The sequence below is a fragment of the Onychomys torridus genome, chromosome 8 (genome assembly GCF_903995425.1).
Source record: "Onychomys torridus chromosome 8, mOncTor1.1, whole genome shotgun sequence".
Taxonomy (NCBI): domain Eukaryota; kingdom Metazoa; phylum Chordata; class Mammalia; order Rodentia; family Cricetidae; genus Onychomys; species Onychomys torridus.
This window is the reverse complement of record NC_050450.1, coordinates 4,981,013-5,041,960: the sequence shown is the minus strand read 5'-3', so window position 1 is coordinate 5,041,960 and position 60,948 is coordinate 4,981,013. Positions and strand designations below refer to the sequence as shown.

Genomic DNA, 60,948 nt, shown 5'->3' with positions numbered 1-60,948 from the left:
CTTAGGCATTGCACCTATGTGATGCACATTCATACATGCAGGCAAAACACCCACACACTGCTACAGGGGTGTTTCTGAAACAAAGTCTCTCTTTGTAGGCCTGGTTGTCCTGTAACACACTACATAGACCAGGCTAGCCTTGAACTCTGAGATCTGCTTGCCTCTGCCTTTCTGAGTGCTGGGATTAAAGGTGTGTGCCACCATGCCCAATATACACAAAATTAAAAAAAAAAAAAAATCTTTAAGAGAAATAAATATAGTGGACAAATGCTTGTGTTAGTTTTTGTCTCCTGAATATATTTCATTAGTTCTCACAGCCTAAGAGCCTCCAGAGCCAGGGCCACAGTTACAGCTGTTCTGTAAATGCTGGAGCTACTCACTAAGTCACTGCTACATTTCTCGGTCTGCTTGGAGTTCTGTGTGGAGGCGTGTCCTCATCAGGGTCCAGGTAAAACAGAGCATACTACAGAAAGGTTCTAGAACTCAGGGTTGCCACGTGCAGATGAGGGGCAGACACACATTTGTACCAGCTGGCTTGCATTTTCTTGGTTCAGGAGCACTGTGTTCTGTTCCTCTTAGGCTGCGGAACCAGACAGGACTACCACTTTCAAGCTGCCCGGACAGGCTGGGTTTGGACAGGAAGAGCTGACAGGACTCTGGTTAAACTTCGAGTTCTTAAAGGGGGTATACTTATTCAAACGCCAGACAGAACTGACCAAGTGCCCCACTCTTTCTTTTCCTGTCAGTAGCAACAGTGACAGACAGCAACAGGCTCCCTAGACCACTGGTGGTTCACCCTGGGGCTTCCAGGCTGCACCCAGCACGGTACACCAATGACTGCTGTGTGTGCACGTGCACTGTTTGCCACATGGCACACAAGGTATCGTGGCAACCAAAAGAGAAAGGCCTCTACTTCAAGGTGTCTTTTTCATATTCTTTAGTTACGTACAGCAGCTTCAGTTTGGAAGCTCAGGGACACGTATTGTTCCTTAGACTATCACAAAAAACCAACCTACTATTTAAAAATCTGTTCAGAACACACAACTCTAATGAATTAGTCTTCCAAAACCAAAACTAAACAAAAGAAAGTGGAAACAAGCCAGACTGCAGGAGTTTGGACAGAATTGTCTGGAGTTTACTTCCTCTGTCGTCCAAAGAAAAACAAGCCACTGCTCTGTGGACCAGCAACAGCAAGAGTTTGCCAAGGCTAGCCCTCTCCGTGTGGACCGTCAGCAGGCTCGCACCAGAGTCCGTCTCCAACACAAATGAGGCAGTGATGAGAAGGAAGACCTGTGTCCAGTTCCACCAGGCTTTTCAGTCCACGACCCAGAAGAACGCTAAGACCAGCTACTCTGTGACAGCATGACTAGGATACAAATGCCAAGGCAGCTGCTGGAGGCATTCCAAATGTGCAGGAGACCCAGTGGATGGAAAGCTGGCCACCAGCAGCTCGGTGTGACTTGCATGTGAGAGTGCCTCCCACTCCAAAGGAGACGACGGCAGGCAGGACAAGGCAGCAACAATCACTCGTTGTCATCCGGGTTTTGGGGGTCAAAGATTTTAACATGTGTGAAAGGGAAAAGCCCTTTGCGCCCATTCACCTCGCCTTCCCACTGGCCATTTATATTCATCCTTGTGACTTTCACAATGTCACCAACCTGTAGGGATAAAGAAGACAAAATCAGCATCACTGTGCAAACAACAAAAAGACAGTTTACATTAAATCACAAATAGTATCTACCCAAAGACTAAGACTAACCTTTACTTCTTCAGTGTTTGGACCTGAAAGTCAAATACTACAAAGACACAAGACACCACCAGCGCACCCAGGACACCTCTCAGGTGGCAAGCATTTGTGAAACAGCTTCTGAGCACAAAGCAGCCACCACCCCAGTGGTTACTATAAATGAACACACATGGACATGTTAAGCTGCACAGAAGGGTACGAAATAGCCAGGCCTGGTACAGTCCCAGCACACAGCCTGGGCTCACTGTTGTGGATATCGCTCTGTGTAAATAAAGTTCTGATTGGCCAGTGGCCAGGCAGGAAGTATAGGCGGGACAAGAGAAAAGAGAATTTTGGGAAGTAGAAGGCTGGAGAGAGACACCGCCAGCCGCCGCCATGAGAAGCAACATGTAAAGACACTGGTAAGCCACAAGCCATGTGGCAAAGTATAGATAAACAGAAATGGGTTAATTTAAGATAAAAGAAGCAGATAACAAGAAGCCTGCCACAGCCATACAGTTTGTAAACAATGTAAGTTTCTGTGTGCTTTCTTGGTTAGAGACTGTGAGACTGGCGGGTGAGAGAGATTTGTCCTGACTGGGCCAGGCAGGAAAACTCTAACTACAAATGGCGTCCAACGTGTTGGCAAGAGTTTCCACCTAAAATCTGAGAAAAAAGATTCTAAGACGGAGCTAAAAACAGCTTCCTAATTGTCTCTCTCAAGTTAGCGGCAGCCTGCCGGTTTGAGCTACTGCTCACTGAGATGCTGTCTCAAAAAAACAAACAAACAAAAAAACGCCATATTGCTTTGATGGTGTATTTATTAAAGACTGGAATGATACAGAGATGATCAGCATGGGCTCCACACAAGCAACAACACACATCTGTGAAGCATTTCATACTAAAAGACCACCACCACCACCACCACCACCACCACCACCACACAAACCAGGGCTGGCGAGATGGTTTAGTGGGCAAAGGCACCAAAGAACTTGCCATGCAAGCATAAGGCTCTGAGTTTCATCTCCAGAATACATGAAAAAAGGCTAACCACGGTAGCATGGAGCTGTAAATAGAGCTGATAGGGCAGAGAAAGGTGAATCCCTGGTGGTCTAGTTCTGGGGTCACCGAGAAACCCTGTCTCAAAATACAAGGTGGACAGTGCATGGAGAACAGCACCTGATGTTGACCTCTGATCTCCTAATACACAAAACACAATGACAGAAGTGTGCATGAGGGAAGGGAAGAAAGGGGAAGAGAGAAAAAAGGAGGGAATCCACTCACCTCAATTCACAAGGGTGGAAATTCTATCAGCAACATCGCCTCATTCACCACGGTCCCTAAGCATCCATGACGCCACCCTGAGCTGTTCCCTGACTTTCTGTGGGACAGTCACTGAAGGGTGGGGTGCAGGTGGGGGACAGGGTCTTACTACATTCATAACTCAGGCTGGCCTGCCTTCAGTCCTGAGTGCTGAGCTTACAGGTGTAAATCGCAACACAAGGCTTAGCTTTGAGCTTCTGGCACAAGCCAGAGACAGCTCTGAGGACAAAGGCACCTATCACCAAGCTGACAACATGAGTTCAGTTCCAGGACTCATGTGATACAAGGAGAAAACTGACTCCTGTATGTTGTCCTGACTGCTACACATAACCCTGGCACATGCGCGCACACACACTCCAAATGTAATTAAAGACAGACAAAAATGCAGGCTGTAGGAACTCCATCTACTGCTGGAGGACAGGCACCCAGAGTTTAGAGATTAGTTTGCTCATCTAATAAAAGCTGGGAATTTTATTGTAAAAGAGTTCTTTGCCAGGCGGTGATGACGCACACTTTTAATCTCGGCACTTGGGGAGGCAGAGTCAGATGGATCTCTGAGTTCGAGGTACAGAGTGAGCAGCCCAAAAATAGATAGATAGATAGATACATAGATAGATAGATAGATAGATACATAGATACATAGATACATAGATATAGATATTTCAATAGATAGAACAAAACAAAACAAAAGAGGTTTTCAAAGCAGTTTGGGTACCCAGAGAGCTCTGGGGAGGTACCAACAAGTGTCTGATTAGGATTTTCAAAATTGTATTTATATAATCATCACAAAATGTATATCCAAAGGTGTGCTACCACTGACATGCTAACCTTCCATGTTCTGACGATCTGCTTCTTATGCTTTTTAGGAGGCTGGCTTAAAAGAAAGACAATCTATCACTGCTTGTAACAAAATAAAGCTAGAAACCACTGCACACTGAGCTGGTGCACGAGTGCATGCTGTCCATGCTGCTCCCAATCTCTTCTGCCCATTGCAATTTTCTATAAAGATAGGGTCTAAAAATAAGTCTCATTGGTCTGCAAAGACAACTTAGCCCTTAACAAAACTTGTTTTTCCAGAGGACCCAGGCTCAATTCCCAGCACCCACATGGTAGCTCACAACTGTCCGTAACTCCACTTTGCAAGGTGGTGCCTACCTCTGGCACCAGACATGCATGTGGTATACAGATACACATGTAGACAAAACCCATGAAACTAAAAGAAATGTTTATTACATGTATATACTTGTGTGTATTGTGTGCACATATGTATGAGTGTGGGTGGAGGGCTTATGTGTGGAACGGGCAGTTTTAGGAGTCAGTTCTTTCAACCAAGTGGGTCCTAGTGAGAATTCAGGTCCCCAGACTGGGCAGCAAGCATCTCTACCCACTGAGCCTCGGGTAAATCTGACAAAAGCCAAAGTTTTCAACTTAGTTACAGAGTCCTGTCAAAGTTGGTGAGGGGACCCAGGCGTAGGAGTACAACACTTGTCTAGCCATCTAAGTCCCAGTGTTTGAGCCTCAGCAAAGGGCAGGGGAGACAACGCATAGGAAAATGTCATTTCAGACTGGCAGATGTTAAAAGAAACAAAAGGGAAAAAAAAAATCACATACAGAGTTACATGTGTATGTGTCTGTAATCCAGCACTTGGAAGGTGAAGAAAGGAGGACCAGGAACTCAGGATTAGCCCTGGCTACTCAGTGAGTTCAAAGCCAGCAGCCTTGGCTCCATCAAGTCCTGTCCAAAAAGTCAAAACCAACTAAACAACCAGCAACTCCCTTCAAAAATTCCATAAAAGCAAATAGAATGATGGATGAAGAAGACCTGAAAACAGTGTCTAACAAATCATTCTAATGGACACAGCAGGTTAAAGACAACAGGAAGACAAGAGCAGAGGATGCAAGACACTGAGAAACATTCACTTCCCACCAGGATTCTACCCAATCGATTTAAGGCAGTTTTTCATTTTTAAGCAACTTCCCTATCTTTGTTGCATTTAAACAGTAAACATTCAGCAGTCCCGATTTGGCCAATGCTGTTTGAATATGTCAGATAACAATATAACAACAGGGGCTGAAAAGATGGCTCAAAGGGTTAGCAGCACTGGCTGCTCTTTCAGAGGTCCTGAGTTCAATTTCCAGCAACCACATGGAGGCTCACAACCATCTCGTAATGAGACCTGGTGCCCTCTTCTGGCCTGCAGTCATACATGCTGTATATATAATAAATAAATAAATTTTTCCCCCTCCCAGACAGGGTTTCCCTGTGTAGCTTTCCTGGAATTCACTTGGTAGCCCAGGCTGGCCTCAAATTCACAGAGATCCGCCTGCCTCTGCCTCCCAAGTGCTGGGACTAAATGTGTGCGCCACCACTGCCCGGCAAATAAATAAATCTTTAAAGAAAAAAAAAAAAAAGACTGTTTGAAAATTACCAAATCAATTTCAGAGTATTCTCATCTTCTTTACATACTAAGAAAAACCACCTCTCCCTTTTGGCATATATGTCCATGTGCACATGTGTTAAACATATATATGCATGGAGGCCTGTGGTGGTATTGTGTTCCCAGAAATATTGTGTATTCCCCCAAATAAACTTATCTGGGGTCAGAGAGCAGGACGGCCACAAAATTAAACATAAGGATAGGCAGTGGTAGCACACGCCTTTAATTCTAGCATTCCAGAGACAGAAATACCTCCGGATCTTTGAGTTCAAGGTCAATGTGAAACAGCCAGGCATGGTGACACACAACTTTAATCCCAGAAATCCAGCCTTTAATCCCAGTGAGTGACGGCAGAAAGTAGAAAGATATATAAGGCATGAAGACCAGAAACTAGAAGCTTTTGGCTAGTTAAGCATTCGGCTGGTTTAGCATTCAGGGTTTCGAGCACAGTTCAGCTGAGAGCCATTGGGATGAGGATTCAGAAGCTTGTAGTCTGAGGAAACAAGACCAGCTGAGGAACAGGTGAGGTGAGGAAGCTGTGGCTTGTTCTGCTTCTCTGATCTTCCAGCATTCACCCCAATAACTGGCCTCAAGTTTGATTTTATTAATAAGAATGTCTAACAATTCTGCTACATCTGGAGACCAACGTGGGGAGAATTCATTAAAAAAACCGCTTGGCTTGGCAGTGGGTCTGGCTTCCCGCCTGGGCGGCCGGGCTCCCTAGCTCCGGCCTAGCTCAGGCCTAGCTCGGCTTAGGACTCAGGCCCAACCTACCTTAGCTACAAGCGGTTACTGCCACAGTTGGAGTTACTTGCTTAAAAAGCTGGTGCTACGAACAACTCAGGCCTGCGGGAGCTACCGCTAATGCAGAGGCCTGAGGCCAATTTTGGATGTCATTCATCAGAAGCCATCTACTTTCATTTTTCTCACTGGGACCTAAGGTCACCAATTAGGCTAGGCTAGCTGGCAGGTGAGCCCCACGGGTACCAAGTATTTCCTTCTCCATAGCACTGTGATTATAAATGTATGCACAATTCCTGGCTGTTCACATGGGCTCTGAGGAACAAACCCAATCATGCTGGTGTGGCAAGTGCTTTATGGATGAGCTATCTCCCTAGGCAAACAAAATCCTCTGAAGAACAGTTCATTCTGATTTATAAGCAATGACGTTATGATTTGCTGATAGAAAATTTTTTTTATAAAAAATGTGAGAAGCAGAGGCAGGCAGATCTCTGAGAATTTCAGGCTAACCAGGGCTGCATAGTGAGCCCCTGTTGAGAACCTGGGGCAGCAAGATGGCTTATCAGATAAAGGTGCTTGCCTGACAGTTGAGCCCCATCCCCAGGACCCACTTGGTATAAGGAAGAACATGGACTCCCTCAAGTTGTTCTGAGGCACCCAAATCAATACATTTAATAAAAAGAGCTAAGCACTTTCCCCACTGAACTATTCCCTGACTTTAGCATCTGAAGGATTTCCTAAAGATATCTTTTAGAGGAGTAGTGGGTATGCTGATCCATCCCTAGTATTCTAGCCCCTGAGAAGCTAATGCAGGAGGATTGCTTATCTTGAGACCATCCTGAGCTCTAGCATGAGCCTGTACTGACAGATACATCTATTCTTTTGGCAGCTGGGAATCAACAATATTTATGTAGCCCAGAGTGGTCTGGAATTTACCATGTAACCCAGGATAGCCTTGAACTTAATCCTCCTGCTTCAGCCTCTAGAAGATAGTGACTTTATGTATATCAATGTCCAGAGAACATTCTTGCCTTTGACATGGGAAAAAGCATCTTTGGCAGTAAAGAAATAGAAAAAAAATGAAAAATTTTTAAAAATTAGTTGCAAGAACTGATATAACACTCAAGACAGAAGTGTAAGACAAGTACCTATGCAAATAGCTACTGTACTAGGGCTCAAAACCAGCCTGGGCAACACAGCAAGACCTACTTCAAGAACAAGTAAGAGTTAATCGAGTCTGCTCAGTCCCCATGGAAAATCCAAAGGGTGATTCCATGGGCCCTGGACACTCACTCTCTGAAGAGGGTGACCACTAGCCGGTGGGTACTGCAGTAGGGAAAAGCTTCCCGATCCTGGAATGTGACAGAGGTGAGGGGAAGCAGCCTTTGGTGAGTTGTGACCGAATGTAGATCTACAGGGCTGAGTCAGGTGCTTCTGATGAACATAGTCACCCACCATTGGATGATGACCCCTGAGACTGAAAATATAACCAGTGCTACTGTGAGAAATGGTTCTCTCATCATAGTTTGCCACCAAGGGCCAATAATCTCCCCACCTTGTAAAATTTGTACACGCCTCTTTTAATCTCAACCCTTTCCCCAATCTGGTAACACCTTCCCCAGAACTTGGCCTATAGTAGCTGACTCCTTCCCCTCTCCTCTGTACGGGTTCTTTGTTTTTTGTTTTTTCGAGACATGGTTTCTCTGTGTTTTGCACCTTTCCTAGAACTTGCTTTGGAGACTAGGCTGGCCTCGAACTCACAGAGATCCACTTGCCTCTGCCTCCTGAGTGCTGGGGTGGATTAAGGGCATGCGCCACCACCGCCCGGCTATGTACCGGTTCTTTTTAAAGTAGCCAATTGCAAAGGACCATGACAGACCCCAGCCAATGGGGGAAAAAGTTACCATTTGTGTTAAATAAAAACCAAATGAACATCCTGCCCCAGATGCGTGCTAGCCTGGATTGGGTTCTAGCCCACCTTACATACAAAAGGACTGCCTTGCTGAGCGGCTTCTGCTTTGTGTGTGTTCCTTTGTGGGACATTGAGATTATTCTAGGACACTGAAACTTCATTATGCTTGGCACGCCACTTCATCTCAGCAAGCAAAAGCAGTGAAAAGATGTTATTGTAAGCTACACACAGTGAACCCCTCCAAGTGACAGGCACTCCTGGAAGGGAGGAACACACAAACACATGCTTAGTGAACTCAGGGTTTCCTAGCTATATAGCAATATCCTGTCTAAAACAAAACAACAACAACAACAACAAAAAAACAAAGCCAGAACACTGTTATTGTGAATTTAATTCTAACCAATGAAAGAAAACCAACTGAAGAAACAGAATTCTGAGAATCCCAGCCAGTCATTGAAGGGAACTTGCACAATAGGCTTTGAGGAAGCTAATTCAAATGATTCAGAGAAGAGATATAACCTGAAGAGTAGGGGTTAAAAAGAAACCAGAGAGAGGGCTCAGCAGTTAAGAGCATGTGCTATCTCCAGAGAACTGACTTCAGTTCACATCACTGGGCAGCTCCAACTGCCTGGAACTCCACTTCTTGGGGCTCTGACACTCTCTTTTGAGGACACCTGCACACATATGGTTCAAATACACACTCTGGCATATACACATACACATAAAATAAATAAATTAAACCTTCAAGGGGATGGTGGTGGCAAAGGAATTCAAGAAGAAATTCCAATATAATCATGTATTACCTCTAGTGGGAATAAAGAACAATTTTTATTTTATCTTAAGGATGCTAGTGAGCTCAAAGATTACCAGAATCATAAACCTGGAATCGGTGGATGCCTGTAATCCTATCACTTGGTAGGTAGAGGCAGAAGGATCAAAAATTCCAGGTCTACACCACAGTTATACAATGAATTCAAGGCCAGCTGGGCTACATGGGATCCTGTCTCAAAAATAAAGTAGTAAAAAAGGTGAGCTGGAGACATAGATCAGTGGTTAAGAGCATTGACTGCTGTTCCAGAAGACCCAGGTTCGATTCTCAGCAACCACATGCATTTTACAACCATCTGTAACTCCAGTTCCAGATCTGACACCTTCTGGCTTCCTCAGGAACCACATGCAGGCAAAACATAAACACACATAAAATAAGTAAAAATTTAAAAAAGGACAGCATCAAAGAGAAAAGGTGTTCTTGAGCTAGTAAGGGTAGACTGAAGACTTAAGTATTGGCCAAGCACTTGGCAAGCTGAGTAAGAGTTCAAGACTGTTCTGTCACAGAGTACGTATACCAGAAGACAGTGGTATACTAAGTATGGTCCAGTCCCTTGGTTTGTGAAAAACAGGGAAGATGGTAAATTCTACAGTGAGCTTGAAACCAAACCTGGACGAAATGCCAGAGAAGATTAGCAAAAAAAAGATATCAGGCAAGATATTGCACAGAAGACTTTAGTAAAAAGATTTAAATGTTTCTTTCTCAAATCTTTTTTGTGAGGATGGTACAGGGTGTTTGTGTGGCATGCACAAAGCCCTGGGTTTGATTCTTAGTATCATATACACCAGGTGTGCTGGCTAGTTTTTATGTCAACTTGACAAAAGCTAGAGTCATCAGAGAAGGAGCCTCAATTAAGAAAATGTCTCCAAAAGACTGGGTTGTGGGCCAGCCTGTAGGACATATTCTTAATTAGTGATTAACTGATATGGAAAGACCTAGCCCATTGTGGGTAGTGCTATGCCTAGCCTAGAGGTCCTGGATTCTGTAAGAAAGCAAGCCATGTGGAGCAAGCAGGTGAACAGCACTCTTCCATGTCTCCATATCAGCTCTTGTACCTCCAGGTTCCTCCCACAAGTTCCTGCCCTGACTGCTTTCAATGATCAACAGTGATGTGTAAGTCAAATGACCACCCATCCACCCTGCTTTTCATCATGGTGTTTCATCTTAGCAAGAGAAACCCCAACTAAGACCAGGCTGGCCTCGAACTCACAGAGATCCTCCTGGCTCTGCCTCCCGAGTGCTGGGATTACAGGCGTGCGCCGCCACCGCCCGGCCTTTTCTTATTTTATATGCAGTGCTGTTCTGCCTGCATTTATGTCTACGTGAGGGTGTCAGATCCCTGGAACAGGAGTTATAGACAGCTGTTAGCGGCCATGTGGATGCTGAGTATTGAACCCAGGTCCTCTTGTAGAGCAGCCAGTGCTCTTAACCACTGAGCCATCTCTCCAGCCCAAACCCAGGATTTCAAGACCAGACTGGGCAGCGTGAGGACCCATATCCAAAACAAAACAAAACATGAGGCTACATAAGCATAGGAAGGGGACAGATAAAATGAATGGTTTCAACAGTCAGAATGCAAGAACTTGTTAACTAACAAAACTAACAGCCCAGAAGTAACTCACCCTGTAAACTGTTCTGTAAATTCTACAAGGAAAGAAGCCTTTGGTTTTTGTTCACTACAGTATCCCAAGTTCCTGTCTGTTGTCATCGAAAGAGTTAATCTGCTGAAGAAGTGGGCATGTTCATAGTATCCGATTCAAGACCATGCAGAAGGTCAGAGTACCCGGAGAAGCTGGACTAAGCACTAAGCATCATCACGACTCAGCTTCTCCTCGATCTTTACCAAGTCTGCTCTGAATCACTTTAGGTCTTGAAGTTTGTGACATGGCTATATGGAACACATTACAGATTGTTTTCTCCTGACTGAACACCAGGAGTAACAAGCCGTTGGGCGTGAGGAGTAGAAGGAGATGTCAGGGGACTATCCTGGGAAGCAATCTTCAGGCATTTCACCTTTATTTGAGACAGGGTCTCTCAAGGGCTAGACTAGCCAGCCAGTAAGTTTCCAAGGGTCCTTCTGTCTTTGCCTCTCGCCTGCCATCACTGGGACTACAGGCACAGACTCCACTCCAGCTTTTGATGTGCACTCTAGGGATCAGACTCAGGCTTCACCACTGCAAAGCAACCATTCCACTATTGCCTCAACCCTCTTTCTTTTCTTTCTTTTTTAATTTTTATTTTTCAAGATACAGTTTCTCTGTGGAGCAGCTGTGGCCGACCTGGAACTCACAGAAATCCACCAGCCTCTGCCTTCCAAGTGCTGGGATTAAAGGTGCGTCACCACTGCCTGGCCTCAACCCAGTTTCCAGGATGATCTTGAACTCCTGATGCTCCTGTCTCCACCTCCAAGCGCTGGGATTGCAGGTGTATGCCTGTCTCTTCCCTTTCTTTTTAGTAATAAACACATACTAGAATATGAGTGAGTCTCTTTAGAAGGAAATAAAGCATTTTCTGTGAAATTTAAAATCACCAAGGAGACATAATCCCTAAAACGAATTCTGAGAAACTGGTTGTTTCACACTTCAAATTAAAGCAATGCCAAGAAAAATGTTAATCTCATTAGGTCTTTTATAATTATGTGAAAACCTGCTCCCCCTGCTTTCTTTTGCCACTTTGGCCCTTTACCCAACAGGCTCTCTATGTTCATCTACTGGTAACTGCTCAGTAGTGTTTCAAGGTCCTCCTCTGCCTTCCCTGGTTTAAACAGCTAGCTGTATTCATCCTTCAATAATAGGGCTACCTCCTCCAGAAAGCCTTTCCAGACTACCTATACCTATACCTTCTTTCCTAGTCTCCCTTTCTTCACACTGGCAAGCTCCTTTGTGCATGCATCACCACCCTAGTTGGTTATATAAATGGATAGCTGATGGACAAATATCAACTCTTCCATGCATGTTGCTTAGAGAACTTAAGTAATTTGTCCACAACTATGCCCACAAAAACCAGGATGTAAAACAGGCCCACACAACTTCCCTGTCTCGCTTCTCAGCTAAGGAACTTTGACAAGTATTCTGTAACAACACAGCATCAACTATTATCTTCTGCTTAGAGATCTTTTAGAGGGCTCAGCAGAATGCTTACATGTTAGGCGGCTCACAACTGCCTGAAACTCCAGTGCCAGGGGATCTGACACCCTCTTTTGGCCTTTGGGCGTACTACACTCATATACACAAACCCACATACGAGGCCTTTTGGAAAGGGCAGGCTAGATTGCATACCTCAGTCTGAGAACTTTCCTGTGGCATATGATGGGCTTTCATAGCAGCCCTCTGTGGCTCCACTCAGGAAATAAATAGAGAGCTCTGTTGTCTTCTTCCCTTTCCTCTTTCTTTCATACCAGAGATTGAAACTACCATTCAATGACCAACCTTTTTTTCTTTTTTTAAAACTTTTTGGGACAAGGTCTCACTGAGTTGCCCAGGATGGCCTTAACTGTTTTATCATCCTGTTTCAGGCCCTCAAGTAGCTGGGATTACAGGCCTACATCAACAGACCTGGCTAGCTCTGCTGTCAAAGAGTGAGGACACACATCTACATTCTCTCACACGTGTCACAGACCCAATCACTACTTGAGAAGAGGGAAATAGCTAACATTGTTTAAACTGCAGGGATCTTTCAAAAGCCAACCTTTTTAAAAGACTTATTTATTTATTATGTATACAGTGTTCTGTCTGCATGTATCCCTGCAGGTCAGAAGAGGGCACCAGATTGAATTATGAGCCACCATGTGGGTGCTGGGAATTGAACTCAGGACCTCTGGAAGAGCAGCCAGTGCTCTTAACCTCTGAGCCACCTCTCCAGCCCACAAGTCAACTTCTTTATTTAAACTTTGTAGTGCTGGAAATCAAACAGAGGGCTGATCTACATTCCCACACTCATCAAATATTATTTTTACGGGGGAAAAACAAAACAACAATTTGTGAAATAATTCAGGGAATACTGTTCACCAACGCCATCATTCTCCTTGATAATACCTAAGGGAATAAGGAAGTTCCAATTACGGGCACATTTTGCCCTACTTTTCTCAGTGTTCCTCAACTTAACTTTAACATTTTCACTAATAACCTAGTTGCAACAGTCCCAAGAGGACTGGTTTTTAACAAGATCAGACAGGCATTACTATCCAAATAGTTTTAGAATACAGCACAAGCAGAGGAACACAGTTTGATAGGAAACATTCTCAGTGGAGCAGTAAAGGACTTCTAGGGTTCTGTTAACATATTCTTGCCGGGAAGATGACAGTTGGGTCAGCACCGTAAGAAATGGGGTTTGAGAGGCTAGGGGAGCTGTGTAACACCAAGTATGTGTGTCATCTTAAAATACACATCAATAGTCTGGCTCTCTTACTCACAAAGCTCTAGGCCATCCTTCTACAACACCACGAACCCTACTCTGCACATGCCAAGGAATGCACCCATACAGCAGACATCCTCTAAAACAGTCTCTTAAAATCAAAGATCAAGCTAGGCATGGTTAGTGTATTCTCATAATCTTAGTTAGTACTAAAGAATGCTGAGGCAGAAGGGCAGTCAACAGAGTTCGAGGCTAGCCTGGGATATACAGTGAAATCCTGTCTAGAAACACACACACACACACACACACACACACACACACACACACACACAGAAAACCAGAATCAGAGTTCAATAAATGAGTGCCTGAAAGCTTTCACCCTAATGTCTCCTGAGCCCTACATCTGAGATGGCAACTATCTCAACAGGCTGAAAACACAATGCAAACAGGATGGTATTTCATTTTGTTTTGTTTCTCTGAGTCAGGGTCTCCTATTGTTTTTAGCCTGGCTCCTAATCCTAACTCTACCTCTCTAGTACCGGGATTGCAAGTATGTGCTACCACACCCAAAACCAAGTTGGAAGGTATTAGCATTCTGTTTTCAAAGCAGCCAGTTCCATTCCATTACTTCACTTTCCTGTAGGACACCTGGGCTTTCTCTCAACTATCTCTTATTCCCACCTCTGGGTAAATACACAAAACCAGTCAACGACCTTGACGTTAGTTTTTCTAACACATGCAGTGTGACAACACTAGAAAAGGACACAACTACAATCCTAGTGTGCTTACATAGCACTGTGTGGTTTGCAAAGTCTTTTCACAAATACATGTGATTGGGTTTCAAAACAGTGTACTGAGGATGGTACAACAGCTATTTGCATTTTACAGAGGACAGAGCTGAAAGAGTAGGTTTGTGGTACAATTCCACATTATCAAATAGTATTCAGAAATTACCTCACTGTATGTACTTTACATCTTAGTAAAAAAAAAAAAAAAATTAACCAAAATATATTCTAAAGCCTACTTTATTTTTCAGATGTCTGTTACTCATTCTTCCCTTAGCCTAGGCCCAACATGGGATTAATGTTCAGAGGTAGGAGGACTGTCCAATGTTTGAGGATAGCCTGGTCTACATAATTGCAGGCTACCCAAGGCTAGGACAGTAGCTCAGCTGGTAAAGTGTTTACTTGTCTTGCAAGCATGAGGCTCTGAGTTTGATTTCCAGAACCCACATAAAAAAGCTGGGTATGATGATGCACTGAATTCTAACATAGAGGAGGCAGAAAACAGGTAGATTCCAGGCTCAGTGGCCAGCCAGTCTAGCCTAATTGGGGAGTTCCAGCCAGTGAGATTTTTTTCTCAAAAACTAAGATGGCCGAGAACAGCACACGAAGCTGTCTTCACACCTGTGTACACACATACATGTACACCCTTACATTTATGTGCAAAGGCAAAAGACCCCAAGCCCATTTATCTTTTTTCTAAGAGTGGTGGCATGCTTGTAATCCAGCACTTGGAAAGCAGAGATGGAAGGATCTGGTGTATTGCTTAACTTCAGCTACATAGTGTGATGGAGGCCAGCCTCAGGTATGTAAGACTATCTTAAAACAAAATAGAACAAGCTGGGCGTGGTGGTGCATGCCTTTAATCCCAGCACGTAAACAAGCAAAAAAGAATACTAAGCAATATATGTTTGCCCAAGAAATGTTCCTCGAAATTCCATTTCTAAGTCAGACAGTGGTGGCACACCTTTAATCCCAGCACTTGGGAGGCAGAGGTAGTCAGATCTCCTGAGTTTATGGCCAGCCTGGTCTACAGAGCAAGTTCCAGGACAGCCAGGACTACACAGAGAAACCCTGTCCCCCCCCCCCCCCCCAAATGACAGTGACAGTTCAAGTTCTATTTCATACTATTATGACTTACAGAATCTGTAACAAGCAAGGGCCAATATATTTTAAACTTATTTCTCTGCCTAGTTAAATTTTAAGACATATTGCTCCTTAATGTTGGAGATATGGATTTATACAAGTATTACTGTACCTCTGAATGCTAATTTTGCTCATAGGTAATGGTCTTTCTAATTATCATTTTCCCTGCTGGAAAGAAAACCAACTACCTATGAGGCTTTGGGATCAGAAAAGAGAACAAGCAGGCTGGGCACCTGGACTGAAATGATGACTCGGAAAGGACAAGCCATTAACAGTGCATCTTTTGAAACCCTCGGTCTAATTCCCAAGAATATAAGTAACTTTAAATGGATAGCTAACTTCAAATTAAAAATGAAAACCCATGCTCAAAGGCCAGTCTTGGTAAGGTTTACCTCCAATGCCAATGCAGTCTTGTCATAAGCACATGGTACTCTCTTCTGGATTGCTTTTGCAAAGACAGGTCCATTCTGTGTGGATGGCAAAGGGTTGATTGCTGCCCCTGGAGTACTGGCAACTGTAGGTAGAGGAGTTGTGGTCTGAGGTTGAGCGTATGCGTGAGCAGGTTCTGGGATGCCATAACTGTTAGAATTCCTATTTCCATGCTTTCCATGTGGTGAGGACCTCACAAGCTTTTCAACGTAAGGGACAGGAATCATTCCAACCCGGCCATCCTTGTTCCGGGCACTCCACCACTGTTCTTCAGGCTTTTCTATTATCACTAGAATCTCGCCCTTTTTAAAGGGTAGGTCTTCAGCATCATTCCCAGGAAAGTCATACAGAGTCCGTACATACTCCACATTTTCTTCTGCTGCAGACAAGTTGGGTGCTGAGACAGAACCCATGGGTGGGCTTGGATACCTTAAGAGAGAAACAGAATTATTCCGAAGAAAAATCTTATCTTATTCTATACTGGTATCTGTCCAAAACCTATTACCCATCCTTCTCTATCCACCTTTATTGTATTCTCAATAATTAAGAATGTTTTGTCAATGTACATTCTGGTTGTACTTTCTATACCTTAAATAGACCTTGTATCGTGTGTACATGGACACATGCACCATCACCCACAACGTGTTTCAAGAAGGTTTTGTTTTCAGATAACTGATCTGAATTTATTTAACTCTTAAGTTCTGTTGAAGCCTTCTTTTGTTACAACCATCACAGGCACATTTTCTCACACTCTTCATCTATGGCTCACATCCTGCATAGTTACAACAAATGCAAACTATGAAAACCATGGCCAGTTAACTGGCTCGGCAGTATATTTACTGTGCAAACCTTATGACCCGAGCTTGATCTCCAAAATCAATGTAAATGCTAGAGAGAACTAACTCCTGACCACATACATGTCTGTACCCTCCTCCCCAGCTGATAAAACTAAACAAACAAACAAACAAACAAACAAAACAAAAAACAGACAAAAAAGCCAAGTGTGTAGTAAGATGGGGGGGTGACTGATTGTGGTGGCGCACACCTTTAACCCTTCCCTAGGAAGGCAGAGGCAGACAGATATATAAGGTCCAGGCTAGTGTGACTTACAGAGCAAGTTCCAGGTCATCCAGCCAGAGCTGAACATGAGTCCTGGCTCAAAAATAAAGAGTGAGAGGGAGGGAAGGGGCGTGCTCGCCTGCTATGTACAAGGCCCTGGATCTGAGCTACCTCTAACAAATGAAACCCAAATCCAAACCAGATAAATTCTATTCTAATCCAAACTTTAAAAATTCAAGTTGAACTACTCTTCAAACAGTCCTCCACTTCTTGTTTTTATCATTTTAAGGAAGTTTCACTGGAAGAACAAAACGAAGAACAACAAAACAAAGACAGGGTGGAGAGATGGTCATTAAAGGGATTATGATACAAACACCTGACTGAGTTCAAACCTCTAGTGCCTAAGTGAATGGCCCGAAGTACCTGTAGGGTTGGCCAGTATAGGGGAGGCAAAGGCAGGGAAGCTCCGTGGCCAGCCAGTCACTCTAGCACATCAGTGAGCTACAGGCTTGGTAAGAGACCCTGTCTCAAAAAGGAAGGTAGAGGGGCCAGGGAAGTTACTCAATGGGTAAAGGTGTTGGCTATGCAAGCTTGCCGATCTGAGTTTGATCTGCGAGAGTCTCGTGAAAAGCTGGATGTGGTAGCTCCTATAACCCCAGCACTGCTAGAATGAGATGAGAGTCAAGGCAAGAGTCACCTAGAAGCTTGAGGGCTAGATAGTCTGGAATACTCTCTGAAACAGCAGAAACAAGAGAGATCCTGACTGAATCCTGAAGGCTACCCTTTGACTTCACATGTGTGCTGTGGCAACGTGCCCCCAACCCTTGCAAAGTAAGTAAGTTTAAACAAAAGGTGGAAAGTGATTGTTTAAAAAATATTTCATCATTTGCATGGGTGTTTTGTCTGCATAGACGTCTGTATACCATGTATACCATGTGCTGTGTCAGATTCCTGAGACTGGAGTCAGTCTGTTTTGAGAGACTATGTGGGTGATGAGACACTGTAGTGATTTAAATGAGAATGGCCCTACAGGCTCATGTTTGAATACTCCAGCTGGTGGAACCTTTTGGGAAGGATTAGGAGGTGTGGCCTTGCTAGGAAAGATTTGTCACTGGGGGAGAGCTTTGGTATTTCCAAAGGCCCATGCTATTCCAGTCATCTCTCTCTCCCTGTTCCTCCCTCTCCCTCTGGCCTGTGCCTGTGATTCAGAATATAAGCTGTGGCACTGTGTTCCCCCGAAGTAAATTTATCTGGGGTCAGAGAACAGACAGCCACTAGAACAGAGCCAGAAATAGTGGCTAGAAAACGGGTCAGAGCAAGTCATAGCAGAAGTTGGGCGGTGGTGGTGCCGCCCACCTTTAATCCCAGCACTTGGGAGGCAGAGCCAGGTGGATCTCTGTGAGTTCAAGGCCACTTTAGAAACAGCTAGGCATGGTGACCTACGCCTTTAATCCCAGGGAGTGATGCAGAAAGTAGAAAGATACATAAGACGTGAAAACCAGGCACCAGAGTTAGTTAAGCATTTAGTTAGTTAAGCATTTTGCCTGGTTCAACATTTGGCTTGTTTAGCATTTAGGCTTTGGAGCAGCACAGTACAGCTGAGAGCCATTGGAATGAGGATTTAGAAGCTTGCAGTCTGAGGAGACAGACCAGCTGAGGAACTGGCGAGGTGAGGTAGCTGTGGCTTGTTCTGCTTCTCTGATCTTCCAGCATTCACCCCAATAACTGGCCTCAGGTTTGATTTCATTAATAAGAACTTTTAAGATTCATGCTACAATAAGCTGTTGTCATGCTCCCACCACAATGGTCATGGAATTTGACCCTGTAAAACCACGAACCCCAATACACATTTTCTTCTATAAGTCTCCTTTGCCAAGGTGTCTTATCACTCATAAAAAATTAGGGAAGACAGCCATCTCTTCAGCCCTGAAGAGCAATTTCTTTCTTTTTTTTTTTTTATTTATTTATTATGTGCACAGAAGAGGGTGCCAGATCTCATTACAGATGGCTGTGAGCCACCATGTGGGTGCTGGGAATTGAACTCAGGACCTTTGGAAGAGCAGACAGTGCTCTTAATCTCTGAGCCATCTCTCCAGCCCCGAAGAGCAATTTCTGATGAACACACTCACTGTCAGCCTTTGGCCCTCACATGCAAGCATACACATGTACTTGTACCCATCCACATGCACACACATATGAACATATACACACATACCCAAGCAAAGGGCTTACATGCTTGCCTTTTGGGGGGGGGGGGCTTGTTTTTGTTTTTTTGGTTTTCCGAGACAGGGTTTCTCTGTGTTGTTTTGGTGCCTGTCCTGGATCTTGCTTCTGTAGCCCAGGCTGGCCTCAAACTCACAGAGATCCACTTGCCTCTGCCTCCTGAGTGCTGGGATAAAGGCATGTGTCACCATCACTCAGTGCTTGCGAAATTTTTAAAGGATCCCAAATTCCATCTTCAATAAGAATTATCATCTAACCATTAAAATAAAAGTTGTACTGCAAAATTCACAACCATCAGCTCACTACCATCAGCCCCACTACCACTGTGTTTACATAGTCAACATATATTTGCCACGGAGAACGCATGTCCAGAGTCCCAGCTGGGAGTGTAGTTCAGACACGTGGCAGCACAAGCTCTGGGTTCTCTCCCCAGCACCAGTTAAGGAAAACAATGTGCCAAATCTGGGGAGAAACAGCTTACCACTACCTTTCCCAATTTTTCCTGAAGCACAGAATCTACCAGATTGAAAAGAATCTCAGTTTTAATCAGGGTCTACACCTCCTTAGGAGATGGCTTCAGCAGCAAGACTATCACCTTGCCCATTCCAGCACTGTCCTGAGGGATATGGGATTTACTGGTTTAATCATTCATATATTATTCTAATTTATTTTATCTTCACTTATCTAATGCTCAATTTCTTTCTTTCCTCTGATTAGTGACCTAAGTAATGTTCCCTATAGCTACTCTGACATGTATTATGTTGTTTATTTAGTGTGTATTTTGGGGTGCTCACACATTCCTCGAAGTGCACATGGAGTTCAAAGGACAACTTGCAGGAGTCAGTTCTCCCCTTTCTACCAGTAGATTCCAGAGATTAAACTCAGCTTGTCAGGTTTGATGACAAGCACCTTTACCCACTGAGACATCTTGCTGGCCTTTGAAGCTTTTTGTTTTACTTTTGAGACAGAGTCTCTCTATGTAGCACTGACTATCCAGAACTTACTATGTAGACCAGGCTGGCCTCAAACTCACAGAGATCCAACTGCTTCTGCCTTACCAAGTGCTGGGATTACAGGTATGCCACCATGCCCAGTTTGTCTTTCTTCAAATCCTGTACATACCTACCTATGGGAATTTCTATACTCAATGCAGCAAGGGTGCTTCTGCATGTTTCATGATTACCTTTCTGGCAGGGGAGTTCGTGAATGTTGTGAACCCTTGAGTATAGTTTTGGTTTCTTTTCTCTTCTTGGTACTGGGATCTGAACCTGTGATCTTGAGAGTGCTATGCATGCGCACACACATTCTTCCATTAGGTATATTTCATCAACATTAGACTTTCTATAAATGCCCTAAATTAAAGAACTGAACTTGTTTTGTTTTTTGAGACCACATTTCCCCATGTAACAGCCCTGGCTGTCCTGGAACTCTTTGGTAGACCAAGCTGGTCTCGAACTCAGAGATCTGCCGGACTCTGCCTCCCAAGAGCCGGGATTAAAGGTGTACGCCACCACCACCTGGCCAGAACTGAACTTTTTAATGGTCCTTGGTACAGGCTACTACATTGGTTTTGTTTGTTTGTTTGTTTGTTTGTTTTTTTCGAGACAGGGTTTCTCTAGCTTTGGAGGCTGTCCTGGAACTCACTTTGTAGACCAGGCTGGCCTTCAACTCACAGAGATCCACCTGCCTCTGCCTCCCGAGTGCTGGGATTACAGGTATGCGCCACCACCGCCCGGCCTATATTGTTTTTCAAAAGGCATCTTACATAATTGGCAAACTTATATCTTTCTAATACAAATAACTACTTAAATTTAAAAACCTAAAAAAAACCCCCTTGTTTCTTACTAATCAAGAGCAAATGTCTTAATATCAATTCACCTAAAAATGGACAGTGGGAGCATTAAGCGTAACAAAGAGTTAATATTTATTCGTGGAAAAGTTTAGCAAGCCTTTTGTTTATTTTAAAGGTTTATTTATTATGTTTAATTATGTATATATGTATGCGCACATGAACGTTAAGTGTCTGGGGGAGGCTAGAAGAGGACATCAGATGCCCTGGGGCTAAAGTTAGTTGTGAGCTGCCTCACATGTCCTGGGAACCAAACTTGGGACTTCTGAAGGAACAGCAGGCCCTTTTAACTGAGAAACCATTTCTGAAGCCTCAAGCTTTCCATTTTTTTTTTTAAAAAAAAGATTTATTTTATTTTATTTTATTTTATATGTATGAGTATTTTGCCTGCATGTACATATGTGCACCTGCATACCCAGTACTTCAGAGGCCAGAAAGAGTCAGACCTCCTGGAATTCAAGTTATGGATGATTATGAGCCACCATGTGGGTGTTGGGAATTGAACCCAGACCCTCTGCAAGAGTAACAAGTACTCTAAAAAGTTAAGCCATCTCCCTAGCCCCAAGAACTTTCTTTTTAAAGATGGTCTCACTATGTGTAGCCCAGGATGGCCTTTAACTTACAATTCTCCTGCTTCCATTTCCCAAAACTGGAACTGCAGGCAGGCATATACCACCAAGCTTGTGGTTTGTAGTCTTGGTGACAGACTTAATAATGACAACAATCCAGAGGCACAGATTCTGACACTTACATTAATTAGGGTAGAGATTTCCATCCAGAAAATCTGTGTAAGTCCTCACTCACTGCCTCAGAGATAATTAGCTTCAGAACAAACTGTATCTTTTAGGTAAAGAATTTATGTCAATGCATTTGAGACATCCACAACAATTCCTGATACGCAAACTCTTGTGTGGTATGCCCATACACCTTAAAAGCATATCCCTGTTCCTATTTCAAGAAACACAGAGATTCTATTCCAAGTTTGGTGTGCACCATACAGATTTTACTTTACAGCACAGTAAGTCCTATTTCAGCTCTCATCCAAGGGTGTTTGATAGCCAAGGCTACACAGAGAGAGCCCGTCTCAAAAATAAATGAACAAATAAACAACATAACTCCAAACAGTTAAACACCACAGATTATGAGGGCACCATTACACCTTCATTGTGGACCCAAAACAATAAATCCATGTACCAGATAGCCACTAACCCTAGTATGTACTAAGCATTTAGGAGACCAAAAAATATGAATAACACCAACCTTTTGTTTTTGAAAGATCCTAATTTAGAGACAGAGCTGGAATAAAACTTAGCACAAAGCATAGTTATTGTGTGTTGGGGCAGGAGTTGATAGAATTCAGGAGTATTCTACAGAAAGAGTGAATTTTTAAAAGTAGTAGTCTTTTAAATGTGACATGTCCCCCACAGGCTCATGTGTTTCAACACTTGGTCCCCAGGTGACAGCACTGTTTTGGAACCTGTAAGAGGAGGAAGGGTTGTCAGCAGCACATCCTCAAGTTTGACAGCCTGGCTCCACATCCTATCTACTCCCTGCTTCATGCCCCTGATGCCAGGCTTCCCCAGCCATGGTGACTGAGTCTCCTCCCTTCTCAGACTGCGAGCTGTAATGACCTGCTCCTCCCTAAGCTGTTCCTTGTCAGGTATCTAGTCACAGCAATGGAAAAGCAATGCACACAGATGTGATGTCCAAAAGACAACAAACAAACCAGCACCGGCCCTGCCAAGACTGTGCTTCAGATGGGCTTAGTAGACCCCAGTCCCCAGGACTCAGCTGCTTCTCACTCCCCAAAAGCACAGCATTGGCTCCCAAAGAACAGAAGCTCTGCTGCAAACCTCCCAGAAGACAGCAAACTTCTATGAGTACCAGGTGATACAGACTTTGGGGTCTGTAGGCTACAAATGGTTTTTATGTTTTAATGCTAGGCACAGTGGCACTCACTAATCTTAAAATTACTGCTTTTTATTTTATTTGTATGTATGTATCTTATTATGTATGGTGTATACGTATATGTGGGTACATGCACCCATGTGTACACATGAACAAGCTAGAGCAACCAATTAGATATACATTAGATATCTCCACCTTGAGACAGGGTCTCTCAGTGAACTAGAAGCTCACCATTTTTTTGGCTAGGATAGCAAGCTTTCAAGGACCCACCTATCCTCTGCCACCCAAATGCTGGGGTTACAGGCACATACAGCCATGCCCTCCCCCCCTTTCTGAGTAGGTCTTACTATTTTCTTATGAAGTTTTGGTTGCCGTGCAACTTGCTATGTGGACTAGCCCCCGCTTCCCAAGTACTGGGATTAATGGTGTGCATTGCCAGGCCTGGCCAGGCCTAGATTTTTATATGAGTTCTAGGGATTTGAATGAAAGTCTTCATGTTTTCAGAGCAAGTGCTCTAATGAACTCCTAGTATTTGTATCAATTACTTTCTGTCGTGTGATAAAACACCATGACCAAGAACAATTTACAGGTACTAGAATGATGGCTCAGATCAAGAGAAGCTGGTCTTTCAGGACTTGGTTCCAGTTCCTAGCATTCAAATGGCAGCTCACTACTGTCTATACGTCCAGTTCCAAGGGATCCACCCCCCTCTGCTGGCCTCCCTGAGTACCAGGCATACATATAATACACAAACATATATACAGGTAAAACTTTCATACACATAAAAATTAAAAAGAGCAACTTATAGTTTATTTGAAGTATTTCATAGAGTTAGAGTCCACAATGGCAGGAGAGGCAGAGTATCAGGTGGTCACAGAAAGTGAGAAATTACACCTCAACAGCACACAGGAAGCAGAGACAGAAAACAGGAAGCAGGGCAGGGCTACAAACTATCCAAGTCCAACCTACTGACCTACCTCCTTTATTAAGCTGGTACCTCCCTAAGAAACCGTTAGTGACTTTTCTGTTGTGTCATACTACACCAGGACCAAGAGCAACTTACAGGGCAATCTCCCTAACTATCACCACCAACTGGGGACTGAGTATTCAAATCCCTGAGCCTGTGGAGTACATTCCTCACTCACTTAAACCACAATAGTAACCATCTTTTTTCCCCTTTCTTGAGACAAGCCGGTCTCAAATTAGTGGAGGATTCTCCTGGCTCAGCCTTCAAAGAACTAGAGTTACAGGCATGTGTCTATTATGCCTGCTCTAGGTAACAACCTCTTAGTAGTATTCATCTTCCAATTCTAAGCTGAAGTTGAACCTATGACCTCACTCATGCTAAGCAGCAAGTGCTCTACTACTGAAACACATGTCCACTTCCCATTTAAAAAAAAAAAAATTAACCATTTTACTGCTGGGCCAAAAACTGAACCCATGGCCTCTCTAATCACATGTACACACAGATATACACCCATCTCCCTCCACTCAGTGGCATTCATTAAGTCCGCTTCCCTTCTCTATATTGGTATTTTATTCAGGCCAATACTACAGCACCCCACATCCTTGCATAGCTCCTCTTGTTAGGTATGTCCATCCCTGCTCTGCTTGGTTATCTGAGCAATCCTATTTAAGTTTAAGGCTCTTTTTTTTTTTTTTTTTTTTTTAAAGCTGAGGATCAAACCCAGGGCCTTGTGCTTGCTAGGCAAGTGCTCTCTACCACTGAGCTAAATCCCCAACCCCAAGTTTAAGGTTCTTAAATCTATTATTCAATCCCTGACTTCCTTCTCAATGAAGCCACCACACCAACAACACTTCACTCTTTGCAAGTTCAACAAACAAAAACACAAGTTCCTTTCGGTCAGGTAAGATGGCTAAGTTGGTAAGTGGGTAAAAGTACTTGCGCCCAACCCTGATCGCTGGAATCTGATCCCATGGTGAAAAGAATGAATTCCCTATAATCATACTCTGACCTCCGCACATACCATGACACATTCACACAGACATATCATATGGACACTAATAGATTCTTGGGGGCTGGAGAAATGAGTCAGCTTAAACTCATTTGCTGCTTTTGCAAAGGTCCAGGTTTGATAGCCGGCACCCACACAGAGGCTAAAAACCACCTGAAACTCCAGTTCCTATATATCTTAGGATTTCTGTTGCTGTGATAAAACACTATGACCACGAACAACTAGGGGAGAAAAGGGTTTGTTTCAGTTTGCAGTCCCACAGCACACACCCACATAAATATGGGCATAATTAAAGACAATAAATGACTCATTTATTTTTATTTTATGTGCATGTGTGTTTTACCTGCATACATGTCCATGTACCACATGCATGCAGTGTCTGCAGAGGCCAGAGAGGGGTATCAGATGCCCTGGAACTGGAATTACAGATGGGTCTGAGCTTAGAGCACTGGCTGCTCTTCAGAGATTCCCAGCACCCACATGGTGGCTCCTAATTGTCTGTTCTAGGAATTTAACATCCTCTGCTGCCTGCCACAGGCACTGCATCAACATGATGCACTAGTAATACATGCAGACAAAATACCCATACACATAAAATAATTTTTAAATTAATATATAATTTTTTGAAAGGAGTTTTGGTTGGCATGATGGTACATGTCATTAACCCCTGCACTTCAGAGAAAAGGGCAGACAGTTCCAGTGAGTTTGAGCCCAGGCAGGGCTACATAATGAGATCCTGCCTCAAAATAAAACAAAAATACTAAGTTTTAAAAGGAACCTGAACGTATAGCATACATGTGTGGACAATGCTGCTCCAAGAAGACATGGAGTTATTAAATGAAAATCTCAGTGCCAGAGCTGGATTCCTTGAGAGTTACTGGTCTAGGAGGCCTATGAGGTTCCCCAAAAGATATAACTGCTCACCATTACCTTCCACAGGTAAATGGTAACACCCTATTGCTGAGGTATATTTTCACTGTAGTAACAGAAAATCCCGGATGCGACAGTTGTGAACTCTGTAAGCTCCAATACCCACATTCTAGGTAGGATGTGCCCACAGGTGAAACAGTGGCATGAAGGTTATGGGAGTAATCAAAAACTTGGCAGTTAGATTAAGGGTAATACCCAGAAGGGAATTTATGCCTGGTCCTGTAAGTATAGTCAAACGCTCATGGCTAGGGAGGTCATCGGCCTGGGGAGACCCTACTACTTGCTATTCTGCTAAAAGGGCGTGCTGTCAAACTGCTTCCTAAATATTTTATGTTTATACTACAGATTAGTGTTGCCTTAATGCTGGCCAGAAGTTTCTCTCTGCAGTGGCAGCAGTTAATGCAGAGACTCAAAACTGGTCAAAGCAGAGAAAGAGTGACTACTGAGTGCACAGCCCTAAACAGGACATCAAATCAACCCCCTCCCCAGTAAAGCTCAGGGAACAACATGGAAGAAGGGTCACAGATGAATACAAGAGCTGGACAATGGGGAGGGCTGTGAAGTGCTGTCTTCTGGGCATGACGTGAGTAATGCACTCACGGACTCACCACAGCAGCTGTGGTCACCTGTACACATCGACTCAACAAAACCAGTCAGTGTGCCAATGCAGCACTACTGCACCCCATGTCACAACACAAACGAGAGGACCGAGGAGGGAGGAGAGTGACTCTGGAGATGGGGAGGTTAGGGGTGGACATGATAAAGATTCATTGCTTACACAGATTAAACTGTTGAAAAATACATAAAACAGACTCTAATTTTTAAAGCAAGGTAAAAGTCTATTCTTTTGAGGTGGGAAGATATACCTTTAATCCAGATACTCTTAGGTGGGAAGATCCACCTTTAATCTGGGCCACACCTTCTGGTGGCAGCCTATATGAAGGACATGGAAGAAGGAAGCTTGTTCTCTTTGCCTGCTTGCTCTCTCTTGCTAGTTTCTTCACTGGCACTAAAGCCTAATACTTTGGGATTCTGATATATACTGAAGACCAGCTGAGACATCCAGCTTCATGGAGTGAACTACTGGATTATTGGAATTCCATTCAGAGCCAGTTGTTGTTGGACTAGCTGGACCATAGTACATATAAATATTCATCCTATTAGTTCTGTTCCTTTGGAGAACCCAAATACAGACTCTGGTACCAGGAGTGGTTCTAGAACAACAGAAGTATATGGGTGGATTTTTTAAGTATCTGGAATAGGCATTCCAATCTGCTGCCACCTATAGTTACTGAAGTCTTTCCTAGAAGCTTGGAGTATTGAAAGCCTATGATGTGAATTATATTACAAACTGAAGGAGACAAATGCATCTGATTATCCTGATTCACCAACTGTGAGAGGCAATGGACTTGGTGACTCTGTATATAAAACTTTGGACAGTCTGTGGGAAAATAAGGAAAATGAAACCAACTGGTTGCTTCTAGCATCTCTGGATAAACTGGCAAAGGAAAAGAAGCTTTGAGGTAAAATTACCCAACTTCCAGCATCTCAGAATAGTGAAGGACAACAATGAATGCAGTGACAAAATTGACCAGCTCCAGATGTGCATTTAAGTCTAAAGGTTTCTAAGCATGCCCTGGAAGAGAATCTTCTCTCCAGCAGCCACAGAGCTCAAGTTGCTCTGTGGAAAATCAAACTGAAGCCCTCATTATAAGGTTGGCATAATTACAACATAATTAAAGTCCTAGCCTCAGAAGGTGCTGGCAGATGAAGTAAGGGCATTAATTGGCAAAGAATGGGACCCTGTATCTTGGAATGGAGATGTATAAGAGAATCCTACTGAAACTGAGAACTTTTATCAGACTTTTATCTCAGCCAAGTGAAGAAGTCTCTCCATCCTCAGCAGATGTACTCCTACCCCCAACCCCTGAAATACTGCCTTTTCCAACTTTGACTCAGGAAATTAATCTTTCAATGTGTGCTAAACCACCTGTGACTTTCTCTGAAGGACATGCCAGACAAGGCAAGGCAACACTGATGTCCCTCAGGGCCCACCTAAGTTGTCTCTAGACCTATAACCAGTATAAAGGCTAAGCAGGCTCCTCAAGGGGAGGGATAAAGTCCATGAGTAGGTATGCTATACTACTAACAGCTTAATGAATTTGCTAATTCATTCAAGCAGAAGTCTGGGGAATGTGCAGGAATGGATCTTAGGGGTGAGGGATAATGATGAAAGGATCATAAAACTGGACCAGGCCGAGTTTGATATGGATCCACTGAGGGAGATTCTAGGTTTAACTCGGAAGCTCACACAGCTAAAAAAGGAATCAAAAGTTTGTTTGAATGGTTGGATGAAGCATTTGTCAAAAGACAGCCTACTGAAAATGCGTGGAGAGATGCCTGACATCTCTTGGCTTACTTACTGTTGGCAAAGGGATCTGAAGGCTCAGGGAAGCTGCAATGCTAGTGTGGGTATGCTGTGTAAAACCTGATCCTCCACAATGGGAAGGCCCAGAAGACGTGCCCTTCACTGATTCTGTAAGACACAGAACGGTGAGAGGGCACCAGCACATCTGAAGAGCTTTGTTGTTACACCCTTGTCCTTGTGCCACACCTTACAGTCAGACATACTGCTGCTCAGTAGGACGAAGTAAATGCAATGGGTTTAACGGGGCCTCAAAGTAGTGGGGCCAGGTGTCAGCAGCACTGAATCACTATAATAGACAGCATAGACCAAGTCATATCCATAATGGCCTGAACCATAATAGGCAGCACAGGCAAAGTCATTCTTATGATGTTAGGACTCCTATCAACCTTTGGTACTGGTTAATCAATCATGGTGTTTCCCAGCATGAAATAAGAAGCTGTTGACAGTCAAGCTTAGGCAGTGAAGGAAACCACTAAAAACAGAAAGCTGGTGAAGATGCAATTGAATGAGGGGGCCATGTTCCAGCCCCAGCAAGCAGAAGAACTTGGCAGCTTCAGCCACATGGTTCTGGCTTTAGAGTCAAGGATAGGAGAAAGGCATTATGGAATCTCCCTCCATGACTAAAGAAAGCCTCTAAGGCTAGGCATGTGTCAGGGGTGTCCCTGCATGGAGGTCTCTTAGATCATTTCACAAAGCTGTGAAGGTGAAACATGGATTGCCTGGGCGACCCCAAAATGCTAGAGATGAAAGAGCTGTGGGATACCTGCCAAAGAGAGCTGCTAACAGGGAGTAGAACCAGCACAAAAGAAAGAAGTGTGTTGTAGTTAATAAAGCTGAAAGAAGTTGGTGATGTGAAGAGCACTTTGAATCAGACATGGAGTTTAGAGTTTACCCAACTGCTTTTCAGTCTTGCTTTGGTCCAGTACTTCCTCACTATCCTCCCTTTCCTCCATTTTGGAACAGCAATGTGTATCCTGTGCCATTAAATGTTAGAAGTATGTTTTTATTTTGATTTTATAGGGGATTACAGTTAAGAGATTGCATGAGTCTCAGAAGAGACTTTGGACTTTCATAGACTATACAGATTTTTAAAGTTAAACTTAATGCATTTCTGTATTACAATATGTCTATAAGCCTATGGGGGCCAGGGAGTGGAATGTAGTGGTTTGAAATAAAAGTCCCCCTTAGGCTCACAGGGAGTGGCATTATTAGGAGATATGGTCTTGCTGGAGTAGCTGTGGCTTTGTTGGAAGAAGCATGTCACTGAGGGTGGGCTTTGAGATCTCAGAAGCTCTAACCAAGCCAAATCAGTTTCTTCCTGTTGCCTGCCGATTCAGATGCAGAACTCTCAGCTCCTTCTCCAGCACCATATCTGACTGCATGCTACCATGCTTCCCACCATGATGATAATGGGCTAAACCTTTGAACCCGTGAGGCAGCCCCAATTAAATGTTTTCCTTTGTAAGAGTTGCCATGGTCATGGTGTCTCTTCACAGCAATCGAAACCCTAAAACAGAAGTCTACTGCATTTTTGTTTGGTCTGTATGAGCAGAAAAAAATCCTCAAACAAATGAATGTTAGATCTGATCATTGAAAAAGGGAATCTCAGTCCATGAACCAATTTATAGATGAGCTGGTTTGCAGACCCAAAACTAATGAAGGGACAACCAGGTCCCCCTGCAGAAGGACTTTGATAAAATACCTAAGAGTTTTACTGTTAGCCTTTCCCCAGTCCCTCCCAAAAAGGATCTACACTGGGAAAAAAGAAAATAATCAGACTTTTCCAGTGTCTACTGTATACTGGTTCTGAATTAACACTGATTCTGGAAAAACCCAAGAAACATTGTGGTCCTCCATTTAAAGTAGGGCTTATAGAGATCAGGGGATTAATGGAGTTTTGGCTAAAGTCTGACTCACAGAACTCATCCTATGGTTATTAACCCAGTCACAAAATGTATAATTGGGACAGATACACTTAGAAGTTGTTGGCAGAATTCTCACACTGACTCCCTGACCTGTGGAGTGAGGGCTATTATGATTGGAAAGGCTACATGAAACATCTAGAGTTGCCTTTGCCAAGGAAAATAGTGAATCAAAACCAGTATCAGAACCTAGTGGTGGTGACGCACACCTTTAATCCCAGCACTTGGGAGGCAGAGGCAGGTGGATCTCTTTGCGTCTGATGCCAGCCTGGTCTACAGAGTGAATTCCAGGAAAGTCTCCAAAGCTACATAGAGAAACCCTATCTTGAAAAACAAAACAAAACAAACAACAGTATCACATCCCTGGAGGAATTGCAGAAATTAGTGCCACTGTTGAGGACTTGAAGATGCAGGCAGGTATTGTGGTTCCCACCACATCTCCCTGTAACTCTCCTATCTGGCCAGTGTAGAAGATGGATGGATTGTGGAGAATGACAACTGACTATGAAAAACTCAATCAAGTTGTGACTCCAATTGCAACTGCAGTACCAGATGTGGTGACCTTACTAGAGCTAATTAACACATATCCTGGTACATGGCATGCAGCAAATGCCTTTTTCTTGGCACCTGTCTATAAGGACCACGAGAAGCAATTTGCTTTCAGTTGGCAAGGCCAGCAGTATACATTTACAGTTTTACTTTATTAGGATATATTAACTCTGCAGCCTTGTGTCATCATTTCATTTGAAGGCATCTCTTCAACAAAATATCACATCAGTTCACTATATTGATGACAATATGCGGACTGGACCATGTGAGCAAGAGGTTTAGACTTCTTGTTAACACATAAATCCAACCAAGTTTCAAGGGCCTACTACCTGAGTGAAATTCTTAGGAGTTCAGTGGTGTGAGGCATGCAGATATTCCTTCTAAGGTGAAGTGCAAGGTATTGCATCTGGCCCCTCCCACCACCAAGAAAAAAAAACACAATGTTTAGTGGGCCCACTCGAATTCTGGAGACAGCACATTCCTCACTTTGGTATATGCCAGCCCATATACTAAATGACTCAGAAAGCTGCTAGCTTTGTGTGGGGCCTGGAATGGGAGAAGCCTCAACAGGTCCAGGCTGATGTGCTCTATCTCTTGTATCATATGATCCAGCAGACCCAATGGTCCTTGAGGTGTCAGTGGCAGATAGGGATGCTGTTTGAAGCCTTTGGCAGGTCCCTATGGGTGAATCACAGAAGACACCTTTGAGATTTTGAGCAAGGCTCTATCATCATCTGCAGACAACTATTCTCCCTCTGAAAGATAGTTCTTGGCCTGCTATTGTGGAAACTAAAAGTTCTACAATGGGCCACCAGGTTACCATGTGACCTGAGCTGCCCATCATGACCTGGGTATTATCTGACCCATCAAGCTATTAAGAAGAATGTGCACAGCAGCAATCTATTAGCAAATGGAATTGATATATACATGATTGGTCCCAAGCAGTTTCTGAAGACACAAGCAAGTTACTTGACGAAGTTGCCCAAATGTCTATGGTTTACTACTCCCATTACAATGCCATCTGCTTCCAAGCATGCACCTGCAGCCTCATAGAGTGTGACCTATGATTAGTTGACTGAGGAAGAGAAGACTAGGGCCTGGTTTACTGATGGTTCTGTACGTCATGAAGGCACCACCCAGAAGTAGAGAGCTACAGCATTACAGCCCCTTTCTGAGACAACCCTGAAAGACACAAATCTTCACAGCAGGCACAACTTCAGGCAGTACACATTTTGTTTGGAAGGAGAAATGGCCAGATGTGTGATTGCTCACTGATTCATGGGTTTTAGCCAACAGACTGGCTGGATGGTCAGGGGCTTGGAAATAGTGATCGGGAAATTGGTGAGAAAGACATCTGGGCTTTCATCATCATGTAGACATCATGTGGACAGATCTCTCCAAATTGGCAAAGGATGTGAAGAAGATATTTGTTTCCCATGTAAATGCTCATCAGAAGGTGACTTCTACAGTGGAGGAGTTTAATAATCAAGTAGGTAAGATGACCTGTTCTGTAGACAGTCTTTTCCCCCAGCCATTCTGTCACTGGCCCACAAAGAAAGTGGTCATGGTGGTAAAGGTGGTGGTTATGCATGGGCCCAACAACATGGACTTCCACTCACCAAGGCTGACCTGGCTACAATGACAGATCTGCCAACAGCAAAGACTAACATTGAGCCCTAGATACGGCACCATTCCCTGGAGTGAGTGACTAAGCAACCTGGTGGCAGGTTGGTTACACTGTCCACTTCCTCTGTGGAAAGGACAAAATGCTGTAATAAGTTGGAGTAGATACTTATTCTGGTTATGGATTTCCCTTTCCCGCACTTAATGCTTCAGCCAAAACCACCACCTGTGGACTGACAAAATGCCTGATCCACCAACATGGTATTCCACACACTATTGTTTCTGACCAAAGAACTCACTTCACGCCAGAGACATGCAACAGCGGGCCCACAATCAAGGAATCCACTAGTCTCACCACTAGTCTTCACCATCCTGAAGCCTCTGGCCTGACAGACAGCTGGGATGGCCTTTTGAAGACATAACTACAGCACCTATTAGGTAGCAGCAGCCTGGAGAGTTGGGGCAGGTTCTCTTAAGGCACTATATGCTTTGAATTAGCATCCAATATATGGTACAGTTTCTCCCACAGCCAAGATCCACAGGTCCAGGAATCTTCAAGGGGTGGAAGAGGAAATGGTTTCCACTCACTATCACCCTTAGTGACCCATAAGGAACATTTTTTGCTTCCTGTTCCTGCAACCTTAAGTTCTGCTGGCCTACAAGTTTTAGTTCTAGATGGAGAAGCTCTCCTGTCAGGAGACACAGCAAACATTCCATTGGACTGGAAGCTGACTTCCCCTGGCCACTGTGGGCTTCTGTTTTGTTTTTGGTTTTTTTTCTTTGTTTGCTTTTTTTGAGCTAATGATCGAACCCAGGGCCCTGCGCTTGCTAGGCAAGCGCTCTACCACTGAGCTAAATCCCCAACCCCACTGTGGGCTTCTGATGCCCTTAAGCCAACAGGCTAAGAAAGACACACCAATATTAAGTAAGAGGGGTGACTGATCCAGGTTACCAAGGGGAAATTGGATTGCTTCTCCCAATGGAGGAGGACAGATTATGTCTGCAGTGTAGGAGATCCTTTAGGGTCTCTTGGTGCTACCATGCCCTGTGATTAAAGTCAATAGGAAACTACAACAGCCTGATCCAGGAAGGATGACAAAGGGCACAGACCCTTCAGGAATGAAGGATGGTTTCCTCCAGGAAAAGTCAAGACCTGCTGAGGATGAGGAAATGCAGAATGGATAGTGGAGGAAGGTAGTTAGAAATACCAGCTAAGGCCACGTGACCATTTGCAGAGACAAATTACAACTTACATGAGTATTTCTGTCATATTTTGTTAAGTATGTATTTGTACAGATAATTGTGGCTTTCCCTCAATTTATCATATAATGTAACACCAAGAAAATATCAGAAGTTATCATATTTGAGTTTAAGATACTAAGAGTATCTCTCAAGGGACATTGCCAGCTATTCTAAAGAACAGTTATGTTAGAAATAATTATGACTTGTTTATTGTTTTCATTTGGAAATTTAGCATGACAGAAAAGATACGAATGTGTGTCAAGTAGAGCTAAGAAAAATTTCAGAAAATTACATTGGTAATACACAAAACTAGCACCTGAGAAGATATATATAGTTGAATTACATTTTGTAAACAAGAGGAAGCCACTGCAGTACACATTTTTCCTCCTCAGGGGAATCTAATAGTTAACTTAGGTTTTATCCAACAACTTTGTTGCAAGCATATTTTAATAAAGGCCTGAACTCAATAATATAATCCACTTTCACAAATTAGATAAGTAATTTACTTAAATATTTTACCAAACATACTTCCTAAGCTTATACAAGCTCCTACACTGAAATTATTCAAGGTGATAGCACCTGCCAGCATCTACTAGGTCCTTCATGTTTGACAGAGTATCCTCTGTGAAATCTTAGTATCCTCATCTCTCTAACACAGATTACTATTCAGTCACTTTCTGATTTACATTTTTTAAAATTATTGATGTGTGTGTGTGGACACTCACTTTCCAGGGTGCACACACTGAGGATAAAGGACAACTCTGCAGAGTTGGTTCTCCTTCCACACTGATGTGGGTTTAGGGACCAACCTCAGGCCATCAAGCTTGTGTTGCAGATACTGTCACTCACTATGCCATCAAGCCTTGCCCCTTCTCTACATCTTTTCAAACTCCACTGATTTTGGCAGTTAACCTTACACTCTTTGTACCATCACAGCTTTATTTCTTCTATCTTAAAAAAGAAATTCTTTGACTTTTAGTAGGTGTCCTAAATTAAGTATAGTACCTTTTCATCTTCAAGTTCTGAGCAAATTACCCTATTAGCAATTCCATGAAGTCACCTCACCCTAAAAGGTCTCAATCAATACTCAATCCTAAAAACCTTTTTAGAAAATAGCTTAGAAATAAGGGGTTGGGGATTTAGCTCAGTGGTAGAGCATTTGCCTAGCAAGCGCAAGGCCCTGGGTTCAATCCTCAGCTCCCCCCCCCCAAAAAAATAGCTTAGAAATAAACCAGGCAGTGAAATACATTTTAAAGCTCTACTTTTTCAACTCACGTTTGGTATCATTTGCTATAACTTGATAAGATATTCATCAGAGGAAATTAAAGCAAATTATAAAATAATGCATTTTACTTGAAACACTTGGAGATCAGCATCTTTCTTTTTTTTAAGACAGGGTTTTACTATATATAGCCCAATTTGGCCTGGAACTCAAGGTCCTCTCTTCCTTAGGGGACTAGAGATGTGTGCATCTCTCTCATCCAGCTCCACATCAGTTTCTTTAAAGTATATGTTAAACCACTAAATTTAATTCCCCCGCCAAAAAAATATCTAGAACTGAATTAAAGCAGAATTAAGGCAAATAAATATACTTCCCACCTCGGGGGAGGGAGACTGATAATACAAATTTCCTCAAATAAAATCTCACTCTCTTTCCTTTGTAATTCTAGTTGGGTTTTTTGTTTTGTTTTTTCTAAAGGGAAGGGGGGCGACTTCAAATTCGGCATTGGATTCTGAAATTTCTACGTTTTCGACTCATTTTAACGATTTTTTCCAAAGGTGGCAGACCAGTTCATAACCTGCAGTTAGCTGTTGAGGTGTAGGAGTTCCAAAAGACTTAAATGGTGTACAAACTTCGCATGCATTTCAGAGGGAGAGCCACGGCTATCTGCAGAATCTCAAGGAAGTCTATATATTTTTTTATTTAATGTTTAAAAAAAATTCTGCATTAGTATTATAGTCAGCTGGAGTGACAAAACTGTGTATGTGTGTCGGTGGGTGCATCTATACAATCACCGCTAAGTGTCTAAACAAAATACATCCTTTCATCCAGTGACCCAGATCCTGACAGTGGCCTTCCAACTCGAATGTCTTCTGGTTTAGAATGCAGAAAAGAAGTTCCATTTCCCCCACCCTCAAAATTCAATCTCTGACCGACCCTCCCCATCGGGTCAGAAGGGCAGGAGCTCGCGTACCTGGGCGCTGGTTCGATTAAGGTGGTAGTATCCAGGTAGTGGATCTTGTAGAACTCCAGCAAGGCCGGCAAATGGTCAAACTCCTGGTCCCCGATCTTAAAGCGACGGTTGGGCAGGGAGTTGATGATGTAGTGAGAGACACGCGAGTTCTCGGACACGGACAGTACATAGTCCCCGGGGCAGGTAGAGGAGTCCCGGACTAGGAACATGCCATGGCGCTGGCCCTGGAGACGGGTCTGCGCCTCCTGGCGAGACACTGGTCCCATGTACCAGGCAGAGCGGTCTGCAGAATCAAACCTGGCGGACGACATGGTGTGGGTCCAGGGATGGGCGGCGTCTGCTGCTCTCGCCTGCTCGTGAAGCCTTTACCCGCTGTCGGCTTTGGGGCCGAGGAAGGGCCTCTCGGAACACCTCGAGGCGCAATCAGAGGGCTGGATCAGGACCTTCCTCTCGGCTCCGGGCCCCGCAGCATCCTCCGCCACCGCCCGCCTGCACCGGGCCGGCTTTTGCGGCCCGGGAACACGGGGCAAAGCCCTGGGGTCGAGGTGGGCGAAGCCAGCAACAGCGGAGGCCGCCTCGGGCTTCTCAGCTGCCCGGCGTCCAGGGGCGGCTCCGATTACTTCTGTCCTGGAACCCGCCGGCTCCGCAGCCTCACGAGCCCGCACCGGCCCTCGCCGTCACACGAAGCCGCCTCCTCCACCAAGAGTCGCGCCTCCCGGGCCGTTCTACCCAGCCCGCTCCCTATAGCCTCAGCAACAAAATGGCGGACGCGGGAGAAGCGGCCGGGCACCTCCCCCTTGGTCCAGCGCCCTCTGTCTGCGCACGCGCGGAGCCGGGCGCGGCCCCCACCACGCGGCCCTCCCTTTAACGTCTCTCGGCGCAGCCAATCAGGAGTGCGCTCGCAGGGGTCCCGCCGTGAGCCACTTGTGCTGGCTCCCGCGTTCCGGGAGGAGGCCGAGGAGGCGGTGGGTCAGGCCCTTCCTGGGCCGCAAAGCGGCGGTCAGGCAACCGCCGCCGCCGCTCCGGGACGCCTGCACTTGGCAAGAAAACAGCTGGAGCCGAGAGGGAACAGCGTTTTGAAAACCTGTTTCTGGGAACAAAGCGTAGCGCGCTGGCTGAAGGTCTGGCCGGGGAGGCGTGGCCCTCAGGTGACTGCGAGCCAGAGGGCCCTGATAATCAATGGGTTACTGAGTAACTCCTGCCCTAGGTGATCCGGCTTGGCACACGTGGAATGATGGTGAAGATCAGCTTCAGGAAGACTACAGTCAGGCGACAGCCAGGCCGCCACGGGCTCTGATACGCAATACCTGTATCTGGCTTGAAGGGCTTGCCTGCTCTAGCTCGCTGCTCTCCACAGTTCATTTCCTGCCATTCCACGTTGCTCAGCTCCAGCCATGCCCTCCCAACATATTTTCTCCCTCCACCCCCACTAGGATAAATATTTTTTTTTCTTTAGTTTGAGGGCGGGGCATTCAAGACAGTTTCTCTGTGTAGCCCTGGCTGTCCTGGAACTCACTCTGTAGACCAGGCTGGCCTCAAACTCTCAGAGATTCGCCTCCCTCTGCCTCCTGGGATTAAATGTGTGCACCACCACTGCCGGGCTAGGATCAAATTTGAATACAACAGGGATACTGTCTTACTCACCTTTATTTTGGCTGCCTTAACACCATGTTAGTCTTGAATGATCAGACATTTGTTAAATAAATGACTGTTGTAAAAAGTCACCAACACACTGATGCTGGGTTATTTGTCATAACATTTCCAAATTGGATGAACAGAAAGGCATGTCCCAAGCCAGGGGTGGTGGCACACCAGTAATCCCAACACTGGGAGGGTGGAGGCAGGAGGAGGATCATGAATTCAAGGCCAGCTGAGCTATATAAGAACCAACCTAAAAGTGGAAGTTAGAGGAGGAGGAGGTCCCAAAAGTGAGAAAGACCGGAGAAACACACCCTACTCAGGTTTTTGTTGGTGACATTTCATGCTGGCCACTTGTGTTTACCACGTTCAGCAAATCTTAGATTGTAGGGTAACAGGTGGTTCCTTCTCGGTGGTAAGCAACTGTCAAGGTCTTTGCCTTTTTGTAACTCAGCATAAGCATGTTTTTGCCTTCCCCAAGGATGCTTTTATAGGGCATGGGCAGTAAGATTGCTTGGGGAGTAAGGTCTCCCAGGCAAGCTTAACCATCTGATTGGATCCCAGGGTCTGAGGATAGAAGGAGAACCAACATATGAAAGTTGTCCTCAAGCTGGGCAGTGGTGGTGCACGCCTTAAATCCCAGCACTCAGGAGGCAGAGGCAGGAGGATCTCTGTGAGTTCGAGGCCAGCCTGGGCTACTAAGTGAGTTCTAGGAAAAAGGCACAAAGCTACACAGAGAAACCCTGTCTCAAAAACAAAAACAAAAACAAAAAAAAGCAGAGAAAGAATTAATACATTCATGCCTACTGCTGCTCAGCCCACTCTCTACACTTGTATAGTCCCGAACCAAAACCCAAGGGATGGTGTCACCCATAACTAATATAGTTGAGACAATCCTCCATAGACCAACGTGATCTAGACAATCTCTTGTTAAAACTCTTAAACCAGATGATGGTGGCACACACCCTTAATCCAGCACTCAGGAGGCAGAGGCAGGTGGATCACTGAGTTCAAGGCCAGCCTGGTCTACAAAGCAAGTTCCAGGAAAGCCAGGGCTTCACAGAAAAGCCCTGTCTCAAAAAACAAAAACAAAAACAAAAACAAAAATCAAAATCAAAACAAACAAACAAACAAAAAACCAAAAACAAAACAAAAACCCAATATTTTTCTTCTTCTGGAACTGAGGACTTGTTATATAGCTGTTCTCTGTGGAGGGAAGAGAGAAGCCAGAGCACTTAGTAAGTAAAGGAAACATACAGACTCAGTAAATAAATGAAACTTACAAGGCTTAGGAAGGTCCTGAACTTCCTGAGATTTACAAGCCCTCCCCTCCCTAAAGATGTAGAAATAGTCAGCATTTGCTAGGGAGAAGGCTCTGGAATCAGGGAGGCTGCTAGAACGAGCGCAGTGAGCTTCAAAGATGTGGCTGGAGTCACCTGTGCAGGAGTAGGTTTTAGGGGATGCAGATGCTCTCGAGTCGTCCATGCTCCTCCAAGTAACACTGCGACCTACACCATAAATAACCCAATAAACTCTGCATCACTAAGTTGGACTTGCTGGAATTACCTTTGGACTGTTGCCAGTGATTATTTGAAATGGATAGACTTTGGTTTACATCTCCACAGGAAAGGTCACAAAACTTAGTTCATGATTAAGTCTTTGGGCCATCCAAGGTCCTCCCACTCAGTTTCTAGCACCAAGCCTACTTGAAGATCAGTGATGACTGAGGTCAGAGTCTAACCCTTCAGGTGAGGTAGTCAGACCAGTCTGTACCTGCAACGGCAGTGACTCAGGCTCTACAGAGGCTTACTCAACGAGGAGTGAAGATCCAGCCACCTTCCACAGCCATGGTAAGCCTTGTGGCTGAAACAATATAAATGCCATTTCAAGAGTGGTATTAGAGCAGTAAGAGTGTTTGTCACTTTTCAGAACATGCTGCCCGTGAAAGGCCTGCTGAGGCAGAAGAATACCTAGTCTCTGGAGCTGCTTCTGTGTGATTTTTCTTGCTCTGATTTTCTTAGGATTTTGACTTTATTCTTCAGAGTAAAGGAGAAGTGAGAAAGAGGGTTCCGGCCTTCCCAGACTTCACATCCAGTCATGACAATGCCTGCTCAAAGAAATGTATCTTCTTTTTTAATTAAGTAATATTTTAATTTTTTTCTAGCCCAATTAAAGTTTCCCCTCCCTCCCTCTCCTCCCAGTCCTTCCCCCAGCCTCCTCTCTTTCCTCTCCTCCTCCTTTTCTCTCCAGAAAAGGGCAGGCCTCCCATGGATGTCAACTAGCCATGGCTTATTAAGTTGCAGGGAAGCTAGGCACCTCCTCTTCTGTTAAGACTGGATGAGGCAACCCAGTAGAAGCAGAGTCCCCCAAACAGATAACAGTCAGAGGCAGCACCTGTTCCCACTGTGAGGAGTCCCTCAAGATCAAGCTACACAACTGTAACATATGTGCAGAGGGTCTAGATCAGTCCCTTGCAGGCTCCCTGATTGGTGGTTCAGTCTCTGTGAGCTCCTAAGAGCCCAGGTTAGTTGATTCTGTGGGACAGCTGTATTTTATTGTTCACTCCACACATTTTTTTCTTTTCCTTTCTTTTCTTTTTTTCAGTGTTATGGATCAAACCCAGGACTTGTTTGTGCTCAGCCCACGCTATAGCACTGAACTACATCCCAGTGAAGCATGAATCTAACTAGTCTTAATAATATAATAATATAACCCAGGGTCAGATGTTAGGGTGAAAGATTAAAGATCAGAGAAGCAGAGCAGCTAGAAACAAAATCTCAGACCTAATGGGGCAGTCCTATCTTTACAAATCCTTAGACTGAATTGGTCAAGATTCTGTCTCCACCCACCTTATTTTCCTGTCTCCACCTCCCTGGTGCTGGGATTAAAGGCAAGTGCCATCACTGTCTGGCTGTGTTTCTCTTTTAGACTGGTTCAATCTCTTGTAGCCCAGGATAGCCTTGAACTCCCAATCTTCCTGCTTCCTCCTCCCAAGTGCTGGTATTAAAGGTATGTACGCCCACCAGGTGGCAGTGGCAGTGGTGCATGCCTTTAACCCCAGCACTTGGGAGGCAGAGCCAGGCGGATCTCTGTGAGTTCCAGGCCAGCCTGGTCTATAGAGTAAGTAAGATCCAGGACAGGCACCAAAGCTACACAGAGAAACCCTGTCTCAAAAAACCAAAACCAAAACCAAAACCAACAACAACAACAACAAAAAGGTGTGTACCACCACTGCCTGGCCTCTATGGTTAACTAGTGGCTAGCTCTGCCTTCTGCTCTCTAGGCAACCTTTATTTATTAGATCACACCAATCAAACTTTGTCAGAACACAAACAAAATATCATATAACACTCCAGTCCTGCCTCCCCCCCCCCCCCCACCCCCCGAATTCCCTATGTTGTCCTAGCTGGCTTCAAAATTTTGATTCTTCTACCTGACCCTCAGAGTATTGGGATTAGAAATGGGTACCATCACACCTGGTCCTAAGCATCCCTGCCCCCGCTCTTCTTTAAAATGTATTATTGGGGCTAGATAATTGCTTTTGTAAAGGACCTGTGCTCAGGTTCACAGTGCCCACATGGTGGCTCCCAGCCATCTGTCCTGATTTCCTGGGGTGTTTGTTGGGCATTACTCATGGTGGAAATAGAGGCAAAACACTCAACACATAAACTAAGTAAATATTTTTTAGTTTTTGTTTTGTTTTACCAGAGCTGAGGACCGAACCCAGGGCCTTGCACTTGCTAGGCAAGCGCTCTACCACTGAGCTAAATCCCCAACCCCTGTTTTATTTCTGGTTGTAGAGAGCATGCACACCATAGCATACTCATGGAGGTTAGGGATCTGCTGTGTAAGGTCAGTTCTTGCCTCTGATTTTTATGGGTTTGAACTCAGGTTGCCAGGCTTCCCAGCAAGTGCCATTACCCACTGTGCCATCCCAATGGTCCTGGTCCTTTTTTAAGAGCAAAAAGAGTATGAGTATTTTCTTGAGAAATCTTTCTGGGAGGTCTTTCTACACATGCTTCATTTAGACCAGATGAAAGATATGTTGTCATCAAGAAAGAAAAATCACTGTGTTATACTGTCAAGCCAGTGTGGACTAAGATTTCCCCCACTCAGTTTAAGGGAAAGCAGCCTTTTCTATGATCCTGAGATAATGATCATTTATGTGCATACACTCCCACAGCTGTACTGAGCATCTTCAGGCAGCTAGGTGCAAAGGTGGAATGGTGGCACTGCCCTGCTCAATCTAGGAATTGAGTGAGCACTAAGTGCCTGGCAGTGGTGGCGCACACCCTTAATCCCAGCACTGCCAGGCAGAGGCAGAGGGATCTCTTTGAGACCAGCCTGGTCTACAAAGCAAGTTCCAGGATAGCCAGGGATACACAGAGAAACCCTGTCTCAGAGGAAAAAAAACCACTAAGGAATCTTCTGGGTGTTTTTGTTGTTGTTGTTGTTGTTAATGATACTTTTTTTAAAAAAGATTTTTAAAATACTTTTTATTTTTTAATTACGTATGCACTGTTCTGCCTGCACATATGCCTATAGGCCAGAAGAGGGCACCAGATCTCATTATTGATGGTTGTGAGCCACCATGTGGTTGCTGGGAATTGAACTCAGGACCTCTGGAAGAACAGCCAGTGCCCTTAACCTCTGAGCCATCTCTCCAGCCCTAATGATACTTTTTTAATGCTAGAACATTAAAATATAATATATTAAATTATATAATATATATAATATAAAACATAAATCCAGCGCTTTGTGCATGCTACAAAAGTGATTAGTATTGAGCTACAATCCCAGCTCAATCTGCTTTGTTGTTACTGTTGAGATGCTAACAGTCTTGCTATGTAACTACAGGTGCTGGCTAGTTTTTACATCAACTTGACACAAGCTAAATTAAGGGGAAGGAATCTCAATTAAGAAAATGCCTTCATAAGATGAGGCTGTAAGCAAGCCTCTAGGGCTTTTTCTTAATTAGTGATTGATGGAGGAGGGCCCAGCCCCATTATAGGTTATGCTGCCCTTGTGCCGGTGGTCCTGGGGTCTATAAGAAAGCAGTCTGAGGGTTGGGGATTTAGCTCAGTGGTAGAGCATTTGCCTAGCAAGCACAAGGCCCTGGGTTCAGTCCTCAGCTCCAAAAAAAAGGAATGTAAGAAAGCAGTCTGAGCGAGCCATGGGGTAGCAAGCCTTTAAGCATCACCCTCCATGGCCTCTGCATCAGCTCCTGCCTCCAGGATCCAGCCCTACTTGAGTTCCTGTCCTGACTTCCTTCAGTGATGGACTACAGTGTGGAAGTGTAAGCCAAACAAACTCTTTCTTCCTTAAATTGCTTTGGTCATGTGTTTTCATCATGGCAATTGAAACTCTAACTAAGGCCAAGGTGACCTCAACTTGCAATCCTGCCTCAGCTTCCTCATTTGCTGGGACTTTAAGCTTGTGTTCCTACAGTTGACCTAGTTTGCTGATTTGTTGTTGTTGTTGTTCTTAAAGACAGGGGTTCTCTGTGTAGCCTAGTTTTCTGATTTGAACTTGGCTCCTCAAATGGCCACCTTAACCAGAAAGAATAAGCTATAATAATAATAATAATAATAATAATTATTATTATTATTATTATTATTATTATTATTCTGGCATTCTCTCTCTCTCTTTCTTTTCATTCATCGAAAGTTCCCGAATGCTGATCTGTGCCAGGCATGATGTTCTGAAACCCTCTCTTCAGAGATTTTACATTCCAGTTTAAATTGCCTGACAGTTGCAGAGGGCTATTTGTGCCATTCTCAATTTAAAATTTCTTGTGATGTTGGTTATCATTTGTAGGAAACTAACTAGCTCTGCCTGGGTCTATAGAACTAATAATTCAAAATCATCCAGAGAGACTGTGACATGTGATGCTGATGTTGGCTGGCATCCTTAAATGGAACTCCTGTCATAACCACAATTGGGGCCAGAACTTGTTTTTTTGAGACAGAGTTTCTCTGTATAGTCCTGGCTGTCCTGGAGCTCACTCTGTAGACCAGGCTGGTCTCGAACTCAGGGACTCACCTTCCTCTGCCTTCCAAGTGCTGGCATTAAAGGTGTGTATCACCACTCAGCTGGAGCCAGAACTTTTAAAGTGGCAGTGGCAGAATGACATGGTATTAATAGGGGTATTAATCCATCTCAGAGGATGGAAACTTTTTTTTTTTTTTTTTTTGGTTTTTTGAGACAGGGTTTCTCTGTGTAGTTTTGGTGGCTGTCCTGGATCTCACTCTGTAGACCAGGCTGACCTCAAACTCACAGATTGCAGGGATTGAAAGCATGTGCTGCCACTGCCCTGCGAGGATGGAAACTTTAAGCAAAACAAATGAACAAAACTGGGAGTGTGGTTCAGCAGGCGAAATGTCTCCCAGACAGTTCTGGGTTCTGTCCCCAGCACCATGTAAACCAGGCATGGTGGCACATGGGGGTGCAAAGGTCTGTTGAACCACAACCCCAGAATGTCTGTCCCATACTCTTTTCCTAGACCTTTATCTTTAGCTCTAAGATAGTAGAACCCATCCTTAGAGGGGATGTCACAGTCTGCTGACCTCTATGCTGTCTCTGTCAGAGACCACACCAGATCCTAGGCCCTTAAGCTATACAACTTATCTTCTAGGTCACATGTACTTTGCAAAAGAGTTCTATGTAGTCACCCCTGAAGCTTACTATGCACCTAGACTTGGCATGACTGCTGCCAGGAAAACCCCCTTCCCCACCTCACCCCCATTTCTACTGTAGCAATGTGTTGGCAGTAAACAGCTGGTATCAGACGCTTTAGAAACTTGTTTGATCCAGTTTGCATAAGTCACCTGAACCAAGTTTCCAGTCTCACCTCTTCATGGTCCATCCTCCTGCCTCCTGTGACACGTGCAGGTGCCCACGGGCACGGGCCGTTACCTCAGCACTGAGCAAGCTGAGGCAGGAGGATAAGAAGTTTGAGGCTGGGCTGGAGAGGTGGCTCAGCGGTTAAGAGCACTGGCTGCTCTTCCAGAGGACCCAGGTTCAATTCCCAGCACCCACATGGCAGCTCACAACTGTCTGTGACTCCAGTTCTAGGGACTCTGACACTCTCACACCAATGCACATAAAATAAAGTTAAATAAGTTATTTACAAAAGAAGTTCAAGGCTAGCTGGGCACATTGCTTCATGCCTTCCTTTAATCCCAGCACTCAGATGGGAGAAGCAAGGGGATCTGAGTTTGAGCCACCCTAGGCTACATAGCAAGTTCCAGACCAGCCAAGGAAGGCTACATAGTGAGACCATCTTAACAGAAGAGGAAGGAAGAGGAGGAGGAGGGAGAAGAGGAAGAGGAGGAAGAGGAAGAAGAAAGAAGAAAAGGAAGAAGAAAGAAGTAGTTGTTGTTGGAGACAATCCTTAGCTATGACATAGTAAATTCAAGGCCTGGGATATATGAGATCCAGTCTCAAAAACAAAAACAAGACAAACAAAATAGCTTGGATTTACCTCATTGGTGGAGTACCTGGTTAGCAAGAATAAGGCCCCCATGTATCAGCTACTGCCCTACTGCTGTGATAATTCACCATGATCAAGGTAATAAATGAAGTTATAGAGTAAGGAGTTCATTTGTCTTATAGTTCCAGAGGGATAAGAGTTCAAGCATGGCAGCAAACAGCAGGCATCATGGTGGCTGGAGCAGGATGCTGAGAGCTGAATTCCTGAGTTGAGAGCACAAAGCAGACAGACAGAGCACTGGGAATGGTATGAGGCTTTGTATACATAGTGATGTATCTTCTCCAACAAGACCATACCTCCTGAACTTCTCCCAACAGCATCACCAACTGAGGACCAAGTTTTCCAATACATGAGCCTATTGGGGGCAATCTCATTTCAACCATCACACCTGGGTTTGAGTTTCAGCACTGAAAATAAATAAACACGTAAGTAAACGAATGCTACTACCCAGACATGGAGGTTCTTGGTCCCCAGGTTCACATCTGATTTTGGTGGCTGCTATCCTATTTCTTTCAAATCTATAATGATTCTCTCCAATCTTCTCTCTCAGTTCAGTTCCAGGAAGTCATGTTCTGCCTCATCATGAGGAACTCTCCTGGAAGAACTCTGGATACTAATGAGCGGAAATCAACCAAGAGTCAGTTCTGCATTCAAATCCTCTGATATGAGTTCAGTTCTGGCACCCAGCCTTCTGTCCAGTGGCTCTGGATGTGGATACTTTGTCCTGGGCCCTACAGTCAGAGTTCACATTTTCAGTGTTCCTCCTGCCTTTGGTCTTGAACTGCAGTTATACTGTGGGTCCTTACCAATGTGCTGCCAAGCAGGTGACCAAGAATCCTATTACTAAAATTATTCTATCTTTCCCACCTCCAAATTAACATGTTTATTAAATCAGGTTTTTAACAATGATCACTCAAGCTAGGTGGTGGTGGCACATGCCTTTAATCCCAGCACTCAGGAAGCAGAGGTAGTTGGATCTCTGTGAGTTTGAGGCCAGTCTGGTCTCCAGAGCGAGTTCCAGGACAGCCAAGGCTACATGAGAAAACTTATCTAAAACAAAACAAAACAAAACAACAAAATAGAAACAAATAAAATATGCTCACTCTAGAAACAAGGGAGTACCAGGTTTTTTTCTTTTAGGCTGCCACTCAGCTCCCAAATCATGACACAAAGACTTATTAGTTATGAATGCTTGGTCATAGCTTAGGCTTGTTTCTTGCTAGCTCTTATAACTTAACCTGTTTTCTCTTCATCTTTGTTTTGATTCAGGGCTTTTGACCTTTCTTTCCTTCTGTATGTCTTCCTTTCACTACTACTTGTGTGTGGTTGGCTGGTGGCTCTGGGTGTTTCCCTCTCTTCCTCCCTCATTCTCTTCTTGCTTCTCTAGATTTATCTTCTATGTATTCTCTCTGCCCGCCAGCCCCACCTATCCCTCACCTGCCCAGCTATTGCCATTTAGCTTTTTGTTAGACCAATTGGGTGCCTTATTCAGGCAAGGTGAAACAGCAGCACATCTTTACATAATTAAACAACTGCAGCATAAACCAATATAACACATCTTTACATCACTAGCAAAGGCAGCAGTGGCTTTTGGGAAGCTGTTCCCCATGCTAGATTAACTCTCCCAGCAAGGGGAGGAACTTGGTCCTGCCTCAACTTGATGTGCCATGCTTTGTTCACACCCATGGGAAGCCTGCCCCTTTCTGAATGGAGATGAGGAGGAGATGGGAGGGGACAGATGGGAGGCAGAGGGAGGGAACGGGAGGAAAGTAGGGAGGGGAATCTGCAGTTGATGAAATGAAAAAAAAATTAATTAAAAAACATAAGCAGCAGAAAAATGTAACACACCTTTGCACAGTTAAAGTAATATTCCACAGAATAAAAAATGTAGCACACCTTTGCACAGTTAGAGTAATATTCCACAGAATAAAAAATGTAGCACACCTTTGCACAGTTAAATATTCCACAACAAGGAGGGTGCTGGACAGATGGTTCAGTGGTTAAGAGTGGAGGCAGCTCTTGCAGAAGACCTGAGTTCAGTTCCCAGAACCCATGTCATGCAGCTTACACCCACCTCTAACCCTAGTCCCAGGGGAATATGACACCTCTGGCCCCTGCTGGTGCCTGCGCTCATGTGCACACACATACCCCACTCACCAGAGGCACATAACTGAAACAATAAAATAATAATTTAAAAAGTCAGTAACAGTATTAGGGAAATAAAACTATACCTGTCCATGTAATGTTGGTGTGTGTTAGCGGCATGCCATGGTTGGACTTGCCTTTGTGTTTAGTTATTTCAAAGAAAATATAACATTATGTGTTATCACCGCATATCAGCGGGCTCACTGCAGCCTTTTCACTGTGGTGTGGCCCTTCACATACGTTATGATTTCCATTACTAAAGACTAAGAAGAAACCTAGCTTTGATTAAATGTAGTGAAACTGTGGCTGGTAAAATCTATCTCACTACACCAATTACACATTATTGAAATGGGCACCATATAAATAGGTAATTTTGTGTGTTCAAGCACATTTTTAAAGGTATAATATCAGTCAACTGTGCCATTTAGCATTTAGCTTGCTACTTAAAATTTTGGTGATGTATAAATTTTTTATCAAATCAGATGAATTTTTAATTCTGTATTGCTTTTCCATCAATAAAATTATTTTTAATTACATTTTAATTTATTTTGTGTGTATGTTCATGTGTGAGTGGGGAGGTGTATGTGCGTCAGAGCTGGTGGAGGTCAAAGAACAATTTGGAGGGTAGTGTGGTGGTTTGAATGAGAACACCCCCTTTTGCTCAAATGTTTGCATGCTTGGTCCCTGGGTGGTGGAACTGTTTGGGAAGGATTAAGAGGTGTGGCCTTGTTGGAGGAGGTATTGCTGGGGGTGGGCTTTAAGGTTTCAAAAGTTCATACCATTCCCAGTTAGCTTTCTGCCTCATGCTTATGAACCAATATGTAAGCTCTTAGATACTGTTCCAGTGCCATGTCTGCCTGCCTGCTACCATGCTTCCTGACATGATGGTTATAGATTTTAGTAGTTTGAATGTAATTATCCCCCATGAGATCATAGGGAGTGGCACTATTAGGAGATGTAGCTTTGTTGGAGTGGGTATGACCTTGTTAGAGGAAGTGTGTCACTGTGGGGGCAGGCTTTGAGGTTTCCTATGGTCAGGATACTGCCCAGTGTTTCAGTTGACTTCTTGATGCCTTCTGATCAACATGTAGCCAGCACTATGTCTGACTGCATGTTGCCTTGCTCCCTGCCATGGTGATAATGGACTGAATCTCTAATACTGTAAGCAAGCCACCCCAATTAAATGTTTTCCTTATAACAGTTGCCATGGTCATGGTGTCTCTTCACAGCAATAGAAACCCCAACTAAGACAGAAGTTGGTTCCAGGACTGAGGTATTTCTGTGATAGATAGATCCATGCCGTGGATCATGTTTTTTGTTTTTTGGGTTTTTTGTTTGTTTGTTTGTTTGTTTGTTTGTTTTTAAATAATTTATTTTATTTTTATTTATTTGTTTTGCCTATATGCATGTCTGTGTGAGGGTGTCAGATCTTGGAGTTACAGACAGTTGTTAGCTGCCATGTGGGTGCTGGGAATTGAATCCGGGCCCTCTGGTTTGTAGTTAGAGTTTTCCCTGCCTGGCCCAGTCAGGACAAATTTCTCTTACCCGCCAGTCCCATAGTCGCTCAGATCCAACCAAGAAAGCACATAGGAACTTACATTGTTTACAAACTAACTGTATGGCTGTGGCAGGCTTCCTGTTATCTACTTCTTCTATCTTAAATTAACCCATTTCTGTTAGTCTATACTTTGCCACATGGCTCGTGGCTTACCAGTGTCTTTACATGTTGCTTTTCATGGCGGCTGGCGGTGTCTCCCTCTAGCCTTCTACTTCCCAGAATGCTCTTCTCTCTTGTCCCACCTATACTTCCTGCCTGGCCACTGGCCAATCAGAACTTTATTTACACAGAGCAATATCCACAGCACTGGTTGGTGCTCTTAACCACTGAACCATCTCTCCAGCCCATGGATCATGTTTTTGTTTGGAGGAATTTGGTACTTTGGGTTAGGAAAGCAGTGGAGTGCTTTAAGCACTGCTTGATGAGCCACACTAGTAGGAGCATGGAAGACAATGGTGCTGAGAGTTATTTGAACTGTCGGGGCTCACTCAAGAGGTTACAGAGGAGGATTATTTTACAGAGGATAATAATTTTAGTATTTTGCCTAGAGATCATTCTTGTGATATTTTGGTGAAAAAAGTGGCTGCATTTGCCCTTGTCTGAAGAGTCTGCCTGAGGCTAAAGTGAAGAATTTTGGATTAATTCCATTGCCAGAGGAAATCTCAAAGCAGTCTAGTATAGATTCTGTTGTGTAGTTTAGTGTTAACTCTGATGAAGATTTATAATGAAAAGGAGCAAGCTGAGCAAGGGAAAATATTTGAGGAGAAAAAGAGCCTGGAAAGTGGAATGGAGCTAAGTTCTGTGTTCAAGAAGATAAATGGATTAATAAATGGAATAAAGGGAGTGGTGACTTTAGGAAAGATCCCACCCAGCTAAGTTTCCAACTTGTGAAAGGAAATTTTAAAAAAGCTTAGAGCTGGGTGTGGTGGTGCATGCTTTTAATCCCAACATTCAGAAGGCAGAGGCAGGCAGATCTCTGAGTTTGAGCCCATCCTGGTCTAGAGATCCAGTTTCAGGATAGTCAAGCTTAGGCAGTGAAGGACAGGAAGCTGGTGAAGATGTAATTGAATGTGGGCCATGTTCCAGCCCCAGTAAGCAGCAGAACTTGGCAGCTTTGGTTACATGGTTCTGGCTTTAGAGTCAAGGATAGAAAAAACAGGTTATGGAATTTGCCTCAGTGCCTAGAGAAAGCTTCTAAGGCCAGGCATGTGTCAGGGGTGTCCCTGAATGGAAACCTAGTTGAGAGGCCAATGTGTGAGGCTGTGAAATTGAAGCCTGGATTGCCTTAGAGATGCCAAGATGTTAGAGATGCCCAAGTCATGGGATACCTGCTGAGGGAAGCTAACAGGGCATGAAAACAGCCCAAGAGAAAGAAGTGTGTTGCAGTCAACAAAGCTGAATGGAGTTGGTGATCCGAAGAGCATTTTGACATCAGACATGGAGATGCAAAGTTTGAAGTTTGCCCAGCTGGTTTTCTGTCTTGCTTTGGGCCCAGTATTTCTTCACTATGCTCTCTTCCCTACATTTTGGAATGGTAATGTATACCCTGGGCCATTATATGTTGGAAGTATGTGATCTGTTTTGTTTTTGTTTTTTCAAGACATGGTTTCTATGTTTAGTCCTTGCTGTCTTAGAACTCACCATGCTGGCCTTGAACTCAGAGATCTGCCTGCCTCTGCCTCCTGAGTGCTGGGACTAAAGGTGTGCGCCACCACCTCCTGGCCATGATCTGTTTTTTTAATTTTGATTTTACAGGGGATTGCAGTTAAGAGATTGCATGAATCTCAGAAGAGATTTTTAACTTTGGACTTTAAAACATTGTTGAGACTGTGATAGACTATGGGGACTTTTGAAGTTAGATGAAAATGTATTTTGCATTATGATATTACTGTGGTAATTTGATGTGATTGGCCCCATACTCTCATAGGGAGTGGCACTATTAGGAGGTATGGCCTTGTTGGAGGAAGTGTATCACTGTGGGGGCAGGCTTTGAGGTTTCCTGTGCTCAGGATACTGCCCAGTGTTTCAGTTGACTTCCTGTTGTCTTCTGATCAAGATGTAGCCAGCACTATGTCTGACTGCATGCTACCCTGATCCTTGCCGTGATGACAATAGACTAAACCTCTTAAACTGTAAGCCACCTCAACTAAATGTTTTCCTTATAAGAGTTGCTATGGTCATGATGTCTCTTCACAGCAATGGAAAACATAACTAAGACATGGACTCTAACCCTTTGAAATTGTAAGCCCCAGATGAAGTCGTCTATAAGCTGCCTTGGTATTTTCACAGCAATAGACAAGTAACTAAGACAAGTCAGTTCTCCACTTCTGTTGTGGAACAATTTCCAATAAGAAAAACATTGCATCTTGGGAGCTGGAGAGATGGCTCAGCAGTCATGAGCACTTGCTACTCTTGCAGAGGACCTGAATTTGGTTCTCAGCACCCAAGTGGTGGCTCACAATCATCTGTAGCTCCAATTCCAGGGTATCTGATGTCTTCATTGGCCTCCACAGGCACTGCACACATTGGTGCACAGACATACATGCAGGCAAAATACCCATACACACAAAAAATAAAACAAATCTTAAAAATACTGAAAAAAATCCCATTCAGTCTTAGAGGGAGACTCTTTTAAGACTCATGATATCCTAACAGAAGGCATAACATTCCATCCTGCAGGAAAGCTCATTAAAATTCAGAAAGTAAACAATTTAATAGCACTAGGAAGTCCCTGAAACTGACCAGATTCATTAGGGCCCTCCTTCCCCAAACTTATAAAAACATGAAGGACTGCCAAGGGACACTCTCAGACAAGCCAAACTGCATGGAAGGAGCAGAGACCAGTGTGTCTGCCTAGAAGAGGGTCAGAGCAACTGAACCACCTGGAAAGACACTCTCCAGCCTGTTGAGTTGCCTGCAAGTTGTATAGTGAACCCTGACCTATGCTGGGGTGGGCTTTTGGTAATTTAGCTCTTTTTGAGTCATTTCTGCTCCTGTAATAAACTCCATAAACTTACTGGTTCACCAAGTTGACTTTGGTGGTCTCCTTACTTTGCTGTTATTGGTTCTTATCTGGGGGAGTAGACATTTATTCATGTCTTCCTAACAATATTGTCACACAACATAACTGAAAACAGGAACCAACAAAAGCAAGGACGAGACTGGGAGGAGACTATGTGGTCCTGGCTAAGGGTAGCCGGGCATCCAAGGGGGGGGGGGGGATCTGGATATGGCTGCTTTCCCCTGAATGGCATGGGATAGGTTCCTTTGTAAAGGATGGATCTGCCTCTAGGTGGCGAAATGCCCTGTTTCCTACCTTAATGGTTAACCCAGTGGGGCATGTCCAGGACTAGGCTGGGGACCACCCCTAAGAGATGGGTTCACTCTAAGACAATGTGCTTTTCCTTCCAAGAATTTCTGCCTCCTAGGACAGTCAAACGAGTTACCAACAGGTTCAACTGGGTTTGCCCACCTTTCTGCAGCCTAACTTGGAAGGTGTAACTATTCTTTCAGATGCTAGCCAGAGCTAAGTATGCTTGTATTTTACGTTTAAAAAAAAACATTATATTCTTTTATGCATATGGATGTCTTGGCTGCCTGTTTGCCAGAGGAGGGTGTCAGATACCCTGGAGCTGGAGTTACAGATGGTGGTGGCCTGTGATGTGGGTGCTGGGAATTGAAGCTGGGTCTTCTGGAAGAATTGCCAGTGCTATTAACCACTGAGCTTCCTCTGAAGCTTCTTAAATTATTTTATGACTAAGAACTCCAAAATGGGATAACAATACTTTCCTGCCTTCTATTCTTTAATTGGCAGGGAAAACAAACAAAACTAGCCTGCTCCCGCACCCCTCACTGGCACCATCTTCTTGCTGTGTCAGCAGGGCGTGCCCACCCCACACCCCCAACAATGAGAGCTGAGATGGTTACAACCAAAGCTGAGTGCTCTACCTAGAGGGAAGATTTGGGTGGGAAGCCCATGGAGGCTGGAGTCCTGTCTGTGGTAGGGGATGGTATACCTGCTTGGTGAGTGAGGTCTGGCTCATGAGTATAGAGATGCCCTAAAAAAAGTTAGAGGTTTAAAACAAAATTTTCAGTCTGAGAGAGAAACACATAGGGATCAGAGTGTTGGCAGAGTGCCTCGGAGCTTGCACAGCCACTGCTAGGTATAGTAGAAAGTGTTTTAGGTTGAGGTGGTTACTCACTGGGGATTTGCTTGTGTAAAAAGAGTATAATTTAAGTCTGTGCTAAAGAGTCCTTCCCTGGGGGAAAATGAGATAAAAATGATTAAAAAAATAAAATAATTCTTAGGGGCTAGAGAGATGGGTTAATGGCTAAGATCACTGGCTGCTCTTCCAGAGGACCTGGGTTCTATTCTCAGCACCTGCAGGGCAACTTACAACCATCAGTTCCAGGAGCTCTGACACCCACTTCGGGCCTCTGTAGTCATCAGGCATGCAAGTGCTACACAGACATACAGGCAGGCAAAACACCCATACACGCAAAATAAAAAATAATAATAAAATCAAAATAAAACATTTTGATTTTAAAAGATCAAACAACAACAAAAGAAATCCTGAAGATGGGAAAAGTGGCATTTGATACCCAGCTCAAGAGATCAGATGGAACTCTTCATACAAGAGGTTTAAAAAAATGTCCATTTATCAAGGATGGTAGGGCTGGAATGTAGCTTTAGTTGCTTCAGCAAGTCCCACGGTTCACATGACCTTTGTGAAGTGAGGGGCTTTAGCAGACCTGGATGAGTTAGCCCAGCATGTGAATTGGGTTTGTAAGATGTATAAATAGGAAAAACAAGTAAAAGTTCACCACAGGGGTAAAGAAAATCCAAAGCAGAGAGGGGGGGGGGGGGGGGGAGGCGGGATCCTTCTGCACTCAGAGGAACCAGCCTGCTGGTATCAGCCTGCAAAACTCTGATGTGCATTTCTGTAGTGTAAGCTACCTCATCTGCAGTGCTGTCACAACGACTGCCTTCAGATGCAGTATCTCAGACATCCACATCTCTTCATTCCTTTCTAAGAGTGTACTGGGGCTTTAACCCAAGTTACCAACCCTGAGCTATAGTTTTTTGTTGTTTTGAGACAGGTTCTCTCCATGTAGTCCTGCCTGGCCTGGAATTGGCTATATTAAGAGCAGGCAGCCTTAAATTCACAGAGATCTATGAATGCTCAGCCAGGCTTGTTACTAGCTAACTCTTACATTTCCAATTAACCCATATTTCTTATCTATGCTTTCCATGTGGCTCATGGCTTGTAACCTCATTTTCTACACATTCTGCTTCCTCTGCATCTGCTGGTGTCTCCTCTGAAACTCTGCCCCTCTTTCTTCCTAGTCCTTGTTTGATTGGCTGGCTTATACTCCCTACCTGGATATGGGCCAATCAGCTTTTTATTAACAATGAGAGCTATACATTTTACAATGTATGAGATTATTCCACAGCAGGACCCTCTTCAGTTATTTTTCTTTTCTTTTCTTTTCTTTTCTTTTCTTTTCTTTTCTTTCCTTTTCTTTTCTTTCTCTCTCTCTCTCTCTCTCTCTCTCTCTCTCTCTCTCTCTTTCTTTCTTTCTTTCCTTTTTTGTTTTTTGGGACAGGGTTTCTCTGTGTAGCTTTGCGCCTTTCCTGGAACTCACTTGGTAGCCCAGGCTGGCCTCAAACTCACAGAGATCCACTTGCCTCTGCCTCCTGAGTGCTGGGATTATGGGCGTGCGCCACCACCGCCCGGCTTCTTTTTTTCTTTTTTTAAACAAACTTTTTTTTTTTTTACTATTATTTGAAAGTTTCATATATGCATAATAAATTTTAGTAATTTTTCACCTGTATTCCCCCTCATTCCCCTTCCTACTCCTGCTGAAATCCTGTCTTCCCTCAAAGCACCCACTTTGTGTTCTTTTAGTGTGTGACTCACTGACTTTAATTAGGTCTGCTTGCATGAGCATGGATGGGAGGCTATTTACTGGAACATGGGCAACTGTCCTAGCTTGGTGTCTGTTGTGATAAAAGCACTGGGCAAAGTCAATTTAGGGGATAAAGGAGTTTATTTGGCTTACATTTCCATGTCACAGTCCATCATCAAGGGAAGCCATGATGGGGAGGTAGGAACCAAAGCAGAGATCCCAGACTGATGCTGCTTACTGGATTGCTTTCATGCCTTACTCAGCTTACTTTCTATTTATTTATTTATGTATGTATGTATGTATGTATGTATGTATGTATGTATGTATGTATGTGTTTCAAGATAGGGTTTCTCTGTAGCTTTGGAGCCTGTCCTGGACTAGCTCTGTGGACCAGGCTGGCCTCGAACTCACAGAGATCCACATGCCTCTGCTTCCCCAGTGCTGGGATTACAGGCATGTGCCACCACCTCCTGGCTATTTTATTTATTTAATGTCAATGCCATTTATTGAAGGAGGGAGGAGGTTTTAAATACAGGCTTACAGCACAATGGGAGAACCCTGGAGGGCAGAAATTCGCTACCAATGTTTTACAATCTTGCATCTAATCTGTTAAAGCCCTATATGCAGAATACACAGACAAGGAACTCTCCTTAAGCATTCAGGAGGGTGGAACCCAGCAGGGAATTAGCATAGGGAAGATATCAAGGTCAAGGTCAGCAAGCAAGGCAACAGTTACCCAAAACAGGGGTGGGGGAGGAGGGAAGCAGGGTTGTACAGATCCCCCCTTTTACTAAAAAATGAGCTTCTGACTTAGGTTGCATGGGATGTCAGCAGGTCACCTTACCCATCATGGAGACACCTGCCCAGGCCACACAGGTGCTGTTTTAGGTTGGTGAGCACCCCCCAGGCATTATCCGTCTCTGAATACTCATTATTATACAGGCTCAATCATGTGAGAGCTGCAGAGTTAACTGCTGCCAAAGATCTCAAAGTGGTGCTGGGCTTACAATCTGTGTGTTCGACACAGAAAAGACCAACAGAAGTCCTAACCCACCTGTAGCCAGTAGGCTAAAGGTAACTGAGCCATTTCCTTCTTTAAGAGCCTTACTGCAAATTGGAGTCCTTGTAAGATGGTATCCCAAAAGCAAATGGAACTTGAGTTTATAAATTTATAATTTTCAACAATCAAAATGTGTATAACTAATGTATTAAATTTATCATGCCCAATAGATTGACTAACTGTGGTAGCTACTTTTGCTGCCAGGGTCTCCACTGTGCTAGCTGTAGTAACCAATAATGAGATGGTAATCCCAGAAACAGTAGCAGCGATGGTCGTCACTGTTATAACAGCAACAATGGCAGCAAAGATGTCAAATTCTCTTCTGGAGCGTGTGGGTATCCGTTGGCATGGACACAACTCCAGGAACATGAACTGCCAAGGCCAAATTTTCTTGATCCCAGCATGGCTTAAGCTGGCAGCTCTGCAAAAGAACAACTAAGAACCATAAAGAAAAAACAGGCAGCTCACAAGGAGCAGAGCTAATGGTCTCATAATGGCTACATTCAGGCCCATAAATTTTAAGGTATCTTCAAAGGGGACTAAATCAATTTCAGGAGGCCAATAAATGTTGCACAGAGCCACTTCTGAAAAGTAGGTACTACACCAGCTTGAAGTGGGTTGTGAAAATGAAAATGTTTAGCTGGCATGCTACTGTTAACGAATGGACAGTGACCTTCAGGGTTATCCTTGATCTCCAAGGTGTCTGGGTGACATGTTCTCAAAAATACTTGAAAAGGCAGTTACCATATATTACCTTCTGGAGAATCCAACTGCATGGCTATAGTTCCTAGGCTTATGTTAATGCTTGCCAAAGCTGGGCATATTGGGCTCTCAATCCCCATTGGCATCAGAAGGGGAGAGTTTTTCATGAAGGCCCAATAGGTCTCTGCCATGTTGGGCTTCAGCAGCAGCCACAGGGTGCACACAGCGCTCAGGAATCCAAAGAGGAACCTCATTGTCCCGAGGAAAGACATAAACAGAACCCTGGGACCACACCAACACCGGATTAGGTCCCCTTCAAGTGCCAGAAGAAAGATCCTTCCATCGCTCCAGAGGGTGATTTGCAACAGGAGCCCTCCAGTGCTTGTCTGCAGCAGATACTCCAGCAGAATCCACCAATAAAAAATTTTAAATATATAAAGCAAGGGAAAGAATAGAATGTGGAGAGGAATGATGTGTCCCTAGTTGCCCCTTTTTACTTTAGCAAAATATGTTTGTTTGGTTCCTTTTTTTAATAGTTCAAATTTTTCTTTTATTTTTCTTTTTATTTTTTATTTATTTTTATTTTTAATTTTTTAAATTAATTTTTATTTTTCTATTATCAGCTTGATACAGTATAAATATTTATCTTTTAAAAAAAGATTTATTTATTTATTTATTTATTATGTATACAGAAGAGGGTGCCAGATCTCATTGCAGATGGTTGTGAGCCACCATGTGGGTGCTGGGAATTGAACTCAGGACCTCTGGAAAAGCAGTCAGTGCTCTTAACCTCTGAGCCACCTCTCCAGCCCCTAAATTCTTATCTTAATAGTGAAATGTTTCATTGAGGCTTGCTCAGAAATTGAGTAAAACCAAAACTTATTGTAAGCCACAGTCATCCTAGGGTCCCCCCTGCTATATAGCCTTTATGGTTCTGTGGGTTGCAGCCTGATTGTTCTTTGCTTTATATCTAGAATCCACTTATGAGTGAGTAATACCATGTTTGTCCTTCTGGGTTTGGATTACCTCACTCAGGATGATTTTTTTCTAGTTCCATCCATTTTTATTTATTCATTAGTGTTTTTTATCATAGCCATTTTGACAGGTGTCTCAGAGTCATTTTGATTTGCAGTTCTCTGATGATTAAGGATGTTGAGCATTTCTTTAAATGTCTTTCAGCCATTTCTGATTCTTGTTTTGTGAATTCTCTGTTTAGCTCTTTAGCCCATTTTTTAATTGGGTTGTTCAGTATTTTGATGTCTAGTTTCTTGAGTTCTTTATATACTGTGGAGATCAGTCCTCTGTCAGTTATGGGGTTGGTGAAGTCTTTTGCCCTGCAAAAGCTTCTCAGTTTCAAGAGGTACCATTTATTAATTGTTGTGCTCGGTGTCTGTACTGTTGGTGTTATATTTAGGAAGTAGTCTCCAGTGCCAATGAGTTCAAGAGTACTTCCTACTTTCTCTTCTATTAAGTTTAGTGTAACTGGATCCATGTTGAGGTCTTTGATCCACTTAGACTTGAGTTTTGTGCATGGTGGCAGATATGGATCTATTTGTAATCCTTTACATGTTGACATCCAGTTATGCCAGCACCATTTGTTGAAGATACTTTCTTTTTTCCATTGTATAGTTTTGGCTTCTTTGTCAAAAATCAGGTGTTCATATGTGCATGGATTAATGTAAGGGACTTCAATTCCATTGGTCCATATGTCACTTTTTATACAAGTACCATCAGCTTACTTTCTTATACCAGCCAGGACCAGCTTCCCAGGAGTGGCACTGCCCACAGTTGGCTGGGCTCTCTTTCTTCCTTCCTTCCTTCCTTCTTTCTTTTCTTTCTCCTCCTCCTCCTTTTTCATTTTGTTGTTTTGTTGGTTGGTTTGTTTTTGAGACAGGGTTTCTTTGTGTAACCTTGGCTATCCTGAAATTCACTCTATAGATCAAGCTGTCCTGATTCAGAGATCCACCTGCCTCTGCCTCCCCAGTGCTGGGGTTGAAAGCATGCACCATCAAGGTTGGCTTAGATGATCCAAGTAGTATCAAACAGTTACTTTTTAGTTCTTTTTGTTCTTTTGTTTTTGTTTTTCCAAGAGGGTTTCTCTCTATAGACCAAGCTGGCCTCAAACTCAGAGATCTGCTTGCCTCTGCATCCTGAGTGCTGGGATTAAAGGTATGGGCTACCACTGCCTGGCTAAGATTTTGATACTTTTAAGTGAATGGAAAACAAACAATAGTTGATGAAGTAAAATTCAGATGTTCAATGTTCATAAATGTTTGATTGTTGTAAGGCCCTGGAGGCACGTGAGTGGCCAGGCCCCACCCCTCCAGACACAGGTAGCCAAGCTCTGCCCTAGAGAAAAAAAGCCCAGGCTCAGGACCTGAAAACCCACCAATCCCCACCTGGAAATCCACGCCCCATAAGAAACTATATAAACCCTGTGTTCTGCTCAGTTCTCTGCTGCTTCTCACCTGAACAGAGGCAGCCACCCTCCTAGATTTTTCCCTTCCAATCTGTGAGGATTGTTGTATGAAGTGACTTTGTGGTATCCTCCGCTCCCAACTGCCAGGATACCTTTCCCTTCAGAGCTCTAACACTGACAATTGGAACACAGGCACTCTCATTTGTGTATTTTTTTTTGGGGGGGGCGGGGAGGGTTGTGCTACTATTAGAGTTGAACTGTGCTACAGAGACTATTTGGCCGATGGGCTTGAATTGCCTCAGGTTGGTGAGAGCAGGCTCAATGCCTCCAAGCCTGACCACCCGAGTTTGATCTCTGGGACCTACATGATGGAGAGAACTCCTGAAAGTTGTCCTTACCCCTCCACCTGTGTGCCGGGACACAAGAACACACCACACACACACACGTGCAGTTTTTTATTTTTTAAAGGCCCTGATGGTGTGACCCCTTCAAACTTAGACCCCCCCCCAGCCCCAGCCTCCAGAGCTCTACACATCACTTCATCTGCAGTGTTTAGTGCAGTGGAACTGGTGACTCTAGAATCTCATCTTGAGCTACTGCACCAGATGAGAGGTGGCAGCATTTACTGAGACAGACAGCTGGGAACCAAAAATTCAGGGTTCTTTCATTTTTGTTTTTCAAGGCAGGGTTTCTCTGTGCCTGGCTGTCCTGGAACTCACTTTGTAGCCTAGTTTGGCCTCGAACTCACAGAGATCCTCCTGTCTCTGCTTCTCGAGTGCTGGGACTAAAGTGTATACCACCATGCCTGGGTACAAATTCAGGTTTAAAAAAAAAAAATTATGTGTATGTTTTGCCTGGATGTAGGTCTATGTACCCTGTCTGTCTGGTGCCTATGGAGGCCAGAAGAGTATTAGATCTCCTCAAACTGGGATTATGGATGGTTGGAAATTGGACCTGGGTCCCTTGGAAGAGCAGCCAGTGCTCTTAATGACTCCATCATCTCTCCAGCTCCCCAATTCAGCTGCTCACTGGGCTTTGGTCTTCCTGCAGAGGGGTGAGATAACTAACAGACAAGCTCTAATGACCTTAGGCTTCTGACCTACTTTTATCTTTTGGTTGTAGTAGTGGTGATTGAACCCAGGGCCCTATATGTACTAAACACATGGTTTACCACTTGGCTATCCTCAACTTTGAGGGTTCCTAAATGGGGCCTCAAGGACCAAACACACTAAGATTTACCAAGGACAGTTCCCTCCACTTGACAGGAACACATAGGGCGGAGGTTCAAGGATGATGCTCATCTTCTAAGCCAAAGGGTAGAGGACAGAGCCCAACTGGCGTGCAGAGATGCTGCTCAGCTCCTGCCAAACGAGCATCTTCAGCGACAGCTTCACCTCTCTTCCTTTTATGAGACTTGGTCCCATGAAGCTCAGTTTGGCCTTGAACTCTATCATGTTCCGTGATAGTTTGCCACTTTGCTCATAACACAGTTCATTCACTGGAGTTGATGATGCTTAACAACATTACTAAACTTCAAAAATCCTACAGAATGGCCAATACAAAGGCCCCGGAGGTAAAGCTCCTGCCTCAAAGCCTGATCCCTGAACTCATGGTGGAAGGAGAGAACCAACCCCTAAAAGTTGTCCTCTGACCCCACGTGTGCACACACATGTAAAAAACAAAGAAAGCAAAACAAACAAACAAACAACCTTAAAAAAAATATCGTATATCTGGGCATGGGGGTGCAAGCCTTTAATCCCAGCACTCAGGAGACAGAGGCAGGTGGATCTCTCTGAGTTCAAGGCCAGCCTGGTCCACAGAGTGAGTTCCAAGACAGCCAGGGTTACACAGAGAAACTGTCTCAAAAAACAAAATAAACAACCAAAAAACCAAAAACAAACAAAAAATTGTACCGAGGGCTGAGAGATGGATAGCTCCTTTGGTCTTTGCAATGAAAGCATGGGAACCAGAACTACCTAATCCATATATCTTTCTAACCATGTAAGAAAGCAGAGTATGGTAGTATGTGCTTCAAATCCCAGCACAAGGGAAGGAGAAAAAGGCAGCTTGGGGTTTGCTGTTGAATTCCAGACCAGTGAGAGACAAGGTGGACAACCTCCCTCTCTTTGTCTCTCTGTCTCCGTCTCTTTCTCTCTCTCTCTCACACACACCTGAAGAAAAAGGCTTATTCAGGCAAAGTAGAAAAGTTTTACTAAAGTAACACATTATACACTTAAAATTACACATTTATAAGGAAGAAGGGAAATTAAAATGCACTGCTATCTTTTTGACTTGTTACATGAATGAACTTCAGGCCTCTCCTTCAGAATGAGGAGAAACAGTTCATGAGGTCACTCTAGTGCTGCTAAGTCACAAGTCAGCACATGTCAGAAGGGAGAACACAGTGATTTAGTCGCACACTTAGCATATAGCTGACCTAA

General features: G+C 44.0%; 2 protein-coding genes across 3 annotated transcripts in view; both read right to left on the bottom strand.

The window, feature by feature from the left end:
• Nucleotides 1-210: 210 nt before the first annotated feature.
• Nucleotides 211-36,385, bottom strand: Crkl (CRK like proto-oncogene, adaptor protein). The gene is made up of 3 exons (XM_036197641.1): nucleotides 35,584-36,385; nucleotides 15,643-16,108; nucleotides 211-1,658 (listed from the first exon to the last, which is right to left on the bottom strand). The coding sequence occupies exons 1-3, from the start codon at nucleotides 35,892-35,894 to the stop codon at nucleotides 1,524-1,526; spliced, it is 912 nt and encodes a 303-aa protein (XP_036053534.1). The 5' UTR covers nucleotides 35,895-36,385; the 3' UTR covers nucleotides 211-1,523.
• A 24,310-nt stretch (nucleotides 36,386-60,695) lies between these two features.
• Nucleotides 60,696-60,948, bottom strand: part of Snap29 (synaptosome associated protein 29) — a 36,551-nt gene continuing 36,298 nt past the window's right edge. For both annotated transcript variants that reach the window (XM_036197205.1, XM_036197206.1), the window contains exon 5: nucleotides 60,696-60,948. This exon is cut by the window's right edge. The gene's annotated coding sequence lies outside the window, so the exon portion shown is untranslated.

What these genes read in the sequence shown, in the direction of transcription:
- Crkl (XM_036197641.1), bottom strand. Translation starts at nt 35,894, where the DNA reads ATGTCGTCCGCCAGGTTTGATTCTGCAGACCGCTCTGCCTGGTACATG. An exon ending in TTAATCGAACCAGCGCCCAG is followed by an intron (nt 16,109 to 35,583) that starts GTACGCGAGCTC and finishes TTCTCTCTTAAG; the next exon opens with GTATCCAAGCCCACCCATGG. An exon ending in AGACTGCATTGGCATTGGAG is followed by an intron (nt 1,659 to 15,642) that starts GTAAACCTTACC and finishes TTATCCCTACAG; the next exon opens with GTTGGTGACATTGTGAAAGT.